The 70348-nt window shown below is 48.5% G+C and overlaps 4 protein-coding genes across 34 annotated transcripts in view; 3 read left to right on the top strand and 1 right to left on the bottom strand.

The window, feature by feature from the left end:
- The window catches only part of Defb23 (defensin beta 23), a 4242-nt gene extending 93 nt beyond the window's left edge, over positions 1 to 4149 (top strand). Inside the window, exon 2 of the mRNA NM_001037518.2 lies at positions 3713 to 4149. Coding sequence (NP_001032607.1) covers positions 3713 to 4149 — 437 coding nt within the window. The remainder of the gene's footprint in view (positions 1 to 3712) is intronic.
- Positions 4150 to 19897: 15748 nt separating this feature from the next.
- C3h20orf96 (similar to human chromosome 20 open reading frame 96) lies at positions 19898 to 52785 on the bottom strand. 31 transcript variants are annotated; one of them, XR_015683341.1, is made up of 13 exons: positions 51557 to 51609; positions 50419 to 50516; positions 38082 to 38139; positions 37610 to 37667; positions 36988 to 37087; positions 30768 to 30883; positions 26698 to 26856; positions 24766 to 24865; positions 23542 to 23699; positions 23350 to 23451; positions 23172 to 23236; positions 21913 to 22031; positions 19905 to 20162 (listed from the first exon to the last, which is right to left on the bottom strand). XR_015683341.1 is itself a non-coding variant. In XM_087653981.1 (13 exons), the coding sequence occupies exons 4-13, from the start codon at positions 37616 to 37618 to the stop codon at positions 20102 to 20104; spliced, it is 1011 nt and encodes a 336-aa protein (XP_087510107.1). In that variant the 5' UTR covers positions 37619 to 37667; positions 38082 to 38139; positions 50419 to 50516; positions 52663 to 52785; the 3' UTR covers positions 19905 to 20101. The 31 variants fall into 31 exon arrangements, 17 of the variants coding, with proteins under 17 accessions (NP_001382549.1, XP_087510107.1, XP_087510101.1 ...); XR_015683344.1 differs by lacking the exon at positions 38082 to 38139 and adding an exon at positions 50802 to 50880 and having other exon boundaries at positions 30768 to 30880; positions 37610 to 37766; positions 51574 to 51609; XM_087653981.1 differs by lacking the exon at positions 51557 to 51609 and adding an exon at positions 52663 to 52785 and having other exon boundaries at positions 23150 to 23236.
- Positions 52325 to 55157, top strand: Zcchc3 (zinc finger CCHC-type containing 3). Its single transcript, NM_001399621.2, is given in 1 exon segment — positions 52325 to 55157. A coding segment is annotated over 1 exon segment (1203 nt). The 5' UTR covers positions 52325 to 52338; the 3' UTR covers positions 53542 to 55157.
- Positions 55158 to 67100: 11943 nt separating this feature from the next.
- On the top strand, positions 67101 to 68120 carry Sox12 (SRY-box transcription factor 12). Its single transcript, NM_001168650.1, has one exon. It carries the CDS (start codon positions 67101 to 67103, stop codon positions 68043 to 68045), a length of 945 nt encoding a protein of 314 aa, NP_001162121.1. The 3' UTR covers positions 68046 to 68120.
- The last annotated feature ends 2228 nt before the right edge of the window (positions 68121 to 70348 follow it).

The raw sequence follows: 70348 nt of genomic DNA, 5'->3' as shown, positions 1-70348 counted from the left end.
TGACTCCAGGTTAGGGAGGGTGGGTGTGAGGAAGCAGGATGGGGCTGCCTGTGGTGCTGGGACCCGTAAGAGATGCTAAAAGATCTCACACACCCAAAAACAGATCTGGAGAGCTGACCCAGTCCCTAGACTGTGCCTGATGGAGACACCAAGGAACTACAGGGAAAGTGGGGTACTGTTTGTGTATTCAGGAACTGTCTGACATATTATGTAGGCTCTGTCTATGTATGTGTCTCTGAGCTTGCAACTCAGCCCAGGTCTTGTAAACTCTATTTCTGACTTAATCGTCTTTTATAATCTTTTTTTTTTTTTGGTTCTTTTTTTTCGGAGCTAGGGACCGAACCCAAGGCCTTGCGCTTCCTAGGTAAGCGCTCTACCACTGAGCTAAATCCCCAGCCCCGTCTTTTATAATCTTAAGATTCTCTTTCTCTGTCTCTCTGTCTCTCTGTCTCTCTGTGTCTATCTCTGACTCTGTCTCTGTCTCTGTCTCTCTCTCTCTCTGTGTGAGTGAGTGAGACAGAGACAGAGACAGAGACAGAGAGAGAGAATACGGTGTGGTATATGACACAGAGAGAGAACATACAAACACATGCATGTAGAGATCAGAGGACAACATCAAGCGTCAGTTCTTGTCATCTATCCTGTTGAGGCAGTCTTTTGTTGTTTGCTACTGTGTATGCCAGACCAGCTGGCCTGTGGCAGGGGTGAGAGATAGTTCTGTGGGTTCTCCTGTCTCCACCTCCCATTGCCCTGTAGAACACCAGGATTGCAGAGGCCTGCACCACTGCATCTGGCTTTACATAGACTTCAGGGCCCACATCTCAGGTCCTTGTGCTTACACGGCAAGTGCTTTGCCCACTGAGCCTTCTGCTCAGCCCCCATTAAAATCATCTCTTAATGCAAAGGTCTAATCTCCATATACCTCTGTGCACTAAGAATGAAATCTTTACCTCTGTGTTAAAAAAAAAACCTTTTAGGATTAATTAAGCAGGTCTATGTCTACATATCCCCTTTTCCAAAAGAGTCTTACAATTTCTCTCAGACTCGTGTCTTCCTGGAAACCCTCCAACTACCATAAGGGTGTCTAGGGACACACTGTAGCACATGAAAAGGGAGAAAGATGGAGGCTCGTTTCTGTGATCAAGAAACACCCAGCTACTTGGAGGAATCACAATGAGTCAGACAAAGAAAATAAAGAGCCAAAGATGTCTGTAATGTTCTTATGTTGGGAACACAGGCTGGTGAGTCTGTGTGTCCTTGAGTAAAGTCACTTAAACATGGTCAGCTTCAAAACTGGCAGGGGTGTAGTGGAGGAGCTGGTGTGACAGTTTCTAGTTCTAATGTGTCTTCTCTGTGGTCCTTGGAAGTGCACTGTGAATGAAGATGAATGAAAAGTACAAAACAAATATATATGTGAAAATATTCTCTGGGAATTATTTATGTCTTACTGACATACATCAATTATATATAATAATCGGATTCATTATGGCATCTTCATATGTACATAGTGTATTTTTATTGGATTTGCTCCCCACCCTCACTTGCCTCCTCCACTCCTGCTGATGCCCAGTCCCATATCTCCTGTCTGTCCCTTTCTAACTTGGTGTCTTTCTATTTTTTTTGTGGCTCAATGAGTTTTATTAGGGTTGCTTTCAGAAGCATGGGCAATGGGCTCTCTAGAGGAGCATGGGTAACTTATCAGTGGCTACACCACCAAGGAAAGTGTCTCTTTTCCCATCATGCTCCACTACATAAAGATCCTCAGGAAGAGGTGAGGCCTCTTGAACCCCTCTTCCTTCCACAGCAGGATGCTGACAGACTCAGTCTAGTGCAGGTTGTCACAGATGATATAACCTTTGGAAATTATCTGATGCTAAATAAATTACCTCTAATTTACATAAAACTGGTAAAATTGCTAAGGTAGGTAACAGAGAAAGAAAAGATTTCTTAATTGAGGAAAAACAGTGAGAACATTCAGCAGATGAGGATGAATTCCTAAGAGCAGAGGGAAACCAGCTAGAGATGATAACATATGGGTTATGTTAATACCAACCAAGTTGGAGCTACCGTAACAAATAAGGTCTCAGGTGCGCAGAGTGTCCAAAGAGTCCAGAAGTGACAAAAGGTCATGTCCCTCGAAGCATAGGTCCAGTGATTGACAGACATCAATGACAACAGGCTTCAGAAAAGACAACATTCCTGAAAACCCTATCGATTCTTTTTCAGCGTTCTTTTCTTGGTTTATTTCACTTAACATAAGCCCCCAATTCCACTTCTTTCTTGCAAATGATCGTTCCATTCTCCTCTGTGACCGCACAGAAAGAAGACACGTTGTCTTACACAGAAGAAAAGAAATAGTACACCTGAGGGGTTGGGGATTTAGCTCAGTGGTAGAGCACTTGCCTAGCAAGCGCAAGGCCCTGGGTTCGGTCCCCAGCTCCGAAAAAAAGAAAAGAAAAAAAAAGAAAGAAATAGTACACCTGAATATATACCAATGACTACCCATTGGACAAAAGAAGGCTTGCTTTGATCCGCACGCATTGAACACATATGCTGAAACCTCACCGTGAACTCACTAACATAGCATATGTTAAAATAATAATCATGATTTCTTTCTTGGATTGGTTTTACTGACATTGGTGTTTTTATGGGATTATGGAGGGAGGGGATGGAAGGCTCTGCTGGTGTAGAAGACACAAGATTGGAGGTCAAAATGCTGTCTTAGGGCTGGAGATGTAGTTCAGTGAGGGAGTGACTGCCATGAAGTCCTGCATTCAAAGCCCAGTACCACAAAACTGAAGGGAAGGAAGGAAGAAAGGGAGGGAGGGAGGGAGGGAGGGAGAGAGGGAAGGAGGGAGGGAGGAAAGAGAGAGGGAGGGAGGGAGAAGATGCCATTATTAAACCAAGACCCATACCCATGCTCTTGTGCTGGACGCCTGAAGACAAACTCCAGAGTCTGTGCTCGTTAGCGTTCACCTTCTTTTTGTTGCTTTCCGTTGTTCTTGAGATAGAGTTTCACTCTGTGTCCCGGGTTGGCCTGGAACTCTCTATATAAACCAAGCTGGCCTCAGACTCACAGAGATGCACCTACCTCTGCCTCCCAAGTGCGGGGATTAAAGGTTTGTGCCACAATAGCCTGGCTCCTCCATTTTGTTTTCTGAGACAGGATCTCTCATTAGCTTGAGGTTCACCAATCAGGTTAGGCTAGCCAGCCAGTGAACCCTAGGGACTTGTCTGTCCATCCCTGACTCCCAAAACATGCTACCACACCTTCCTTTTCTAGATAGATTCTTAGGATTGAACTCACTTCCCTGGCTTGCATGAAGGGAAGTGAGTTTACCAACTTTACCAACTGAGTTATCTCTCCATCCCATTCTTGAATATTTGTAAATTTGAGACAAGGCTTCACTGTGTAGCCCTGGCTAGCCTGGAACTCTCTATGTAGTCTAAGCTGGCCTCAAAATCACAGAGATCCACCTGTCTCTGCTTCCCAAGTGTTGAGATTAAAGGCATGTGACACCATTTGTAAGGTTACTCAAGAAAAGGAGACAAGAGATTTACTATGGGCTCCAGGTCTTCTCTGAGGCACCACCATCATCAAACACTGTCCCCAAAGGCTGACAAACTCCTCTCACTCTAATCCCCTCCACCAGCAGTCTCTAATGATTAACATTGGCCCAGTGGTTTCTCTCTCTCTCTCTCCCCCATGCAGAATTTATGGTGGTGAAAAAGTGTTTAATGGGCTTTGGGAAATGCAAAGACAGCTGCCTCCCTGAGGAAACCCAGGTACAGAATTGCAAATCCAAAAAGTGCTGCATGGGCCCCAAAGTGACAGAACTCATTAAAAGCTACCTTCGACACGAAATACCCCACATACCCGATGACGACATCGTGGAGATGATGAAGATGAGCGAGAATCTCACAGAGGAGATGCAAAGACAGCAAGCCTTAGTGGCATTCTCCCAGAGCCAAGTTGCCAAGAGCCTTTTGTCCAACATCAACTCTGCTATCATCCCAAATGCTTTCCCTGTGACCAAGAGGACCAGGAGACACTACATGGGCAATACTGCTTCCACCGAGAGGCACACCAAACAAAGCAGGGATTCTGCCAATGCTGCCCCACTCCAGCCCCGACCTGGACCACCGTAGACATGGTCCTCACCCCCATGGCAGTGTGGAAACAGATTAGTGGGGAGCGGGTCTTTCTCCTGGGGTGTCAGGCTCCTCTCTACCTCCACAGGCATTAAAATAACTATTCTATAACCAGAAAATACAATAAATACCATTGACACTTCCAGTTTCTTTGATGTTATCACTCTTTCCAGAGTTCCCCCAGAGGACTGAGCTAGAGAGGGGTGAATTTTAAGTTTCGATGCCAGGAGAGAGCAAACCCTGGCTCAGCAAATGCTGAGCCTCGGGACTCCTCAGCGTGATGCTCATTTGATGGACTTTTCCTGTGGCAGTGGATAAGACATATTTTCTCTTATTGTAGATCTGGGGGAGGCCCCTATGCAAAGCAAAGCACAAAGAAAGCAGAAGCTGGTGGAGTTCATTTGAACAACGTTTTCCTTAGTGTAACATGTCTGAAACAACATCATTAGCATACAGATGCTATTCTGACATTTTTCACCTGTGTGGCCTTGAACCACTTATCCATATGTCAATTTATTCATTCATTACTGGCGATGCCAATGTTGTGGTGGTACTGGTACATGCCAGAACTTAGCAATTTCAGACCACACTTCTTTCTTTTTTTCCACACAATGGCATAGCCCTTGACCCCAGTCTTTGGAAAACTTTATTGCAGTCTCGTGGACAGACAAACATCCATGTGTGTTTCATCTGTACTACTTGATAAGATCGGTACACACAAACACCAAGGAAGTCATTATCAGAGGTAGAGGATCTGCTGCCCATTGTTTCTACCAAAAACTAGAAAAAAATCATAAGACAGAAATTGAGGGGCTGGAGAGATGGCTCAGAGGTTAAGAGCACTGTCGGCTCTTCCAGAGGTCCTGAGTTCAATTCCCAGCAACAACCATCTGTAATGAGATCTGGTGCCCTCTTCTGGCCTGCATGTGTACATGCAGGTGGAACGCTGTATACATAATAAATAAATCTTAAAAAAAAAAAAAAAAAAAAGACAGAAATTGATGGATGGCCTTGTTCCAATTTGTTGGTTCAATAAATACCTAACCAAATGGGAAGTAAGGGGATTGGAGCTTCTAATTTGGGCTATAGCCCACAATCATGAGAAAGTCAAGGCAGAAGCCTGAAGCAGTGGCCGTGTCCTAGTCAAGGAAGAAGGAAGGGGTTGGGGATTTGGCTCAGTGGTAGAGCGCTTGCCTAGGAGGCGCAAGGCCCTGGGTTCGATCCCCAGCTCCAAAAAAAAAAAAAAGAAAAAAGAAAAAGAAAAAAGGAAAAGGAAGAAGGAAATGCCTGCTCCTGCACTCAATGGCTCTACCCTTGCATACTGTAGGTCCCTCACCCAGGGAACGGTGCTATCCACTTTTATGCTGGGTCCTCTCACATTGATTAACATAAGAAGACAATCTCCCATGGACAGGTTCACGGGCCACCCTGATCTAGACAATTTCCCATTGAGACAGCTTTCTGAGGTGATGTTAGATTGTCTCAAGTAGGCTATCAAAGTGACCATCACAGTGGAGAGGGGTAGGGTTACTCAAGACTGGAGCTTGAGAAAAGTTAGTGGACATGCCTCTTGGAATCTCCATGTTCAGAAGGGAAAAGCCTGGGGGGGGGGGCTTTGGTTTGTTTATTCTTTTTATATTTTTTCATAGTCTTTCCCGTCCTCCAACTCTTCCCAGCTCTCTCTCTCTCTCTCTCTCTCTCTCTCTCTCTCTCTCTCTCTCTCTCTCTCTCTCATTCCCTCCCTCCCTCCCCCCCTCCTTTCTGCAGCCTTAGGTGTTCTGCAGCTAGCCCTAGCTCTGTAGACCAGGCTGGCCTCGAACTCATGGAAATCTGCATGATCTGTAAGAGGACAATTTGTGGAGTTTGTTCTCTTCTTCATCCTTTACAGAGGGCCCATTCCTGAGACCCAGGTCTCCAGCCTTCACTACAAGTACATTAGAGTTAATTATTGGTAGGGTGAGGAATTACTGCGTTTTAGTTATTTTCTATGTCTTAAAGAGTGAGTGAGTTGGGGATTTAGCTCAGTGGTAGAGCGCTTGCCTAGCAAGCGCAAGGCCCTGGGTTCGGTCCCCAGCTCCGAAAAAAGAAAAAAAAAAAAGAGAGAGAGAGAAAATCTAGGGCTGGAGAGATGGCTCAGTGGTTAAGAGCACCCGACTGCTCTTCCAGAGGTCCTGAGTTCAATTCCCAGCAACCACATGGTGGCTCATAACCATCTGTAAAGAGATCCGATGCCCTCTTCTGGTGTGTCTGAAGACAGCTACAGTGTACTTATATATAACAAATGAATAAATAAATTTTTTTTAAAAAAAAGAGTGAGTGAGTGAATGTGTGTGTTTTCCTGTATGAGTTTATATGCACCATGCCTGTGCCTGTGACTACAGAGAACAGAGGGTGTCAGATTCCTGGAACTGCAGTTATAGATGGTTGTGAACCATACAGCATGGTGGTGGGAACCAAGCCTGGGTCCTCTAGAAAAGTAGCAAAGGCTCTTACCTGACCACCTCTCCAACCCTATCTGCTATGTTTCAAATCATTTCTCTCTTCTTTTCCTCTTTTCTTTCTTTCTTACTGGAACTATTTACAGGAGCACGGTCCACTCCCAAGTAGTCAAAGAGAAGTGCCACCCTAGACAATGGACAACTGTTTGCCTCTGACATAGTGACACTTGGCCTCTCTGGGGAGGGAAGGAGGCTCAGGACACTAGTGAAGCCTCCTAGCTCACTCTGAGAATCTTAATAAGTCAAACTTGGGAAGATCTCCCCAACCTCACAACTACTCTGCCTCAAGATGGCAGCTGCTATGTCCAACCCAGATAACAACACTGGGTGTGCTTCTTGAAGGGAAGAAGAAATAAAAAAATAAAAGACTGGTTCTCTCTAGTGCCTCAAAAACCAGCTAGTAACAGACATCCTGGTAGGCATCCTTGACAGAGTGCCTACCTCTACCTACCCTTAGGCTTATTTATAAGGTAAATAAGCCTAAAGTCTACACAGCTACACACAGAGCTGAGAAAAACGTCATTAGCTGGTCAAGCCTCACACCCAGCAGAGAGTGGCATGGAGAGCTTGTAGCTGAGACAACCTTTGCTTAAGTGTGTGGCTCACTCATGACAGGGATGGGGTGCAGCCTTTGCCCAGCTCCTGAAGGGCTAGATTTGATCCCCGCAGAGATGTGCTAAGACCCGAGCCAGGCTGCTAATGTTCTGCGAGTCCTCGGCTGGTGTGCACCATGCTAACTAATCTATTCAGTTTGACGTGGCCTAATGTGGAGGCTCCTACTTCATCCTGGATAATCTCATTTGAAGTCCAGTAAAGATGGGTGCTTCAGGCAGTCACTCGGTGGCTCTGTCCCATCGGCCCACTGCTTCTGGCCGCCGGCATGTCCCCATCGCTCAGGTGTGATGTTCTTGCCTTCGGCTTTTGTGTCCCTTACTCCTGTCTTCGGTTAACCTTGAGTAACCCAGAATGTCCCATTGTTGAGAAGTGAGGGATAGAGGCGAGAGGCCAAAGGGAGGACATTTTCTTTTTTTTTTTTTTTTTCTTTTTTTCGGAGCTGGGGACCGAACCCAGGGCCTTGCGCTTCCTAGGTAAGCGCTCTACCACTGAGCTAAATCCCCAGGCCCCCCCCCCCCCGAGGACATTTTCAAATGGGCATCTGTAGGGAGATAGGGGGCAGAGGTGAACTGAGGCCGCTCCAGTGTTGCTCAAATTTGAATATTTAGGAACCACTTTGATATTGGTACCTAACATAAAAATGCCAAAATTCAAAAAGTAGAGGCTGGAGAGATTGCTCAGTGGTTAGGAGTGTATATGTCTCTTCTGTTCAGTTCCCAGCATTCATGTCAGGGAGCTCACAACTGCCGGCAACTCCAGCTCTAAAGGATCTGATACCTCTTACCTCCTCAGGCACCCACACATGCATGCTCACACCATCCCACACAGACAGACAGACAGACAGACAATTTAAAATAAATCTAATATGATATATATATATATATCAAAATTTAAGAAGCAATCTTTAAACATTAAAGAGCCCAAATTAGCCAAGCAAAGGTGTGTGTGCACACTTACAATCCTAGCACTGGAGAGGCTGAGGGAGGAGGACCGTGACTCTGTAAGCAGCATGAGCTACACAATAAGATCCACCTTCAAAAACTTAGAATGCCAGGTGTGTTGGCTCATGCTTTTAATCCCAACACTTGGGAGGCAGAGGTTGACAAATCTCTGTGAGTTCAAGGCCAGCCTGCACAACAAACTGAGTTCCAGCACAGCCAGGGATCGGTTACACAGAGAAAACCTGTCTGGAAAACTAATAAAAATAAGGTGAGGTGAGGTGAGGTGAATACAGTGAATCGTATGTGGGCCAGGGCATTAGCCACACCAGAGGAACACTTTTCAATGGCTTTGAGGGGCAGCTCTGGAGCAGCCTGAGGACAGACAGCACTGCAAACTGCTATCCTGAGTCACGTGGGCAGATAAAAGAGGCATAAGGTGAAGTTAGAATTCTCTTATCCTGGGTTGGGGATTTAGCTCAGTGGTAGAGCGCTTGCCTAGGAAGCGCAAGGCCCTGGGTTCGGTCCCCAGCTCCGAAAAAAAGAACCAAAAAAAAAAAAAAAAAAAAAAAAGAATTCTCTAATCCTAACTTGAACTCATAATGGTGATCTGGACAGAGTCTCCTGCTATACCCAGGCCTCCAGAGTACGGAGATGTGATCCCACACCTAGCAACAGATCATTTTCAAATGTTCTTTGTCATCCTTGTCCAATGAACAGGCACAGAGATATTAAGCATCCAGAAGCGCTGGTTAATTCCAGTTTCCCCAGAGTCTTATGGAAGCCATCAAGATTTCTTGATCTAAAGCAAATATGCAAAATACACCTGAGTACTTTGCTACAGCTGAGAAAGGGCACCCAAGGTCACATCTAAAGAACAAAGGAAGAGCTGGAGAGATGGCTCGACAATCAAGAGCACTCGCTGCTCTTCCACAGGACCAGAGCTTTGTCCTCAGCGCTCACACTGGGCATCTCACAACAGACTGTAACTGCAGCTTCAAGAAATGCAGTTCCCTCTTCCAATGTCCTTGGACACTTTCATTCATGTATTCACATGCATGCACATACACGAATCACACAAACAAACATATAGACACATGTGCATACACATATATGCATGTATACACAGATGCATGTATGCATATACACATACAAACATACGTATACACACACACACATGCGTACACATACATACACATGTATACACATTTACTCATACTCATATACACACATATGCAAACACACAAACACACAGACATACAAACTTACTTAAAAATAAAAATAAGGCCAGGTAGTGGTCACACATGCCTTTAGTCCCAGCACTTGAGAGGCAGGGGAATCTCTGTGAGTTCAAAGTCAGCCTAGTCTACAGAGTGAGTTCCAGGACAGTCAGGGTTACACAAAGAAATTCTGTTTCTGAAAATCAAAACAGATAGATAGATAGATAGATAGATAGATAGATAGATAGATAGATATAGATGATAGATAGACAGCCGATAAATAGATATAAGTAAATAAATAATAAAAAATTTAAAAATAAAAATAAATCTTCAAAGAAAAAAAGGATCAACATAAAGAGGGTTTAACTTGACAAAGAAGGGAAATTGTAGCTGCAATAAAAATAAAAACCACATGCATTATTCACAGTAGCCAAGATATAGAATCAGTCTAAGTATCTGTAAATAAAAATATGGGTAAAGAAAATGTGGAATTAAGTCTTTTTTAAAAAGGGAGTCCTGGGGGGGCTGGAAAGGTGTTTCATTGGTTAACAGTACTTGTTGCTCTTGAATGGGACCCAGGTTCAATTCCCAGCATCCACACAATAGCTATCAACCACCTGTGATTCTAGTTCCAGGAGATCCATTGCAGCAGGTGGCAGAGCTGGTCCCGCCCCTCACTGGAGGCAGCATTCAGAAGATCTAGCCCTGGGCCTGGCTCTGGTAGCACAGTAGAGCTGGCCCTGATGACAAAGGTGCCTGTGAGCCAGCCACAAGGGTATGGGAGCAGGAGAGCCGGCCCTGCCTTTTGCCACTAAAGCATTGGGTGAGCCAGGCAGGGCAATGCTGGAGAGCTCACCCTAGAGGTACAAGAGGCTGGCAGGCTGACCTGACAGGCCCAGATCCAAAGCTTTGAGTCGGCTCGCCCCAACATCTACCCCAGCTGTGAACGGCTGAAGCTTATAAAAGGGCCATTCGGTCCTGCAGATCCAAAGCTGCAGGATCTCCATGACACAGCAACAACAGGATGACCTGAGAGGAGTTCTGGTGAGGACCCAGTATCGATGGTACAGCAGAAGCCCAGAGGCTTCGAACCTGACCAGTGACTCATTGCAATGAGCACTTGCAAGTAAAGATGTGTGACAAAAGGGTATACTATGGGGTGCACAGTGACACACTACAGCTTCCACGATGAGATTTTTATATGTTTTAATTTTAATTTTTGTTTTTTTACTTTCTTTTGGAGATGAGGCTGCAGTGGCAGAGGGTGGACATGAAGGGATGGAGAGATGGCTAGGATTGGGGTGCATGATGGGAAGCTCACAAAGAATCAATGAAAAGGTTTTTTCTTTAATGCTATGTGGGAAAAGGAGAAAAATATACACTCTGTGAGTTTGAGGCCAGCCTACTCTACAGAGCAAATTCCAGGACAGCCAGAAATATACAGAGAAAGAAGCCCTGTCTCAAAAAAAGAAGAAAGAGAAAAGAAAAGGAAAGGAACCGAAAGAAAAGGAAGAAAAGAAAAGAAAAGAAAAGAAAAGAAAAGAAAAGAAAAGAAAAGAAAAGAAAAGAAAAGAAAAGACGGACAGGCAGGCATCAAGTACATAGCAGATCACCTCAGGCCCTTCTCAGTATGATGCTCATGGTCTCTCCGAGTTGGAGCTGTGTGTGTCCAAGTTCATTTCTCCTCCCTCCTCTTCCTTTCTGTGTGTGGTATTTACACGTGTATGTGTTCTTATGTGCATGTGGCCGTCATACAATCAACTGTCTCCATTCATTCATTCATTCATTCATTCATTCAGTGACAGTGTCTCCCACTGAACCTCGTAATTGGCTAGCCTACTTGGACAACACATCCCTGGGATTCTCCTGTCTCCCAGTCCCCAGCACTGAAAGTAAAAGCATGTGTCGCCACACCAGCTCTCTACCAACTGAGATGTCAAGGTGCTTGTCACACAAGTAACTCACCAACTCAGCCCTCCCCCAAATCCTCAGCTCCTCCTCTTCAGGGAAGCTTTTTCTTTCATTGTTTTCATTTTTGCTACAGCATCTTTCTATGTAGACCAGGCTAGGCCTCAACTCTTAAGACTCCTGCCTTGGCCGCCCCAGTTATACTCTACGGAGCCCATTGAGTTTCTCGTTAGGCTAAGGAAGCTCTGTCATCACACAGCAGTTTAGGCACCAGAGACGCTTCCAGATGTGGCCTATGACACACGGAGCTTCTGCAACAACAGGAACGGCCACTTCTCTGGAAGGTGTACTCAAAAGTGTGGCTTCTGGTCATACGATACAGGTGTGCTCAATTCCGTAAGATGCTGCAAGGGGACCCCCAGGATGACCATTCAGTCTCACCAACCACATGTAAGGACCAACTCTCCTCACATCCTCAGCGGAGTTTGGTAGAGTTTTTGTTTTAGCCATTTTAGACTTTTAGCAGTCTTTAACTGCATTTCCCTAAAGAGCAACAATGCCACTGGGCCTGTCTGTTCACGGGCTCAGCCACAGTCTGCATGACTTCCTCCCCCAGGTGCTTCATGGGAGCTCAGGATCAAGTGACCCTGAATTCCTGCGTTTCGTTCATTCACCTCAAAAGTTAGACTGTAGGCCTCAAGCTGGCTTAGTGGAGCAGGCCCTTGCACCAAGCCTGATGACTTCAGTGCGAGCCCCAGGACCCAAACAGTGAAAGAGGAGACCAGCTGCCCACGGGCTGTTAAGTGCCACCACACGCATGCATGGACACGCAGGAGTAAATCAACAAATACACTGTAATTTAAAGACGGAAACCATAAATACACTGGATACTTGAAAACACTTTGCTAAAGTATTTTAGCAAGAGCATGTGAATTCTACAGTTTAACGTGAAATACTTCAGGAAAATAACTGGAGCTGGGTCTGAGGGCACATCCCTGAGAGGGAGATGAGGCAGGAGGATCAGGAGTTGTAGGCCAGTTTGGGCTGCAAAGCAAGAACTTACCTGGATCGGGGCGGGGGGGGGGGCGGGGAGGGGGATACAAAGAAGGAAAGTTTAGGAAGGGGGGTGACAAGAAGGAAATGGATGGATAAAGCTATGTTTTAAGCCAACAAACTCTGCCTGGACAGAAAGCAGAGATGTTAGTTGGGGAGGGAAAAGAAACCACAGAAGGAAGAGAGGGAGGGAGGAAGGGAGGGAGAGAGGGAGGGAGGGAGGGAGGGAGGGAGGGAGGGAGAAGACTGAGCAGGAAGAAAAAAACAGTATGGGGCCGGGAATGTTACAACGGTAAGTGCTTGCCTGATGTATGGAAATCCTTGAGTTCAGTCCCCTGTGTCGCAAAAAAAAAAAAAAAAAAACTTCTTATAATAAGCCTGTATACCAATTTCTTATTTTAACTTGAAGACCTTGAGAACAGGGTTCAAAGCAGGGGATCAGCTAGAGCACAGGCAGGAGGAAGGCAGGCCCCGGAGAACAGAATTGGGGCCAGCTGGCAAGTAGAGACCAGGTAGGTTAAAAAAAAAAAGAGCCCGATGATGCCCAAATGTCATTTCTGTACTGAAAGCCTGCATGCATCTCAGCCTCTAACCTGCCCCACGTTATTTTTGATCGGCCTTTATCGCCATCTGCCGGCAGAACTCGGTATCACCACAAGCGAGATGTGCTTAGTGGCTTTTGAAAACTACCGCTCAGGCATTCACAAAATCATCCCAATTTCTGGCAGTGTCCCAGACACATGAGGTTCAGAGGGAGGGTCACACTTTACCTCACAAGGTCCTCAAAGAAAAGCCTCAGACATGGGAGTTCTGTCCAGTCTCCCAATTAGTCCAGCTCACTGACCCCAAAACTCTCCTGCTAAAGATAAAAACCCCTGATGTAGAAAGGAGAAAGAATGGAGAATGAGGAAGTCTGGGGAGAAGATAAGAAGACCTATACGGGGAGAAGGAAGAGAGGGAGGGAAAATGAATGAGGAGAAAAGAAGAAAGACCAGGGCGTGGTAACACATCTGCCCCCCAGCACTTGGAGGCTGAGGCAGGAGGATCATTAGTTCCAAGTCAGCCTGGGCCTGAGAAAAAGAAACAGAGTCATATGGAAACGTGCTATTTGTTTTTTTGTTTTTTTTGTTTTTTTCCAGAGCTGGGGACTGAACCCAGGGCCTTGTGCTTGCTAGGCAAGCACTCTACCACTGAGCTAAATCCCCAACCCCAGAAACGTGCTATTTGTACAAATACTAATCACTAATTCCTTGTTTTGAGATAGGTTTTGTTTTGTTTTGTTTTTGTTTTTGTTTTGTTTTGTTTTTTATGTATCCCTGGCTGTCTTAGAATTCCTCGTGTAGACCAGGCTGGTCTCAAACTCAAGAGATCCACCCGCTCCTTCCTCCAAGTGCTGGGATTAAAGATGTGCAGCACCGTGCCTGGCCCTACACTAATTTTGCCATGGATTGTATAAACACACGGCTCCTGCTCCACCATAAAGATGAATGAGATCACTCATTAGATCCAAAAAAATTAAGTATTGGGGGGGGTGAAATTGGAGAGAGACTCTTGTATGAAATGAAGCTGGGCTCAGAAAGACAGCAACTACAAGTCTCTCTCTCTCTCTCTCTCTCTCTCTCTCACACACACACACACACACACACACACACACACACACACACACACACACAGAGCTGGAGAAATGACTCGGAAGTGGGAAAGGGAGGACAAAGGAGGGAAATGGGCACGGACATGACATGCATGTGTGAAATGTCCTGGTGACCCCCTTTGCTCTGTGTGATGCGCACAAATTTAAAAAGAACTAACAGAGACATAACTCCTAGTCATCTAGTGCCTGGGGCACACCTAACCATAATCCTCCTTCTGCAGAACTCTCCACTCTAGGACTGTGTGACACGCACGTGTCCCAGCATTTGTGCAGGAGGGAAGAGGCTCTCGGGGGGGTCCCCTTATCACCCTCTGCTTTGTTCCTTGGAGGCAGAGTCTCTCCCTGAATCTGGAGCCCCAAGCCTTTCAGCCCAGTGATTCTCCCATCTCCACTCCCAACAGCACCAGGGCTATAGCTGTGTACAGGCTTCACCCAGCTTGTCGTTCGAATGCTGGGATCTGAATTCAGGTCTTCCTGAGCAGAAAGCACTCTTTTTTTTTTTTTTTTCCAAAGCTGAGGACCGATCCCAGGGCCTTGAGCTTGGCAAGCGCTCTGCCACTGAGCTGAATCCCCAACCCCCAGAAAGCACTCTTAACCACTGACTCAAGACTCCCAACTCTCTGCCTTCCTAAACACCCTGGAGATGCCAGGTTTGCCTCTCCCTAAAGACCACACTGAGTGCTGGTTCTCTACATGCCTTTCCTCACTTCTGCCTACCCAGTAAAGAAAGGTAGATGGACCCAGGATGGACCCAGGACAAATAATAGGATAGGATCGTTTTACCCTAGTGGTTCTGTGATAATCAATGCTAATTGCCAACTTGGCGGGATATAAAAGCACCCAAGAAACAAGCCCCTGGGCGAGCTTGTATGGGATAATCTCAACTAGACTGAGGTGAGAAGACCCACCCTAAAGGTGGGTGGCACCATTTCCTGGGCCAAGATCTTGGACTCACAGAAAATAGGCGGTAAGCTGCGCCATTCTGTTTCCCAGCTGTGGACTGATGTGGCCAGATGCCTAAGCTCCCGCCCCTGCCACCCCTGCAGTGGTAAGCTGTACCCTGCAACCGTGAGCACGGATAAACACTGCCTCCCTAAGGCAGCTTCTGACAGGGTGCCCAACCACAGCAGACGGAAAAGTGACCGATGGCTCAGAGAAGGTGACTTGGAAGCTTAATGATTGGATTGCCTGACCTCAGGAGCTTTGCAGGAATTCCGTGGGACAAAAGACACCACACAGCTGGGAACAGCAATAAACTTTCCCCCAAAGGGGAAGGTGTACATACCCTGCCCATCGATAAAGTCAGTGGTGAACAAGGGGCAGGGTCACAAACACACGTGTGAGAAACATCGTCCAGTGCTATAGCCCGGGACCGTCCCCGCAGAGTACCGCCCACCCCACTCTGGACTCCTGAGCCAAGGGTTTCTGCCAGTGTTCCTGGACCCCTTTTTCTGTACCCAGCAGTAGTGAACAGAGGAGGAACTCTACTACAGTGACCAAGACCATGAAAATGCCATCGTACGCCTGTACCTGTGACTAGCTTTGTTAGCATTCAGTTTCTATCGCCAGCACGGGACACTCCCCAAGGCCACAGGGGTCATCTTCACCCTAATATTGGGCTTCATTGAGTCCACTAAACAGGGGTGCTGCTACTCTACTAGTAAGTCTGTACATCTCCCACAAGCTTGAACGCAGTGCCGAGAGTCCCCCAAGGGGAAGGTCACCTGAATGCTCATCGGACATGTTTGTGTCCGTGCTCCTCTCTCACTGGCCAGGCTGTGTACCACAGACTATGCAGAAAACCAACCCCTTCCCCATGTCCCTCATATACTAATGACATGGAGCAAGGACCTGCCCACACTCAACACCCGTGGGGACATCACCTGCTTTACAGCCATCAGATTTCACCAAAGATAACATCACTCCTGCAAAGCTGGGTGAGACCACAGCTTTTGGGACCCTCAGAGAGACCTTGACCCTCCAGACCCTCATGCAAGCTGTCGTAGGGTTTCTATTGCTGCGGTGAAACCCCATGACTAAGAAGCGAGCTGGGGAGGAAAGGGTTCATTCAGCTTACACTTCCACATTGCTGTTCATCACCAAAGGAAGTCAGGACAGGAACTCGCACAGGGCAGGAACCTGGAGGCAGGAGCTGGTACAGAAGTCATAGAGAGGTGCTGCTTTCTGGCTTGCTTCCCCTGGCTTGCTCAACCTGCCTTCTTATAGAACCCAAGACTACCAGCTCAGGGATAGCACCACTCACAATGGGCTGGGCCCTCCCCCACTGATCAGTAATTGAGAAAATGCCTTACAGTTGGATCTCGTGGAGGCATTTCCTTAACAGAGGCTCTTTTCTCTGGGAGAACTCTAGCTTGTGTCAAGTTGACACACAAAACCAGCCGGTACACAAGCCCTCTTCTCTCATAGGATCCTCTGCCTGGTGTGCTTTCTTCCTAGGGACACTCAAGGACAACTGTAGCTATTAGATTACTTGGGGGGGGTGAGTATGAGGTCATGTAGATTTGCCTCCCTTACAATGACCAACAGATACACTCAGTCAAAACAACCAGTGTGTGGGTGCAACTGTCCTACAGCCCCAGTGCCTCATATGGAGACACACTGGTGGGCCAGAACACTGCATATTTATTTAAATGATGACTAACCTGCAGTTAGTCAGTGGCTAGGTGCCCAGTGTCCACCAAAGGTGCTTCCTCTTAGACCAGCACCCAGCTCACACAACTGTAAAGTAGTGTCCACATTAAAGTCCCATTGACACAAAGAGAGCAAGCCAGAGAGCCTGATTCCCTTTGGAGGACTTTACCTATTCGGGACCTGGGGTCAGTACAGTAGTAGATGACCTTTTCAGGAGGAGTTTGATCCCCAGCCCTTCCTCTCCACCACAAAAAGGCTGTGTGGCTCGTATGCTTGCTTGCTTGCTGCATGTATGTGGCACCTAAGTCCCACCCCAAGTACTAGGCAAAGCAAAGCAGTGCTGTCCTGTCTGCCCGGGACGCATGGAAGTAATGCATCCAGCAGATGGGCCCCGCTTGACAAGCCGGTGTCTACAGGCTTCATCTGGGACCAATTCCAGTCTCTGCAGGGAGGGGAGTGTGGGCTGCTGCAGAGCAAAAAGAAGGAAATGGTGTCTCAGAGGACAAGAATTCCTTGGTAAGACAGAGCACCTCTTCTGAGGTCACCAGGAGGCCTGTGAGCAACAGACCACTGTCAGCCTAAGATGCTCACACTCTATTCCTGGGGTCTTTACGTTTTGTGGAAAAAAAAAAAAAAGAACTGTAGCTACAGATGACATTGTTTGCTAGTCAGCTGTCTTCAAGACAAGGAAATTATTTGGAACTGTCTGGGGACCCAGTGTCATCGTGAGTTGGCCTTAAAGATGGCAGATAAGACATCGAGATGGCTCAGCAGTTAAAGGAGCCACCCACAACCACCTGTTAGATCCCCAGGCCTCTCAGGGCAAGAGGAGAGGACACCTGCAAGTTATCCTCGGACCTCTGCACACACTGAGTGGCTGTGCACACATGCTTGTGCACACACAGATACAAAGACACATACACACACCCCTAAGTGACCTCAAAAATTATCTAAGTTATTATACTTAGAGAACTCACAAAGAAGGTCAGGACCTGATAATGGGAACTGAGAGAGAGAGAGAGAGAGAGAGAGAGAGAGAGAGAGAGAGAGAGGAAGGAAGGAAGGAAGGAAGGAAGGAAGGAAGAAAAGAGGAAAGAAAGCTTTGTATATAGAGACACTGCTTGAGGAGAATTGTGGCCATGTTTATGGAAAACATCAAGCAATGAACTTGAGTGTCAGCTGTGCAGATTTTTTTAAATATTTCTTTTTAAGATTTATTTGTTTATTATGTATAAGTACACCATCCGTAGCTGTCTTCAGACACACCAGAAGAGGGCATCGGATCCCATTACAGATGGTTGTGAGCCACCATGTGGTTGCTGGGATTTGAACTCAGGACCTCTGGAAGAGCAGTCAGTGCTCTTAACCACTGAGCCATCTCTCCAGCCCCAGCTGTGTAGATTTCAAAGAAATGTGTTGAAGGTGAAGGCTGATTTTTTTCCTCCCATTGTTAGAAAGAGCAGGCAAAAAGACGAGGGAAGAACTCCAACCCAAAAAGGACCCAAGACTCCATTCTGGAAGCAGCTTCTCTGTCTTAAGTTGGGTCAAACTGATGAAACAGAACTATAACTTACATAAAGACATTTACTTCTTGACATCTAGGCTGGGAAGGGCAAAATAAAGGTGCCTGCAGGTAGTGTCTCTGAGGGGATCCCTCTACATGCATCCTCCCGAGGACTGGACAAGCCCTGTGTCTACCATGGCAGGACAACAAAAGGTGGCGAGTAAGCTCATTCTAGCAGACCTTCAAGGGTACTCACCCCAAAAGGCCACACCTCCTAGCTTTTTGCATTGAGGGATTAAGGTCTGACATGGACTTTGGAGTCAGAATCATTCAAACCACAGCACCACCTCAATGGTAAAGGAGCTAACATTAGGAACCCTGTCCAAATTAGCTGAGCTCCTGGCTAGCTGTGGCCAAGGCTTCCTCTGCCAGGCTGGCCTGATGACTTCAGGAAAAACAAACTTTTACTTCTTCACCTTTCATTTCTTCATCTACAAAATGGAAGTCACAGCAATGCCTGCCTCTTAGCGGTGCTCTCCTGAGGACTCCGTGCACTCATCTAGGTAAAGCAGAGTGATTTCTATTTAAAAGATTTTACAGTGTGTCCAACACTGTCAATTTGAAAAGCCAAATAATTCTGGAGAATGCCTATTGGCTTATGTTAGACCACGTGCTCTACTCTTCCCACCACCCTGAGGTGGAACATGTGACTAAATCAGTCAGCTCTCTACCCCAGAGTGACTCAAGATGGATGCAGGTAATATAAGCAGACCATGCTCTGGTTAGGAGTGTGGGACACTCTCTTCCCAGTGGGATACATACAAAGAAGCCCCAGCCCCTGGAAGATGCTAATGCTGGCACATAGGGGAACCACAGAAGTGCTGACCCTTGGAGAACACAACAGGGAAACAGAAAAGAGGTCCCAGTGGTATTCTTTGATTTCTGAAGGAAGCTTCCTTGTGGACTTGCCTGAGCCCCACAGTCTTACTGCTAATTTAAGGTAATTACGCTGTTTTATCCGAAGCCAAGTCCTTTGAAGCACAAAATGGATCTGCGAGTGGCCAGAAGCAGGTAGGTCCCGGGGAGGTCAGGTCTGGGTGAAGTGTAGAGTGTCAGAATTGATTATCAAATACCTTCTGCCCTTCAATACATCTCAGCTCCTTCCTCGGTCAGCTGCTATGCTGGCCAGGCAGCTCCAGCCACCCAGGACCTCCAGACAGAACAGTCTTGTAGAGTCGTTCCAAGTTGAGCCAAGAAGTCTGGGGTGTTGACACTTGTGCCTTCACCTGGAGGCAGAGGTGGCTTACTTTGGGGGATGGCTCTTAATAGATGAGGGACTGCAGTCTAGTGCTGTAAATAGCTGTGCATGCAGCCTGAGTTCAGGCCATATCCCTACGCATTTGGAGGAGCGAGGCCAGAAGAGAGATAGCCATCAGCCTCAGAGACCCAAAAAGCTCTCAGGTGAATGAATCTCGACGAGTCTCTCCTCTGCTTTGGCACTGGCCTTAACTGTTCTAGGCTCCCAACTGCAAGGGAAGCTGAGCTCCCATTGGACCAGGAGGAAGCCATGGAGACGAGGAGAGGCAGCACTCCAGCCAGCACTTCCCCCAGATGCCATCAGCACAGCAGCCCAAACCCTGGTCCTAAGACAAAGGCCACTGCCATGACATATCCAGGAAAGCCTAGGTGGGGACCCACACACCAGCCCCAAGCAAACACAAACACAACTTTATTGGCACCAAGGAACAAGCAGGCTGGACTGGGGATTCCTGCTCAGTCCAAGCGGCAAGGGAGATGGGTAGAGGAGGGCTGTGGATCAGATTTATAATAGAGACGCCATCTTGTAAGTCAATAGCCAAAACCCCTGGTGCTGGGAAGAGAGGAGGGAGGAGAGGAGGCAGCACTGCTATCTAGAAAGGGAACAGCTCCTGCGTAGGGATGTTGAGCTCAACAGCCATGTCTGGGGTGCACCTGGCAGGAAGAAGGAAAGGAGACTGTGAGGGGCCAACCAGGGACACCAGGGTTAGGGACAGAGGGGACACACCTCCAGTTTCACTATGATACTGGTGTTTACTGGGGAGGCATCATCCTAAAACACAACCTGCAGCCACCTGGGCAAGCACACACATGCCTACACATGCACGTACTCACACATATACACACAAACACAAGCACATATACACACATATATGAATACAGACACGCATACACACACAAACACAAACACACATATACACATACACACACACATATATATACACACACACACATACACACATACGTGCACACATATACACATACAGAGACAGACACACACATAACACACACAGGTCAAAATGGGAAGGAAGTTAATTTGACAGAATTAATGAGGACCCCAAGACCAGCGGGGAGCAGGAATTCATGCCAATGTCATGTCCCCAGGGAGTCCTCCTTGACTGCCCCGGACCCACTGCCCTGGAACAAGCTCTTCTAGGCTCACAGGCCTCTCAGCAGCTCCATGCTCAGAACCCAGAATCTCCTAGTATCCTGTCCTCCTCTTGGCTCCATGGTGGCAGAGCCAAGGGTTCCTCTCATTCATGGGCTCCCTGATATTTCATAAACTCAACAGCATTACTCAAAAGAAAAAAGCAGAGGAAGGAAGAAGGGGGATGGGAAAGGGTGCCATGGATACAGGCAACCAGCAAGAACAACTAGGCACGTGCTGCCTAGGACTATCCTCTAAGCCACGCTGCCACCATCTTCTGTTGGGCTGAGCCTGCCTGCAAAACATCTTCACACCCCTGATGATTTAACCACTGACATTCCCTCAGAGAACAAGGGAGATGGCAGGGTCACGGGGCCCTCAGCTGAGCATCTTACCACTCCTCCCAACCAGTTACATATGGCTCCAAGGTCTTAGGGAGAGGCCGGACTTTATACACTGAGAAGACCAGAGTAAGAAGGCTCCATCGACACACCCATGGCAAGCTATCACCCATTCTGCATGCAGGTTTTCCAGTGTGGCTACTCTGGGTTCACACATAATCCTGTCAGTGATTCTTCATCCAGTCTCTGGGAGGATGCCCAATAAACTCATTAGTTTCCCTGGAGGAACTTTGATGGAATCAAATGTTAGCTTGTCATTACACCCTTAGGGGTAGATGTTGCTTGACATCCCCTCCCTCCTGGAAGGAAATTTTCTAAACACATGGTAATCCTAGCATTCAGGAGGCCTAAGTAGGAGGATCAATAATTGAAACTAGCCTGAGCTACAAATTGAGACTCCTTCTCAAAGCACAAAATGGGGATAGGACACAAAGAAGGCCTGGGAGGCAGGGAGACGAATGGGAAAAACTTATAATCTGCAGTGCTGGGCTCTGCCACCACACAGGTCTGGTGGCATCGTGAAGAGGCCTGGCCTGTTCCCACACTACCATCTGGCCCTACCATAGAGCCTAATCCTGGGGAAAGCAGGCCAGGGGTTAATTTTGGAAGGAAAGACCTTCTCCCCTTGGGGCAGAGAAATCTGCCAGGCAGAAAAGATGCCCTTTCCACTCTTGCCCCTGTGCCTTCCTGGAACCAACCACCTGGTTCAGCCACACCAGAAATGGGAAGGGAAAACTACACCTAGGCTAGCACCTCCAGGCCTCCCTGATGCGTGCCTTGGCTCTTGCCACCTCCCCAAATTGGCATCCCTAGGAACCAGTCTGTTCAGCCCAGCATGGCAGCCAAAACTACATACTTGGGTCTCTGCAGCAGGACGTCCTTAAAAACGGCCTCTCGAGGGTTCCAGATTTCTGCATACATTTGCTCCACCTCTGAGATTAACATGGGAATCTCTTCTTTCAGCTGCTTGATAAGCTAAGGAGGAGAGAGACACAGAAAGGAAGCATGAAGTCCAAACCTGCAGAAGACAGGACACCACCATGGAAGGAGGGTGTCTGGGGAGATGGGATGGGCCCTGTCACTAAGATGCACTTGATGCCAGAGTTAACCTCCTGAATAGGGAGAGAAATGGGCCTCTCAAGAGAGGGGAGAGAACAGTGAAGACTGGAGGCCAGTCACAAGGGGGCAGGACATGGTAAGAGAAACAAGGTGATGCTGGAGCTGAAAACTGATGGCGCCAAGACAATGCCACTCACTCGACAAAGGGTGGGCCCTCGTCCCCTAACTCTGATTGTGGGCCAAGGGGTGGAGTGTAGCATGTAATATTGTCTACAATGCTTCGAGTTCCAGGCGAGCTGCATGCACGCACCCACCCAGGGGCCATTTCAGACCCACAGGACACACACACATTAGCTCATTTTTAAACTGCCTTATGTTCCGTGGCTGGGCTCCTCTAAGCCTCCCGTGGCTAGCATGCCCTTCCCTTTGCTCCTTGCTCAACAATCTAAATCTTCCCTCTACCTAGTTGCCCGGTCACCTTCTCCTTGCTTAGTACCCTAAATCTGCCCTCAGCTTAGTTGTGCTTCTAATCTCCCACCTGCTACCCTAGGCCCAACCAGGGAAGTGTCCAGTGGCCACTCCACCCGAGATCTCACATGGCTAACGGCTCTCTTTCCCGCCGAAGCATGGTGAATCTCCTCTCCTCCCTCTCCTCATCTCACCTGCGGGAACCTGGAAGTCCCACCTCTTCTGCCCTGCCATTGGCCACAGGCATCTTTATTGATCAGTCAAAAACCAACTGGGGGTCAGGATCCTCATCGTTTACGTGTATATTCTGGATTAGATCAAAACATTAAGACCACTCCCTACAGTGCAGGGCAGTGGTTAGCGCTGCGGATGATGCTAACGGATCGTGGCCACGAGGGAGGGTGGAACCAACACACATCCCCTTGGAGGTGAATGATGAGTGACAGCAATGGTACAATCAAGGAAGCAGGCCAGTGCTGGAGTAGGCCCCTTCTAAGGACCAAGGCAGCACAAGGCAAGGCCCACCTGCAGCTCCCTCCCAGAGGCCACCTTCCTGCTGTCCTCACCTCTTCAAACCAGAGCACGCACCTCTGCAGGCGCCGGCTGTCCCGGGTCTTCAGCAGAAGTCTGTTCTCATGGGGTTCCTGGGTTTTCTATGGAAGAGAGAGAAGTCTGTTTCTGGGTACCCTAGGCAGGGTACATAGGAGACTGACAGGACACCAGAAGCAGAGGACAGAGAAGCTAGGAGGGCCAGGCCAGCACTCACCACCACCAGAGACTTCAGGATTCTCCTCTTCTTCTCTTGAATTATGTTGGAAAAAAATGCCAGGACTTTTTCACGCATCTCCCTAAGGTTGTCCAGCTCGTCCTGGGGCAGGAGGGGGTGGTCAGCAGAAAGGACTTGGCCACTACTTCCCCATGCCAGGGAGTCCAGGTATTAGGCCAGGGGTTCCCTTACCTGCTGGCTGTCCTTTGCCTGCTGCACCAGGCGCACATGGTTGGCAATCTGAACCAACCTGATGGGATACTCGTGGTCCATGTAGGTGCTAAGTAAATTCACCTCCTCATTGGCCTTCCGGATTTCAGAGTTCAGCTGTTCCACCTCCCACTGAAGTGCTGGGGAGGAACAGCATGGGGGAGAGGCAGTTAAAAGGGCAGGTGTCTGGGACTTCCTTCAGAGGACCTTTCCAGAAGACCCCGAAAACCTAGCTGCCCCTGACCGCTGGACTGGAATCTGGGCTGAGGTGTGCCCACACAAGTAAAGAGGTGGTAAAAACTGAAGCTGCTAGTGTCTGAGGCCTCAGAAAAGAGAAACAAAAAGGTGTAAGATCCCTGGACCAGTCCAGCTCTGCTGACTGCTAAGTGGTCCTCACCAAGAGTTCCCTAACCAGCTCTTAGCATCTTCAGACACATGCTCCTGAGGAAGCAAGACCAGACTCAACAATGGAGCCCTTGGCAGGATTAAGACAAAATCTAGCAGACATGATGGTTCATACCTATAATCCCAGCTCCAAAGAGACTAAGGTGGGAAGACTGCTGAGAATTCAAGGTAAGCCTGGGCTACAAAGTGAGTTGCAAGCCAGCCTGAGCTACAGAGTGAGACTTGCCTCAAAATACAAATGAATAAAAGATAATGTCTAGTCTTCCTTCCCCCATGGAGTGTATCTCCAGTGTCTTAGACTTCCTGACACAAGCACATACACACACACACACACACACACACACACACACACACACACACACACACACACACCCTCAGTATCTATCCTGCTCAGGGAAGGGGAAAAAAATACACTCTAGAGCAATGGAAGCCAGAAGGCCTGGGTCCCAGCCACTCCTTCCAGACAGACCCTGATAGGAAGTCAGGCTAGGCCTAGATTCCAACTTCTAACCACAAAACCTACAGCAGGTACCTCCTCTCACTCAGCCTCAGACACCTTGTTAGCAGAGTGTGAGAAAAGTCCCTGCATCCCAGGAGGTCACCGTGAGTGTGCAGTCACAGCAGGTGAACACACAGGCAAACACTGAGTGCTCTTCGGATTTTGTTAGCTACTCACTTTAAAGCTCAACATCGTGCTCTCCCTAGAAGGCAGCACAGGGGCTGAGTAGCATCAGACAGGTGGTACAAAGAGCTGCCCTCCCCAAGAAGCTCACAGATGAGGCCCAGGAGGTCACCCCTTACTGTTTGTCTTGCTCTCCTCCTTCTCTTTCCACTCCTGGAACTCAGACCTCAGCTCTTGCACCCTCTTCTTGTTTGAGTACTCCAAGATGTCGATGATATTCTACAGGAGGGGTAAGGTCAGTTCACCCCCAGCCTCTGCTGGCTCTCCAGCTCACAGTGGGCTGCAGCCACAAGAGCACTTCCACAACCCCACTCCCAGCTCCAGCAACCTGAGGAGTGCTATCGCTCCCATTCTAACCTCCAACAGACCCTTACCAGGGCTGAAAAGGCCCCTTTACTATGGTGGCCTAGGGCAAGCTTACTTTTCCATCTCCCTCACTCACATCTTGCTGTCCAGTCTTCCATGGCAACTATAGCTCCTTGTGCCTCCTTTACTCCCTCTCACCCCATGTCTGGGACATCTGTTCCCACTGCCTGGAGTCCCCATCCATCCTCCCTCTCCCAGTTCGCGCCTCTGCAGACTTCGGCTCAAGCATGGCTTTCCCCAGGAAAGCCTTCCTGATACTGTGCAGAGGTCCCCTTTGGGATCCCCAAATCTCCTCACCTCTAGTGCAGCACATGTCCAATGCTAACTGCAACTTACCATGACCCCACTAGAGGGAAGGCTGTACGTAGATAAGGTGTCACATAATGGCTCTTCCCAAGGGCCCAGAGGTGTACCCAGGATAGTCTAATCCCCAGGACCCATAGTACAAAGCTGGGAGTGATGTTGTGGGTTTACAATTCTAGTACTGGTAGTGTAGAGACAGGCAGATCCCTGAGGCACACTAGCCAGCCAACATAGCCTAACACACAAGCCTCAGGTTCCGGGGAGAGATGCTGTCTCAATAAAGAACAGGACACATGTCCTGACGAACACCACCACCTAATAGCTTCCACATGTAAGGGTGAGTGTGTGCATGTGCATGTGCGTATGTGTGTGTACAAGAAGTTTCCATGGGTTGAAGAACTGTGTGGCTTTGGTCTCTGTTAAAATCGGGCTGTGTCCCTCAAGCTTCTTAGGTGTAACTGCTTCTTGAGCTAGGGACCTTCTTTAGGGAAGCAAATAAGAGTGATTGAGGTCACAGGACAGGACCTCAGCCTCTCAAGAGGACCAACGTGACCCCACAAGACGGCAGCACTCTCTCCATGCACACAAAGAGAAGGCATATAAGGACATGGTAAGAAGATGGCCATCTTCAAAACAGGAGAGAACTTCATAATAGGCTCTAGACAGTACTCCAGTTACTCCCACCGCAAGGTAGCAGTGGATTCAATTGACTGTGCTTCCTAAAAACAGTGATACCAGGGCAAGAAAGGCATAGGTCCTGGGGAAAGACTGCCTGGGTTCAAATCCTGCCTCTGGTTCTTGCTCTCTAGGGAACCTGGAACAAGTTCCTTAGCCTTCCTCTTTCCATTTCTTCATCTGTAAAATGAGGGTAAAAAGAGTGCCGGCCCTGGGGTTGGGGATTTAGCTCAGTGGTAGAGCGCTTGCTTAGCAAGCGCAAGGCCCTGGGTTCAGTCCCCAGCTCCGGAAAAAAGAAAAAAGAAAAAAAAAACTTAAAAAAAAAAAAGAGTGCCGGCCCTGACAGGTTGTTGTGAGATAGACATACATACATACATATATACACAGAAACACACACACATACATACATATATGTGTGTATATATGTGATTGTACAAAACCATTTGGTGTCTCACTATGGACACCTGGCAGGCAGTGGAGGTGGTAGTGACAGCATCAAATACTTTCTACTGCACAAGGGTCAGGTATGACGGCTACGCCTTCCCTTTTGAGGTGAGTGTTACTGTGATCCACTCCACCGAGCTCCAATACACAGGTGACTGGTGAAATGAGGCACTGCATTCTCTCACAGGCAGCGGGGAGCGCAGAGGTTGAAAGGAGCCAGCAGAGGGCGCGCCTGCGCGGGAAGGAGGCGGCAGACAACTCACCCCGAGGATGTTCTGCTGCTGCAGCATTTCACGCACGCTCAAGGCCGTGCTGTCCTCAGTTTCCAAGATGGTCTTGATCAGCTCCTGGTTGAGCTTGCTGAGGTAGCCTTCATGGCTGTAGAGCTCCTGGAGCGAGGTCCGCTGGTTTCGAAGCATTGACTGCGGATACGGGGCAGGGGCAGGGAGGAAAGTCATCCAAACCTGCTGGCCACTAAAGATTTTCCCGGACCCCTGACATCCCATAGTAAATGCTGCCTAGTTGGGCGGCCTTTGACTCACTGAGCTTCCACACATCCCCACCATCCCCGCACCATCATCCTATCTCTGAGATGAGAATACAGTTGGTGGCTCATCACCATTTAAATAACTGACATTCAGTAGATAAGGATAGACCCAATCACCAAAGACCTCTTAGAATCAGTGAAAACTACAAAAAAAATATACAAGATAAGGGCCCAGTTTAGGTAAGAAGGCAGCCAAGATGCTAGGCTAGATCTGGACTAGAAGCAGGGAAGGGTAGAGGGGAGAACACAACGATTTTTTTATCATATTTCTCCCCCATGGAAAGTGAATATGAAGGGATAAGTGATTTGCCCAAGGTTACCCCCAGTGGTAGGTAAGCTCACTAATGTTAAAATTTAGTAACGAATATTAATAATAACAAGAAATGCCCTACTGGACATGAGGGCCAACAAGTGCTACGATTTTTTCTACAGAGGACACATGGAATCATCCATCCTCCAGTTCCCAAGTGGAGGCTCGGAGAGGTCAAGTACCACTGTCACACAGCCCGGAAGTGATAACGGAGCCGGAGAAGACAGACTTCAGAGGCTTGGTGTCTGTCCTTCCGTTATCCTGCCTCAAGAACCCGGTGGGATTCGTGCTACCAGAAGCCCAATCCACGGTGGCACAAGTAGGTCAAACCAGCACAGGCTGAAGCAGGAGAATCACCTGGCTAATCGGGCCAACGAGAGTGACAGAAAATACCCCGTCTCAAAAACACAAGTGGCCAGGAGAGGCTGGCGCATCTCGGGAGTAGGACTGGGCTCTCCCAGGTCTGCTACTTGACATCCTGGGGAACCTGAACAAGCTAATTAACCTCAGATCACTCACTGGTACTCACTGGAAGCAGCTAATGGCTAACTGCTGCTTCAGAGAACTGCCACATAGAAATAAGATAAAATCTTTAGTGCAGCCACTAGGGCTGTGCTGGGCAGCTCAGCATGGGCCCAGCAAACAGCAGCTGAGATTGGTTCCTTTGGCTCTACACCCCACCCCACCCCCACCCCCACCCCACCCCCACCCCCACCCCCACCCCCATTCCCATCTCATCTGCATGCTCTCTTTCCTCTTCCTGTGGTCTCGTGATTCCTGCATCTGCCCTGGCCTTCAGCTCCTGTATTCTGTACTTGATAACAAGACCAGTGCAAGTGCATTGTGGCTGCCGTGTGCTGGCGCTGTGTCCTACATTTGCATTACCTCATAGCATCCTGGGAGACAGGAACTATTATTAGTCCCACTTTATAGAAGTTCAGTTTCCATAGCAGACACAGGTCGTGCCTAGCAGAACTGTTGTCTGTGACCACTAGCCACTCAAGGTTTTAACCCCACATTTCCAGATCCCTGAATCCAGAAATACTTTGTTTAAAAAAAAAAAAATGCAACTCTCATGTGCCTGGGGACAGTAAGCCTGAATACACATTGACACCCCCACACACCACTCCTAAGTGACTCTGAGAAATAGGATTTTATGACCTGTGCTCTAAAAATTAATTTGTCTAACCGCAGAACTCATGTGTCTCCTGCCTGACCTTGACCTCAATATGTCATCATACGATTACAATGTGTAGCTGTGTCTCCTTTCCTGACCTACTTCCATTTAGGACTCCCGTCTCCCGTACTAGGCCTGTCCTTATCGACTTGCTGGTCTCCTTCCAGCAGCAAATCACAGCCGGAGGGCAGACTGTGTCTGCACTCTTGTGGTGGTGTCACCAGTGCAAGGACAGCCCATGGAGCTCTGTGAGCAGACGCTAGATCAATTAAGAATCGTCTGTGGGGGCTTTTAATTCATTCTTCTGTGTCTCAAGTGAAGTTTAAGCCCTGTATCTGTACTGCATACATGGTTGCATATCCAACACCCTGTACAGTGCCCTTCGCCAGGCACTAATAAGTTGTAAACAACCTCCCCCAGCTGTCTCCCACACTACTTCTTCACTACTTGGCTAGCCTATCTAAAATGGCCTCCAACACTTTCCCCTGGGCCCCTTCAATCTCCAACCTTAGTCTTGGTTTCCTCATATTATTGCTGTGCCTCCTTAATATTGCTATTTTTGTCTTTGGGGTTTGGTGGTGGTTGCTGTTGTTTAAGACAGGTTCTCATTCTGTTGTCTAAGTCTGCCTTGAACTCAGGATGCAGTCTGGGCAGTCCTCCTGCCTCAGCCTTCCTGAAGCTGGGATTACGAGCACGAGCTACCACAGCCTCTGGCTTATCACTCTGGCTTATCACTTCTCATTTTATATGTTTAATCACTCGTCTCTTCCAGGCCAGAGCCCAGCCCCGGTCTATCTCCAAGTTCAGAACAGGGCCTGGCACACAGGTGATCAGTCAGGGCTGCTAACCGACAGAACACTTGCAGAAGACAGCCTGAGGGACACAGTTTACTGCAACAATCTTCATGTCCACACTGTGTAACAAACAATACCTCATAAACTCTCCTACAGTCGGGATAAAAAGAATATCAGAAACAGATCTTCCTACAAATGATAGATCCATTGAAACCATCTAGCAAAATGGTGGGTTGGAGGGAAAAGCATTTTCAAAGCAAAGATGTTTTCCCTTTTCATTTTCTTTCTGTATTTATTTATTATTTTTATTTATTTATTTATTTATTTAATGTTTGTGCATACACAATAGCTATCTTCAGACCCACCAGAGGAGGACATTGGATCTCATTATAGATGGTTGTGAGCCACCATGTGGTTGCTGGAATTTGAACTCAGGATCTCAGGAAGAACAATCAGTGCTATTAACTGCTGAGCCATTTCTCCAGCCTCCTTAGTATTTTTTTTTTGTTTGAGACACATTCTCACCATTTAACCCTCCCTGGTCTGGAAATCACTATGTTCAAGGTCACCCTCTACTGATTATATAGTGAGTTAAGACAAGGTAGGATACATGAGACCAGTTAGGTTTTTTGGTTGGTTGTTTGGTTGGTTGTTGGTTCGTTGGCTTTTTAAGCTTTAAAATGTGGTTCAGATGATTACAGAAACCATAAGACAGTGTCACACACCTGCACTCCAGCACTCTGGAGGCAGAGATAGGAGAATCGTGAGTTCAAGGACAGCCTGGGTTACTCAGTGAGACCTGGTCTCAGAAAGTTAAAAAATAAAAAAGAAAGTGAGCTAGCAGGGCTGGACTGTTCTTCCAGAGGTCCTGAGTTCAAATCCCAGCAACCACATGGTGGTTCACAACCATCTGTAATGAGATCTGATGCTCTCTTCTGGTGTGTCTGAAGACTGCTACGGTGTACTTACCTATAATAAATAAATCTTTAAAAAAAAAAAAGAAAGGAAGGAAGGAAAAAAGGAAGGAAGGAAGGAAGAAAGGAAGGAAGGAAGGAAGGAAGAAAGAAAGAAAGAGAGAAAGAAAGAGAGAAAGAGAGAAAGAGAGAAAGAAAGAAAATGAGTTAGTTACAATGGTATCAGCTGGTGTGAAGGTTTCGGAAGCTTGCTTTCCAAGTACCATAGGGCAATGCTCTGCAAGGATGGCAATGTATAGCCAGCCCTAAGACAAGCCACTGGGTTAGGTTTCTAATACAGAGAAGTAAGGAAAGTCTAATTCTTTCGTCTAAACACTACAGCCCAGCTTGACAGTTTTGACACCCCCCCCCTCCCAATACCACTGTGTTCTGGATATGTGACCTAGTACAAGTCATTTCTGTTCCAAGATAAGAATGGTGAGTGTGTGTCCATGGGCTTGCTGTATGGCAGAAATTGACTGGTGCTACCTCAGCGCTCGCTGCCTCAGTCAGAGGAGCTGCGTGCTGTCTCCTGTCACAGGCCTCTCTTACCTTCATCAGCCGGACCTTGGCCTGCACTTTCCCGTGGTGCGGTTGGTCCCGTCTTCGCAGTGCTCGTGGAGTCTTCGTTGCGGTTGTCATATCTACAGAGACCTGGGACTGTGCTACTGAGATGGGAAAGGGTAGACAGAAGGTGAGGGTAGATACAGGCTGGGACCAGGTCCCAGAGAGTGCTATAGGCCCCAGCCCCAGGCCCCTCGTTACAGATTTACCATGTGACTCAGACAAAGGATGAAACTGCTGACCACAAAGAAACACCTAGCCACAACCTGGGCATGGTATGGGAAGGGACAAGGCCAGGAGAATGCAATGGCAAGATGTGAGAGGGATGGCTAGCAAGACCCGACAGCCAGGGGTGGAACCCCTCCCCAAGGCCAACCACACTCTCAACCAGAAAGGAAGTCAAGTGTAGTGGTTTGCCCTGGAGTTATCTATATTTTGATGCTAATTCCACTGCCCCAAGGACACGTACGTGCCTAGTCCCGTACTCAGGACTCAGGTGACTTCACCAGAACCTTCTCCCCATTGAATCTGTAAAATACAGGTGAGGGGCAGGTACAGGATAGGAGGAGGCCTGTTGTTGGATGAGAAGGAAGGGTGGGTGAGAGAGAAGTTTGAAGGAAGATGAGGAGACTGGAACGGAAAGGAGAAGAGACAGGAGAGAGGGAGAAAAGCCGTGGCAGGAAAATATGGCAGGTGACTTTAAGATTCCACACTGTACCTTTACAGGTTGTTACGAATGTTTTTAAGGGATGGATGTGTATTGGGCTTTGTATGTTTAGGTGGGCAATTATATCTTATCACTTGGAGCTAAGGTTATTGTGTTGTGTGTTTTTTATGTGACAGTTTGAGTGTAGGAAAATGTGCGGCGGCTGGAGACACTGGGCCACTGCCGTGGAGTTGGGATGTGTTTCCGCCAAGATATCTAGCAGATATCTTGGAGCACTGCGGTGTGACCTAACTTGGTAAAAGACAACTATACTTTTTCTTATTCTTTATATTTTTACAACAACAGTCAAGAACCACCGCGGCCAACATCATCCCCACCACAGCCAGGCCTGGTTGTACCCCCTTTAGTCCCATTTGGGAGGCAGAGACACCAAGACCTCTGTGAGTCCAGGACAGCCAGGACTACAGAGAGAGACCAATAAAATAAAGAACACGGGCCCATACATATACAGCCATCCAATTAGACAAGATGGATGAAGCAAAGAAGTGCAGACCGACAGGAGCCGGATGTAGATCGCTCCTGAGAGACAGAACCAGAATACAGCAAATACAGAGGCAAATGCCAGCAGCAAACCACTGAACTGAGAATAGGTCCCCCGTTGAAGGAATCAGAGAAAGAACTCGAAGAGCTTGAAGGAGCTCGAGACCCCTTATGAACAACAATGCCAAGCAACCAGGGCTTCCAGGGACTAAGCCACTACCCAAAGACTGTACATGGACTGACCCTGGACTCTGACCTCATAGGTAGCAGTGAATATCCTAGTAAGAGCACCAGTGGAAGGGGAAGCCCTGGGTCCTGCTAAGACTGAACCCCCAGTGAACGTGATTGTTGGGGGGAGGGCGGCAATGGGGGGAGGATGGGGAGGGGAACACCCACAAAAAAGGGGAGGGGGGGATTAGGGGGATGTTTGCCCGGAAACCGGGAAAGGGAATAGCACTCGAAATGTATATAAGAAATACTCAAGTTAATAAAAAAAAAAAATGAAAAAAGGGGGGCTGGAGAGGTGGCTCAGTGGTTAAGAGCACTGACTGCTCTTCCAGAGGTCCTGAGTTCAAATCCCAGCAACTACATGGTGGCTCACAACCATCTGTAATGAGATCTGATGCCCTCTTCTGGTGTGTCTGAAGACAGCTATAGTGTACTCATATATAATAAATAAATAAATCTTTTAAAAAATGAAGAAAAAAATAAAGAACACGGCCCTGCTGTTTTTCCAGCCCCTGACACAGGGGTAGCAAGAGCAAGAGGAGGACAGAGTGTCAGACAAACCCAGATGCATGCTTTCCCCACCTGGCTGGAAGAAAGATCAGGTGAGGCAGGCAGGAAGGGCTTTCTAGTAGCTCTGTCATCTGGAAGGCCATGTCATCTCCTTCCCTCCTATAAGATATGAACAGCCGTGCCTGCCTCATAAGTGGGTCATGAAGGTTGGGTGTCACTTTGCCCTAAGGTGCTTGACATAGGACCTGCCACACCTTCAGGGCCCGATACATGCTCCTAGTTACTGTCATAGTAACTAGTACTGCCACAGGCTAGGGATCACTGCAGCTATGCAGAACTCCAGTAGACCATCTCTATGATACTAGGAGAGGCATTTCAGACAGAGTGGAGATGCTCAGGACCCTGCTGGGGCTAGAACTCGATTGGTACAGTGCTGGCCCAGCATGCACAGAGCCCGGAGTCCTTAGTACTGTGTAAACTGGGCATGGTGGTCCTAGTACTCGGGTGGTAGAGGCTGGAGGATCAACAAATTGGAGGGCAGCTTAGGCTGCAAAGTAAGGGATGAAGGAGATGAGGGGGGAAAAAAACCATGCTTCTTGTCAGATGATTCTGTACCAACCTGCAACCACCACCCACCTGCCTGTCTCCAGCCTCGATCTCTGCCAACATCCCTACTCCACGTGCAACCATACTAAGTATTTAACAGATCAAGATCCTTAATTCTGGGAAAATTTTAGTATAAGTGCTGAGATGATAATATTATATATAATATATATATATATATGTTAACTTTTTTGGTAGATTTTTGAGACAGGGTCTTGGACAAGCTACACAGCCATGGATAGCTTTCTCCTAATCCTCCGGCAGGATTAGGGTCTGCTTCTCAAGTACTGGGATCCCGGACATGTGTTAAACTAAACTATTGGGACTTTAGAAGAATACAAGATTACTCACGTGCACAAGTCTGGTGTCAGACATACAGAAGTGTTGCGTTTTTGTTTGTACCTTGTTGGATTATTTTTTTGCATGTGCAGCTGTGTTTGCATGTATGGGAGCAGGTGCATGTGTGTGAGCATGCGTGAGAAGGCAGAGGTGGACATCAAGTGTTAGACTCATTAGCTCTCCACTTCATTATAGTGAGGGACATCTCACCTGAGCTCTCACCAGAGCTCACCAATCCAGTCTTCCTAGCCGATACAGAAAGGCAGACCTTGCTTGCTGGCTTCCAGCCTAGTTGAGAAAACTTGTTCCCCAGGTTCAGGGAGAGACCCTGCCTCAGATGGGTAGGCAGTGTGATAGAGAACACTTAGCACATGCGTCTCCATGTTTGCACACAACTGTGTGCATCTGCCCACACATTCGTACACACAAAAAATATTAGTAGTCATCCATTTTTGAAAAAGAACAGAGCTGTGTTTGAACGTCGTGTATCTCATCATTTTGGAGTGGGATGTCTTTCTACAAGCCACCAGCAATGCATGCCTGTTCCAGCCTTTCCTTATCAGCATTGGGTGTTGTATGACTTTTCCTAGGGGCACCGATGACAAACCAAAGGAATGATTCTGCCCAATTCTAGCTTAGGGAACCTGTGAGTTTATTGGAGCTGCTTACAGGAGTATGGGGATGGGGGTCACAGGAGCATGAGTAACTCAAAACCCACCCCAGCATGGGTGACAATTCATAAATGCTGTATACCATAGTGCACTGGCTGGTTTTGTGTGTCAACTTGACACAAGCTGGAATTATCACAGAGAAAGGAGCCTCCCCTGAGGAAATGCCTCCATGAGACCCAGCTGTAAGGCATTTTCTCAATTAGTGATCAAGGTGGGAGGACCCAGCTCATTGTGGGTGGTGCCATCCCTGGGCTGGTAGTGGTTCTATAAGACAGCAAGCTGAGCAAGCCAGGGGGAGCAAGTCATTAAGTAACATCCCTTCATGGCCTCTGCATCAGCTCCTGCTTCCTGACCTGCTTGAGTTCCAGGCCTGACTTCCTTTGGTGATGATCAGCAATGTGGAAAGTGTAAGCTGAGTAAACCCTTTCCTCCCCAACTTGCTTTTTGGTCATGATGTTTGTACAGGAACAGAAACCCTGACTAAGACACATAGCATATGTGTAGAGGTCAGGGGACAACCTTCTGAAGGTGGCTCTCTCTTTCTACCTAGAGATCGAACTCAGGTCCTCAAGCTTCTTGGCAAGCGCCTCAACTAGTTGAGCCATCTTGCTAGCCACTCCACCCCACCCCACCCCCGATTTTTTTATTTTAAAGGATTCTGTTATTCATATCTTTCTTCCCTGGATTGAGCTATTGGCATAACATGTAACAAATTCCACACTTGGTCATAGGCCTTGTGGTGGTTTGAATATGCTTGCCCCATGGGGAGTGGCACTATTAGGAAGTATTGCCATATAGGTGAGCTTTGAGGTTTCCTAGTGCTTAAGCTCCACCCAGTGTGGAAGAGAATCTCTTCTGTGGAAGAAAGTCTCCTCCTGGACGCTTTCGGACCAAGAGATAGAACTCTTGGCTCTTCCAGGTCCAAGTCTGTCTTCATGATGCCAATGCTTCCCACCCAGATGATGATGGCCTGGACCTCTGAACCTGAGTCAGCCCAAATTAAATACTGTCCTTTATAAGACTTGCCTTGGTCATGGTGTCCGTTCACAGCAGAAAAACGCTAAGTCAGGAGGTGTGAACAGGTAGACAGGACACCAAACAACAGACCAGACACATTATTCTAACCAAGTCTAGCCACTGGAACCAGAGTCTTCTAGGGTTACTTGAAGGAGGAGGACTTAAGGACTAAGTTACAGGAGCATGCATGGCAGAGATGACTCGGGCAGCTGTATCTCCCAAAGCCCACGCCACGCGTGGATGAAAATTCACAAAAGCTGTGTTCCTGGAGCTCCTTGTTTGCAAACAGCTCTGCCATATCTCTCTGGGCAGCTAGAGGAGGAGCCTTGTGGCTTTTTTCTTTTTTTTTCTTTTTTTTTTTTTCCTTTTCTTTTTTTCGGAGCTGGGGACCGAACCCAGGGCCTTGCGCTGGCTAGGCAAGCGCTCTACCACTGAGCTAAATCCCCAACCCCGCCTTGTGGCTTTTTTATTTATTTTATTTTTGTGGGTGTAATTATTTTGTATAATTTTTCTTTTTTCTTTTTATTGGGTATTTTATTTATTTACATTTCAAGTGTTATCACTTTCCCAGTTTCCCCTCAGGAAACCCCCATCCTATCCTTTCTCCCCACTTCTATGAGGGTGCTACCCCACCCACCCACCCACTCCTACCTCCCTGCCCTTGCATTCCCCTACACTGGAACATCAAGCCTTCCCAGGACCAAGAGCCTCTCCTCCCACTGATGTCTGACAAGCTCACCCTCTGCTACATATGCGGCTGGAGCCATGCGGTCCCTCCATGTGTACTCTTTGGTTGGTGGTTTAGTCCTTGGGAGCTCTGCGGCTTTTAAGGAATATCCTGAGCCTTATAACTTTACTTCCTGAGCCCTGTTAATTTCCTTTACTTCCTGAACCCTGTGATTTTCCTTTACTTCTCCCTCCAGGGTTGGGGAATGCTTCTATTGGGAAGAAACAGCTACACAACCCAGAGATGGCTCTTTGAATCTCAAGCTGCTCTTCAACTCATTATCTCCTGCCTCAGCCTCTTGAATGCTAGGAGGATTACTATGTGCACTACCTTGCCTAGCTTGCAATGGTCCTTTTTCACAATGAAGATGCCTAAGGCTCTGAAAGATGACTCTTCCAAGTAAGTGAACAGCACCGCCAAGATGAGAACACACATTTGCTCAAACCAAGCCCTCAGAATTCCCCTGGAAAGGTTAACAATGATGTGCTAAAGATGACTCTGTACATTCTCCCAGACTGTCTGTTCCCCTCCTGAACATAGAGCCAGACAGTTCCCAGCTTCCCAGTTAGGGGTGGTCATGTGATGGGAGTTACAGCTCCTGGAAAGAATACATGTGGTATATGTTCTTGCTCTCTCTTTGGTCCCTGACATTAGACTTACCAACCATTAGATCAATGGGGTGAAAGGAGCCCACATCTCTGAATCATTGTATAGAGCAGACCAGCTCCGCACCATACTTCTACAGATGCATTGCTGGGAAATGAATTTCCACATCAATACCTGAACATCGAAGGCTTTTTGTCACACCAGTTAGCCTGCCATAGTATGAATGGTGTGGCAAGGGAACAAGCAGCCACTACAGCTTATCCCCAACATCCACAATCACTCCCAAGAGCCTCTGCCCACCTGGTTGGATTTTAGTGACACTCTTCGTTTTCCTTTTGCTGTGGCCTTTGGCTTGTCGGAGGGGAGGCAGGGTGGATGGCTTCAAGTTCTTCTCTGCCCCCTGTTAGGGAACACAATGCCATCATACATAACAGAGTCACAGGGTTGATGGGTTCAACTCCAACTTGTCCTTTCAGGGGATCCATATCCTGGAGTAAGTGACCCCACATGTGAACCTCTAACCACTAACTCTCTGAGTTGGTGTAAGAATTCTGAGAAGTATTTGTAAGGCCTGCAGTGGTTCTGTGACTACTGGCCATTGCTTTTGTCTGTTTTTACCAGACAGCCAGAACCAAGGCTACGAGGTACTAAGAAGCTGAAGAAACAGAAAGCAAGACCCACCCTCTGGCAACCGTAGCAACAGGGAGCAAGCAATTTGATTCACTGATCAGATCGTGAGTGGCCATAAGTGAGGTTCGGAGGCTTGCTCTGAGCTTAGCATTCAGGCCCAGAGTTCATCCATCCGTTATCACCATTGGAGTTGAAGGCAGGTAGAACACAGGGTCATGGAGATCCTCCCCCACCACCTCCCACCCACCTGTCTGCCCCACCTCTCCACCCCACACACCACCCCTAAACTCACCGAACTCATATGTACTTGTAACTTGTGCCCTGCGAATTGAGTTCTAGAGTTGATGCGTCTGGAAAGAGTTGAGGGGAGGTGGGAGAAGTGCCATTATCCCCAGCCCAAGCAGGGATCCAGCAGCCCCACTTTACCAAAGGACACCAGGAGCTGGAGCCTGGAAAGCAACCGTTGAGGGATGGAGCCCACGCATACGCTTCCCCCTCCCCAACCCCCATGCTCTCTGCTTACTTCTGTGCCATTGGGGAAAAGAATCCTGATTCTCTAGGTACAAACTGACTCCAGATACCCGTGAGGCTTCTGCCACCTCTTGTCTCAGAATGGATCCCAAGGAGACCAGGCCGCTTTCCGCTAGCAGCGTCTAGTCTCCAAGGAAACGCAACCTTGGAATGCGGAGGGAGACTAACCTAGCCAGGCAAAACCGCAGAGGCCCCGCGGACTTTCTAACATTTTCAAACAGTCTTTTCTTTACCTCCGCTTTCATCCAACTTCCAACACTTGTTTCTCGTCCTCACTCCTGATTTTGCTTCCTATTTCATTGAGAATATCGTGGAGATTAGAAATCATGACTGACATGTTCATCTCACTGACACCCCCACACACACATCCTCCGTCCTCACCCCCACTCCCACCCCCCCGCACATACACTTGTCTCCTGCATCAATGGATCAATCACCACCCAAACTCTTACTCCAAATCCCATACACTCCCATTCTTTCAAAGATGTCTGACCAGAAGGAAATCAAGCCAGCCGACTTTCCATCATGGATGGGAGGGAGGATCCGAGAGGGAAGAGAGGAGATGCGAGAGGGGAGTTGGGGGTACATATGATCGCGGTACATTCTATGCATCTATGAAACCCTCAAAGGATAAGCTGGGGGGCGGGGCTAGGCATATATATATACATACATACATATATATATATATATGTATAATTTCTACTAATTCAACAACGGCTGGTGTGAACAAAAAGTCCAAGAATCTAGAAGTTGCTAGGTCCATGAGGCTGGATGTCCCAGCTGGTGCTGGAATCCCAAAGTAGGCATTAATGTCAGTGAAGGAACAGACTTGTTAGCAAGGGGACAGCAAGCAAAGAGCAAAAGCTTCCTCCTCCTCCAGGGTGCCAGCAGAAGGTGTGGCCCAGATTAAAGGTGTGTCTTCCCTTCTCAAAACCCAGATTAGAAGCAGATCTTCCTACTTCAAATTAAGCAAAGAGGGCTGGAGAGGTGGCTCAGAGGTTAAGAGCACTGACTGCTCTTCCATAGGTCCTGAGTTCAATTCCCAGCAACCACATGGTGGCTCACAACCATCCTTCTTCCCGTGTGTCTGAAGACAGCTACAGTGTATTCATATAAATAAAATAAATCTTTAAGAAAAAAGATTAAGCAAAGAAAAAAGAATTCCCTCACGGTGTGCCTGCCCTCTATTTTTGGAAGTCAGTTAATTTCGAATATAGTCAAGCTGACAACCAAGAGTAGCGGTCATCACAAAGCACTACCGTTTAAAAACAAATGCAAAAGAATAATATAAAAATCTCCAGAATGGGGGTTAGGGATTTAGCTCAGCAGTAGAGCTCTTGCCTAGCGAGCACAAGGCCCTGGGTTCGGTCCCCAGCTCCGAAAAAAAAAAAAAAAAGAAAAGAAGAAAGAAAAAAAAATCTCCAGAATGCCAACAGAGAGATTTTACTGTAGAACACTAGGGCAAAGCTCCTAACTTTTCCCACCCTGTATAAATCATAGGTGCTAGCTAGCAGGACTGTTGGGGTCTGGGAGTCGCTACACAAAGCATGCATACACCAACCTCAATTAAAGAACAGTTTATTGAATGCACACCATAATACTGGGCATCCAGGTCCATGAGAAGGAAGACCTAACTGTGGCACTGTTGCTGTAATTATTAGAATATTATCTTTTATCCTGCCCCAGTGCCTGCTCCATAGAGCCGCGTGGCATTAGCTGGTTCGCTCATCACAGCGGAGGCCAGTTCTAGGGCACCACACCATGCTACCCAGAGCTACTCTCTGTCCCCAGTGGTCTTTCCACCCCTGTTGCTAGCCGAATGTCTTGGCCACCCTCTCCTGGCTGGCTCTCTGCGGTGAACCCTGCTCACATTCCCTGCAACCCGTTAAAATCAAGACTCAAAAGGCTTATAATTTAGCAATCAGATTTATATGTCAAATTCTCAATCTACAATATGTCCACACAATGAACTCAGAGCCAATTGATGATATAAACTGCCCACCTAAATAAGGTAAATAACCTATAAAAATCCATCCCTTAAGAAATATTCATGGGCTGGAGAGATGGCTCAGTGGTTAAGAGCACTGACTGCTCATCCAGAGGACCTGAGTTCAGTTCCCAGCAACCACATGGTGGCTCACAACCATCTGTAATGGGATCCGATGCCCTCTTCTGGTGTGTCTGCAGACAGATACAGTGTACTTATATAGAATAAATAAATAAATCTTTAAACAAATATTCATATCTACCTGTGGCCATTTAAGGTCACATGGATCTGGGTTGTCCTCTGTCTCCATCTTGACTCTCCTCCTTTTTCTCTTCTCCCCCACTTTACAAAAACTGTCCCTGTCTTACTTTTTGCTGTCCAATTACGGGTCTCGTCTTATATTTTTGGTTGTGAGCCTAGCCTTTAACGGCTGAGCCATCTCTCCAGCCCACGGGTCTCGTCTTAACTTGTGCCAGCCCCCACCTGCAGATAGACATCAACCTGCATGGCACCAGTCTGTCCTCATGGCAGGCTTTCTATATAAAAGACCAGGTGCAAAAGTTCGAAGGCAAGCAGTGAAGTGGAACTGCACTCTTGTCTAACTAGACAAAGTATTATCAGCCATCTTTTTTTTTTAAGATTTATTCATTTATTATATATAAGCACACTGTAGCTGTCTTCAGACACACCAGAAGAGGGCATCGGGTCTCCTTACAGATGGTTGTGAGCCACCATGTGGTTTGAACTCAGGACCTCTGGAAGAGCAGTCGGGTGCTCTTAACCGCTGAGCCATCTCTCCAGCCCCCTATCAGCCATCTTTTAACGTGATTGGTCCTGAGTGAGGTAAGGAATGGTGGACGGGTGTGAACGGGGACTTCAGAACATTGAAATAGCAGAGCATGAGCGACTCAACCATAACTTTTTGGATTATTAGTAGCATTCTTCAGGGTCAGCCTTTGATAATGACTTCTGGAAAGTGGAGTCTAAAAACCCGAACTTAATTTCACCTCGAGCAAAATAGAGACTGAATACAAAATGGCTACAGTTATGTTAAAAGGAGCAGGTCTCAAGAAGGACATGGCAGCACTCGCCTGTAACCCCAGCACTCTGTGGATGCAAGCAGGAGGATCAAGGAGTTCAAGACCATCTTTATCTACAGAGCTGAGCTACGTGACCACTTGAGATCCAGTCTCAAAGGAGGGAGGGAGGGAGGGGATGAGGGAGGGAGGGAGGGAGGGAGAGAGAGAGAGAGAGAGAGAGAGAGAGAGAGAGAGAGAGAGAATATTTTAAGTGGGATGCCCACCATAGTAGACAAAAGAAACTATTAGAGGAAAAAGTGAAGAACCTGGGTGTCCTAAATACCAAGGTGTGCCTGACAGCCCCCAGAGAAATGGATAGAGGAATCACTATACCAAGTGTCTTCATTTTTAAGGCCTATTGTACCACGAGAACTCACCAGTGCAATGAAGTTAATATCTACTAAACCAGGCAAAAGGCTGGTGCAGTCCACAGTCTGTAAAGGGGCTTACCATCAAACCTGACAACCTGAGCTCTATCCCAGGACTCTCAAGGTAGAGTGAGAAAATCAACTCCCAGAAAATGTCCTCTGACTATCACACTATGTTACACACAAAATGTAACACACACACACACACACACACACACACACACACACACACACTGGCCAAGAAGAAAGGTCTATTTGGAGTTTTGGGAAAAGCTGTAAACACTTTAAAGATAGATAGATAGATAGATAGATAGATAGATAGATAGATAGATAGATAGATCGATCAATGTGATTTCAGTGGTTAAAAAGCTGTGGCAGGTGCCAAGTGGTGGTGGAACACACCCTTAAATCCTAGCAGAGGCAGTTAGATCTCTGAGTTGGAGGCCAGTCTGATCTAGAGTGAGTTCCAGGATAGCCAAGGCTACACAAAGAAACCCTGTCTTGAAAACAAGCAAAGCGGGGCTGGGGATTTAGCTCAGTGGTAGAGCGCTTACCTAGGAAGCGCAAGGCCCTGGGTTCGGTCCCCAGCTCCGAGAAAAAAAAAAAAAAAAGAGCCAAAAAAAAAAAAATCCGAAAACAAGCAAAGCAAAGGAAGGGAGGGAGGGAGGGAGGGAGGGAGGGGGGGAGGGAGGGAGGGAGGGAAAGAGGAAAGAAGAAAAAAGAAAGAAAAGAAAGAAATGAAAATGTGAGGTAGAAAGCTAGAGATGGCTCTAGGCCTCTTGCAGAGGACTTAGGTTCGATTCCCAGCATCCACGTAGTGAGTAACAACCATCTCTAATCCTAGAATTCCTGTCCCAGGGAACCCAACATCATCTTCTGACCTCTGCAAGTACAAACATGCATATGACCTACATCCTTACACACCAGCAAAACACCTATATACATAAAATAAAAACAAATCTTTAAAAAAGAAAGAATGCTGAGGCAAGAGAATGGAGTTTCAGGCCAGCCTATAAGTCAATCAATCAATCCAGCCAGCCAGCAAGCCAGGCATGATGAAGTGTGCCTGTAAATTCCAAAACATGGGAAGCAAGTGAAGGAGGGTTAGGAGTTCAAATCACCCTGAACTGTGAGTTTGAGTCCACCTTAGTTTATATGGGATTCTGTATCAGAAAGAATAAAAGTAATTAATACATTTTAAAATCCATTGCTGAAGCCCTCATTATAAGGTTGGCTGAGTTACGGCAAAGAGTCAAGTCTCAGTCTCAGAGGATGTCAGCGGTTAAAGTAACGGCATTTATTGGCAAAGAATGGGATCCTATAACTTGGGATGGGGATGGATGGGAGGACCTTATTGAAGCTGAGACCTTTGAATCCTCAGATTCTCAAGGGTTTACCTCACCTGAGCAAGTAGTGCCCTCAATCCTGCCTCTTGAAATAATGCCTTTCTCACATGAGGAAATTAAGCTTCATTATCTAATAAACCAGTGGTGACTTTCTTTGAAGAAAATGCCAGGCAAGACAATACTGATGTTCCTCAGGGCTCACCCAACAGTTTCTTCCAGACCCATAACCAGACTCAAGGAAAGCAAGAGCCTAGAGGAGAAGTAGAAAGTGTAGTCCACGAGGAAATGTGCTACACCACTAAGGAGCTCAATGGGTTTGCTAATTCATTCAAGCAGAAGCCTGGGGACTATGTGTGGGGGTGGATTTTAAGGGTGTGGGATAATGGTGGAAGGAACATCAAAGTAGAGCAGGCTGAGTTTATTGACACGGACCCTCTGAGTGGAGATTCTAGGTTTAATACGGAGGCTCCCAGAGTTTAAAAAGATGCTGAAGTTTGTTTGAATGGTTAGCTGAGGCGTTTATCAAAAGATGGCCTACTGACAAGGAACTGGAGATGCCTGATGTTTCTTGGCCTAGTGTTGATGAAGGGATTTTAAGGCTCAGGGAAATGGCAATGCTAGAGTGAATACACTGTGTGAGAGCTACTCCTCCACCAGGGGAAGGCCCAGAGAGCATGCCCTTCACCAATCCTGTAAGACGCAAACTGGTGAGAGGAGTACTGGCACATTTGAAGAGTTTCGCTCTTGTCCTTTTCCTTGTGCTTGGAGTGCTGCTGCTCAATTGGATGAATTAAAGGCAATGGATTTAATTGGGCCCCGAGGTAACAAGGACCAGGTGACAGCATTGAATTGCCAGAGACAAGGTGATTGTAGTTATAATGGACAGCATAGACAAAACATTCACAATGACCTAGCCCGTAATGGTCAGCACAGGAGAGGTGAACTTTTTTTAAGTATTTTATTTGTTTATTTATTTACATATGTATGTATGTATGTATGTATGTATGTATGTATGTATGTATTTAAAGTACACTGTAGCTGTCTTCAGACACACCAGAAGAGAGCATCAGATCTCATTACAGATGGTTGTGAGCCACCATGTGGTTGCTGGGATTTGAACTCAGGACCTCTGAAAGAGCAGTCAGTGCTTTTAACCACTGAGCCATCTCTCTAGCCCAGAGAGGTGAATTTTATAATGACATGACTCCTGTGGACCTTTGGAAGTAGCTAATCAATCATGGTGTTTCTAGGCATGAAATAGATAAGAAGCTTACCTCATTTCTGTTTAACCTGTATAAGCAGAAAATTTCTCAAACAAATGAAGAAAGGCTACATTGGACAGTGGCAAAAGACAGTCTTGGCCAGTGAATCAATTTCCAGACTTGAGCCAGTTTGCAGACTCAGAACCCCTTGAATGAAGGGTTGACCAGGTTCCCCTGAGGAAGGATCTTGATAAGACACCTAAAAGTTTTGCTGTTAGCCTTTCTCCAGTTCTTCCCCAGAGGGACCTACGGCCTTTCACTAGGGTAACTGTATACTGGGGTTAAGGAAATAATCAGACTTTCTGGGGTCTATTGGATACTGGTTCTGAATTGATGTTGATCCCAGGAGACCCCAAGAAACATTGTGGCCCTCCAGTTAAAGTAGGGGCTTATGAAGGCCAGGTGATTAATGGAGTTTTTTGCTGATGTCAAACTAGGAGGTTCAGTCGGTCCTCGAACATATCCTGTGTTCATTTCCCTAGCTCCAGAATGTATAATTGGGATAGATATACTTAGAAGTTGGCAGAATTCTCACATTGGTTCCCTGACCTGTGGAGCGAGGGCTATTATGGTTGGAAAGGCTAAATGGAAGCCTTTAGAATTGCCTCTGCTAATGAAAATAGTGAGTCAAAAACAGTATTATATTCCTGGAGGGATTTCAGAAATTAGTACCACCATCAAGGACTTGAAAGATGCAGGGGTGGTGGTTTCCTTTAACTCTCCTATCTGGTCAGTGCAGAGGACAGATGGATCATGGAGAATGACAGTTGACTATTAAAAACTAAATCAGGTAGTAACTTTGATTGTAGCTGCTGTATCAGAAGTAGTTTCCTCACTTGAGCAAACTAACACATCTCCCAGTACCTGGTATGCAGCCATTGATCCAGCAAATGCCTTCTTCTCAGTACCTGTCTATAAGAACCACCAGAAGCAATTTGCTTTCAGTTGGCAAGGCCAGCAGTATACATTTACAGTTTTACCTCAAGGATGTATTATCTCCTGCCCTGTGTCATAACTTAGTTAGAAGGGATCTTGACCATCTGTCTCTTCATAAAATAGTCATTGGTGGGGTTGGGGATTTAGCTCAGTGATAGAGCGCTTGCCTAGCAAGCGCAAAGCCCTGGGTTCGGTCCCCAGCTCCGAAAAAAAGAAAAAAAAAATAGTCATTGGTGCTCTATATTGACGACATTATGCTGACTGGACCAAGTGAGCAGGAAGTAGCAAACACTTTGGACTCATTAGTAACACATATGTATATCAGAGGAAGAGAAATAAATCCAATCAAAATTCAAGGACCATCTACCTTAGTGAAATTCTTTAAGATTTATTTTTTTATTATATTTATGTTACACTGTAGCTGTTTAGACACACCAGAAGAGGGCATCAGATCTCATTACAGATGGTTATAAGCCACCACGTGGTTGCTGGGATTTGAACTCAGGACCTCTGGAAGAGCAGTCAGTGCTCTTAACCACTGAGCCATCTCTCCAGCCCCTTAGTGAAATTCTTAGGAGTCCAGTGGTGTGGGACACGCAGAGATATTCCTTCTAAGGTGAAAGATAGATTATTGCATCTGGCCCCTCCCACCACCAAGAAAGAAACATAACATTTAGTGGGTCTACTTGGATACTGGAGACAGGGTGAACCAGATATTAAATGCCTGGCAGGGAAGAATGTTTGGGAAGGGACGCTTATCGGATATTCCTCAGGGCTCCTAGATACCTCATTGGCCTGGAGAACTCTGTTTTGGGCTATGCGGCCACAGGTCGCCTTTCCTTATGTAGGAAGTGTGGCACATGTTCCAGGCCAAGAATCTGGGTAGGGAGCAGGGAGCCACCTACTGTCTCAGGCGGGTGCTGGGCACTCTGGACCTGCTCAACTGTACCGAGTTTTCTGGCAAGGTCCACTGTCCCACATCATGGTACTTGAGGTTTCCGTGGCAGATAGAGCGGCTGTTTGGAGCCATTTGCAGGCCCCTATAGGTGAATCACAGAAGAGAGCTTTGGGATTTTGGAGTAAAGCTCTACCATCATTTGCAAACAATGAATCTTCCTTTGAAAAATAGCTTTTGGCCTGCTATTGGGCCGTAGTAGAAACTGAACGACATCATCAAATCGGGTTTGGTCTTCTGAGTAAGCATAACGCCCTCCCCAAGCAGTTGGTCTTTAGTAACATTTATCCCCTTGCTAAATTACATTCTTCTATTTTTGTGGCTTTATATGCCTCCACCACAAGTACCATTGTAATTGTTGACCAGCTTCTAGAGTATCCAACATCCATCCCTTCCCATCTTCCACCTCTATGCTGCATAGCACGGTTACTTAACATTTCTCTCATGAATGGAGAATGCAAGAAATACAATACAATAGCATCTTTAAAATGCTTTAAATCTAGCATTTCTATTAGACACCCTGTCAACTTATTAGAGGTATGACCACTATCGTTAGCAGGCATCTGCTGCATAAAGACTGGAAAGGCTGAAGTCACCTCTGTAGGCCCAAACAAATCCTCTAGTGTACACTTGGTTGAACATTAACCCGTTATCCCTGGACCACCTCCTGCTCTTCTCTGACCCTGACCTGACAGTGAAAGTCTTGTGGAGCAGGGTAGGGTGGCTGCTTTCCATCCAGCCTAGTTTGCTTCCCTCCTTCAGTGTGCAGTAAATTCCTGGTCTCAGACATTCAGCCTGAACCCTATTAGTCTTCTCCCACTGGTTCTTTTTGCTTCCCAAGCTCTTCAACCTCTGTCTGCAAACCCTCTATGTGCACAGCCAACTCTGCAGTCTTTCTAACAGAAGAGAACTGAGTGAGCCTTCTGAGTTTTCAGCTTTTACCCCATTCTTTTTCAAAAAGGTAAGAAACCGCCCAGCGGCAGTGGCCATTCTGCCAACTTTTTTAAACAGCAATGCTAACCCTCACAGTGTGTCGTCTACTACACGAGAAGCATCTTACCTGTGATGCCTAAGACACATCAGGAGCCACCTATAGGCTTAGGTTTTTTTCAAAACCTACTTTAATAAGAGTTCCTCAATGCTTCAACCTCCCTTCTAACCCATCACCAACCAGAGGTAGTGCAAAAGAAAAGTTAATAGGGAACAGGGACATGTGGACCTGTTTAGAAGTAGTTTTTTGGGGGTGATTCCAATCTTCTTTGTCAGTACATCAGCAGCTCAGTGCGCTAACTAAACACCAAACACAAATGAGCAGTCCTGTGCCCTGGACAAACACCACACAAGAATCAGCAGCGGCAGCTCGATCCAGAATAAACCTCAAGGCTCCACTAAGTCAGCACAAGCTACGATGGTTGCTCCAAACCAGGCTGCTAATCTAATCCTCCTAAGGTGCAGAGGGCTCACTTGTCTATGAATCTGATTCTAAATTACAGAGTCTGATTCTTCAGCCTGCTCTGCATTCCACATGGCCCTGGCTCTTGCAACGTAACCCTGACTCTTCCTTTCAGCTTGTCTAAGTTCCTGCACCCCACCCCCATCCTGGTAACCTCCCTTTTCTCTTCACCCATCGGGCAAGGCCACACTCACTCCCACTCTGCCCACTCTGCACAGTGTAGCCTGGCCTGGCCGGGAGGCCTCAATGCTCATGTACTGTGACATCAACCCCTCCAATATTCCTTAACAACTGGTCACTCTTGTCCCTCTAAACCGTTCCCCTGCAAGCCCCCTCCCCTGGCACCACCCCTGCCTCCATTGCTACCATGGCCCCCAAAACTTGTTCCAACTCTACTGCCAACAATCCTCACTGCCATGGCTCCAAAAATGCCCAAGGCACTGTCCCCTTCCCTTCCTAGAGCTAAATTCTACACTGTTGATAACCAAGTAAGCTACAAAACATTTATGACCTTGCGATAACAGTCCCCTCAGCCAAGGTTCCCTTAGCCTGAAAGCCAAAAAACTGTCACTGTCCTAACTCATTAACCCTTTCTGTCCTAACACTATCTTCAGCTTAAACATAATTAAGACATACAAGTTAATTATCAATTACCTCATAATTATAGTCTTTAGTATGCTCCTAACTGTACTTATCATCACAATTAATTATCAAAACAAGCTTTATTTAGCCTCCTATATATGTTTTCAAAGTTAAACAAAAACTAAATAGTCGGGGCTGGGGATTTAGCTCAGTGGTAGAGCGCTTACCTAGGAAGCGCAAGGCCCTGGGTTCGGTCCCCAGCTCCGGAAAAAAAAGAACCAAAAAAAAAAAAAAAAAAAAAAAAAAAAAAACTAAATAGTCAAAAAACAAACATTTGTCTATTTATATATACTTTAGATAAATGAATGGTCCTCAAACACTTTGGAGGTCTACAGAATATGAAATTGATAATGTTTAATAAAGCTTTTTGTAATAGAGACACACTGGCTCCTGACATCACTCCTGATCTCCTCCAAAGATGGGCACAGAAAAACCTTCACCTGATGCTTGCTTTGAATGCGGCAAAACTGGACACGGGGCTATAAACTGCCCTTTGCCTCAACTGTTGACAGCTCACTGTCCAAACTGTGGATGGGCAAGGCACTGTGACGTTGACTGACTGGCTTTCCCTAACAAGGTAAGACAGTCCTTCTTCAATCCTGCTTCACAGAAGTCTGTAAGATCTTCTGGGCCTGATGACCAAAATTGATGCCCCATGGACCACAGAGGAACCTTGGATGACTGGCTTTCTAGGTAGCCCAGTGCTATGTCATTTTTAGTAGACCTGAAGCGGCTGGCTCTATGCTTCCTGCTTACTCAGATAAAACTTATCCTTTTAGGGGCTCTGATGGGTTTGAAGATCAGTTTAGCAACAAAAACCAAGGCTTCAGCTGCCTTCTTTGTTCTCTTCATGTGTTAAAAGTCAGGCCTCAAGCCTCCCTCTCCTAGACCTGCTACTAGTAGGTCTAGACAGAAATTTACTCACAACTAGACTTTTAAAAAAATCTATACAACTTGACATTCCTTTATCTAAAGGAACACTTTGCAACGACTGCTCTCAATGATAAGCCACCTATGTTTCATAAAAAGCTGGATAAAAAGAGATATGAATATGGTGTCTGAGGATATAAAAGCTTAAATTCTAAGACTCTTAACAAAAAAGCTGTTTTAAGGTCTAAAAAGATGTTTTAAAGTTGAAAAGTACAAAGGTTAAAAGATGTAAAGGCGTAAATTAAAAAATAATTTATTACAGATGTTTCAGGTTCTTCCCCTTGCTGTGTTACTGTTGTATTAAAACTTCAAAATTCAGAGCTTTAATATTAATCAGATTTCAATTGTTTCCAGGCCTCTATCCTGACACAAAAGTATTAAGTCTACTGCCTTTTCTACATTATGGGTTTCAGTACAGATTACAATAGTGCTAATATGTCTAACACTTACCTCTTTTTGTAATCTTAATAAGATTCTTTTATGTTTCAATGGCCCTACAAAACTAGAGGGCCCTTAACATCCTCATGACTAATAAGGGTGACACCTGCAAGTTCTTGGGAAAAGAGATGCTACTATTAATGACATCAGTGAGTCTGGCCTGGTGGAGACCCAGATCGAGTCACTCCACAAATTGTCTAAAAAACTCTGCCAATACGACCAGGACACACCTCTGTTCTGCTCTTTCTAAGTCTTCTGCCAAGGACCAGCCTCAGCTTGGAGAAGGGTTTCAGAGGAAGGGGGTTTGGGAGGTGCGAAGAAATGATGTCAGTGATGGGATGCAAGCTGATAGCTCTGTAGTCTGCTCAAGACAGCTGACTTTGGTCAGAAAACCTGCTAGAAAAAAATTCTAAAAGAGCTGCAATAGTTCTCCAGATAGTTTTTGGGCTTCCCAACAAAAGTCAGAAAACCTGTTAGAAAAAATCCCCAAAATGCTCTGACGGCTCTCTAGGTAGCTCTCCCTCACAGACCAAAGCCCAGTATTTTATTTACATATAGATTCAGTCATTTCCTACAGGTTCCCTTTTGATTATCCCACAAATCAGCCTTTTATGACTCTTAGGAATACAGAACACATTCAAGACAAATGAACCAGACAGCAAGTACATTTTATACCATAGCAAGTCCTATGCAGTTCATTGGGTACAGTGTTGTGGCTGCCAAATCCAGAAGAAGGCATGGAATTCCACTATAGATGGTTGAGAGCCACCATGTGGTGGTGGGAATTGAACTCAGGACCTTTGGGGCTATTTTATGTGAGAAAGTTAGCTTTCTGTTTTCCAATTCTTTCATTGCCTAAGTCTGGCTGTCCTGGAACTTGCTCTGTAGACAGACCTTGAGCTCTGTCTTTGTAAACACAAACAATAAGCTTAGCTGGGTGGGATCTCGCCTGAGATCGCCACTCTTACTTCCTGGTACCCCTATTATTAATTTCCCATTACTAACTCATCAGGGCAGTTGGCTCTGTTCTTTCAGGTCCATGAAGCCCTTCATAGAATTAATATTGCCTCATATTTTGCATAGTTGAAAAATCCCATTTATGTATTCTTGAACTCATGTTCTCAGAGTTCTTTCTCACAGCTTTAAGGGCTATCCTGAAGGTCTCAGCACTTACCATTTTTGCTGAGGAACACGGGACACACTCTCCCCTCTTGGACTCATACCGTTTCTAAATATCATGGAGTCATTAACTTTGGCAGGGAGAGCATTCCCCTAAGGAGGAACAAGAAAAGAACATGAAAATATATACACTATTAAACAAACAAGCCTTACACCTACAGCAACTGTCAACACTTGTTGTCTTAGTCAGGGTTTCTTTTTTTTTTTTTTTTTTTTTTTTTCCCCGGAGCTGGGGACTGAACCCAGGGCCTTGTGCTTGCTAGGCAAGTGCTCTACCACTGAACTAAATCCCCAACCCTTTAGTCAGGGTTTCTATTCCTGCACAAAAACATCATGACCAAGAAGCAAGTTGGGGAAGAAAGGGTTAATTCAGCTTACACTTTCTACATTGCTGTTCACCAAAGGAAGTCAGGACTGGAAGTCAAGCGGGTCAGGAAGCAGGAGCTGATGCAGAGGCCTTGCAAAAGGAATGCTACTTACTGGCTTGCTTCCAGTGACTTGCTCAGCTTGCTGTCTTATAGAACCCAGGACTACCAGCCCAGGGATGGCACTACCCACAATGGCTGGGTCCTCCCCCCTTGATCACTAGTTGAGAAAATGCCTTACAGCTGGGTCTCATGGAGGCATTTCCTCAAGGGAGGCTCCTTTATGATAACTTCAGTTTGTGTCAAGTTGACACACAAATCCAGCCAGTACACCTGTGGAGGCCCACACACTACTGGTTCTGCTGGGGGGCAGGGAGGCAGAAACCCTGCCACACTATCCTTTCTGAGGCCATGCTGGACTTGACAATCTTCAGTCTTTACATGGCTAGCTCTGTTCATAGGGCAAATGATACTAATCTTTTCTCTCCCCCCACCCCCTGCTAGCACCATGCTTTTTCCTCTTCCTCCAGGAATAGATTCATAAAATTTCCCAAGTATCAGTCAACCAAATGCTTCTACACTCATACCTCCCAATGAGCAGGACCCCACCTACTCCCTACTCTCCTACCCCAGGCTGTTCTTTCTCGGCAGGAAGAAGCCAGTTCTGAATTGTTGCCCCTATACCCAAAGAGCTTGGGGTGTTAGCCTGGAACCCCTGCTCATCTCCTGCACAAGCTGGAAAACCCAGTTTGCCCTCCTTCTCCCAACCTCACCACCAGAGACACCTTGAAGAAAAATCCGGCTAACAGATCATCACATATATCACTCATCTCCCGGTTTCCAGCAACCCACCCTAGAGTGCCCGCCCAGGGACTTAGTTTTTGACCATGTATGGACACCATCCCGGCTCCTAGCTGGCAGTTCATCATTCTTTCCTGAAACTCTATAAACCCCCCTTGCTTCAGATGTGTGACTTCACTAACCTCCCTCCACCTGTGAGATCAGTGAACCCACACGAGAACTGCCTCCTAATAAACCTGCCTTTACCTGCTTTTAATCTGGTCTAATCTGGCCTATATCTGTGCCACTAAGAGAGAGAAAATGCCTATCATGTACATTTGAAAGTACATAACCTAAAATTGGGGTGGGGGTGTGATGTGCTTTTGGGGGGACGCCATTCCTTTTGCTTTTGCACAAAAAGGACACTCAAAAGATGAGCGAGATTGTAGTGAAGTCCTCACAGTGTGCGCTGTAAGCAATGCTCCTGGAATGCAGTTGAAGCCTGCTTGAGAAATGCCAAAACCTCGAGAGCGGTAGGGCGTGCGCCCCCATCCGCAGAGGGGCGGCGAGCCGGGGCCAAGACCGGCTGTCTCCGGCCGGCACGAATTCGGGTATACAAGAATTCCAAGAGGGCGGAAGCCAGAAGCATCCGATTTCAGAGCGGGGGCGGGGAGTCGCCCACGCAGCCCGCGGCCCTCATCCAGAGCGGGAGCGCGCCATGGGCACCTCGGACCGCGGGAGCGAGAGGAGGATGCTGGGAAAGAGGTAACATGGCCACCGGCAGTGGAGCGGAGGAGGAGCCACAGCGGGGTCGGCCGGAGCTCCCGCTCCCCGCGCGCCCCGTGGCCCGCGCCGAGGAATCCGAGGGCGTCCGCGAGAAGATGGGCTGGGCCCAGGTGGTTAAGAACCTGGCGGAGAAGAAGGGCGACTTCCGCGAGCCGCGGCGGCGCGACGAAGCAGGCAGCGGTGCGAGTGGCGGGCTCGGCAGCTCCGGGAGTCTGGCCGCCCCGAACCCCGGCGACTTCCCACCTGCGGCTCGCGGGGACCCAAAGGGCCGCCGCAGAGACCCTACGGGTGAGGCGGCAGACGCTTACAGGAAGAAGGGCGCGAGCAGCGCGGGAGACCCGAGTCGAAGGAAGAAGGCCGACGTGTCGGCGGCCATGCCGACCCCCGCCAGGTCCGGCGCGACCGAAGATGCAACCGAGCGGCCGCTACAGGACGAGCCACCGGCTGCTGGCCCGGGTAAGGGCCGCTTCCTCGTGCGCATCTGTTTCCAGGGAGACGAGAGTGCGTGTCCGACCCGGGACTTCGTGGTGGGTGCGCTCATCCTTCGCTCCATCGGCATGGACCCTGACGACATCTACGCAGTCATTCAGATCCCCGGCAGCCGTGAGTTCGACGTGAGCTTCCGATCCGCAGAAAAACTAGCCCTGTTTCTCCGCGTCTACGAGGAGAAGCGAGAGCTGGAGGACTGCTGGGAGAACTTTGTGGTCTTGGGGCGGAGCAAGTCCAGCTTGAAGACCCTCTTCATCCTCTTCCGGAACGAGACCGTGGACGTGGAGGACATCGTGACCTGGCTCAAGCGACACTGCGACGTGCTGGCCGTGCCCGTGAAAGTGACCGACAGGTTTGGGATCTGGACCGGGGAGTACAAGTGTGAGATCGAGCTGCGCCAGGGGGAGGGCGGAGTGAGGCACCTGCCCGGGGCCTTCTTCTTGGGAGCGGAGAGGGGCTACAGTTGGTACAAGGGGCAGCCCAAGACGTGCTTTAAGTGTGGTTCCCGGACCCACATGAGCGGCACCTGCACTCAGGACAGGTGTTTCAGGTGCGGGGAAGAGGGACACCTGAGCCCTTACTGCCGGAAGGTCATCGTGTGCAACCTCTGTGGCAAAAGAGGACACGCCTTTGCCCAGTGTCCCAAAGCAGTTCACAATTCCATGGCAGCTCAGCTCACCGGCTTGGCGGGACACTGAACGCACGTCAGCCTGCCAGGGTGAACACACAGCCAGCTTACCCCTCTTAAGTGCCAAAACTTTTTTTTTTAACCATTTTTTTAAATCATTTTGGACAGAAACATTTCCAAAGCCTACCAGAGACGTTCTCTCTATGCCTTTTTAAAACCGCGTGTGCTCCTTTTTGGCCTGTTTGAAATGGTGAATTTATCAGTAAGGATTTTCGGAACTGTGGCGTACAGATATGTCGCCTGTCTTTAATTTTTTCTCCCGTTTTGTATTTGTTTTTGGTACTTTGGCAGATCCCCCTACCCCCCCCCCCTTTGTTTTTTACTACCTCCCTCCTCATATATTGCCTCTTTAGAAGAGTTTTGCCCTGTGGGCCGCCTTGCTCATCTTTATGCCTCAGCCCAGGGTAGAGGGCCCAACATGGGATAGACACACTGTCAAGTGTTTCATTGAATCAAAACTTTCCTGACTTACTTCTGTCAGGAGTGTCTACCTTTTGCAACTCTCTGCTGGGCCCTTCTCATTTGCTGCTTCTATGTGGTGTCAGACTTTGTGAAAACAGTGTTGCTAGAAGTGTGTAATCTAAATAAGCTCTGAATGATGGCCAAGGGCCTCTCATGGCCAAAAAAAAGGTGTATACCTATATTGTGACAGCTCCGTGTGGTGGCTGAGAAGCCATATTTCTCCAGGATCATGGAGCATATAGGCTTATCTGCTGGACAAGACTCAAGAGGTGGTTTTTGTTGTTTTTTGGGGGGGGGGTGCTTTTGGTTTCGTGTTTTGAGACAGGGTCTCACTGCCTCCTCCCATGGCCTGGAACTGGCTGCACTCACAGAACAGGCTAGCTGCAAACTTGCAGTGACCCTCTCCACTCTTGCCTTTGCCTCCCTGAAGGGTATTTTAAACTAACCCCTTGGTTTTCCAGCAGATAAGGTGAACCCAGAGAAGTTAAATGACTGGGACAAAGTACACAGCGTGGTGCCTCAGAGAGCCCAGAGTAGAGTCCCCTGACCCCAAGCCCGGTGCTCATCCCACTACCTCTCACACTTCACAACAACCTCCTTGACACTGGTGGGCCAGGGGAGTCTGCTCTCCACGGTGATGGTCCCAGCAGCACTGAGAAATGCTGAAACAGCAGAGAGAGCTTGCCCTGCTGCTTGGGAGCTAGGGTAGGAAGGGGCAGAGCAGCCCACTCTAGGCTGCCTGCATCAGCCCCTGGAGTACCACATCTTAAATGTTCCAGGGCCATTGTCGCCTTCCACTGTCACCGTCACCAGTGAGAAACGTTCCCCTCAGTAAAGAGACTCACCAGACGTTTACATTCACACCTCTGCCTCAGCCACTCGGAACCCTAGAGAAGCTCATCCACAACCTTTAACCTCTGACCCTCCCAAGAAAGGTGGTTATAACCCAGAATCATGAGTGAGCTGTAAACTAGAAAATGTTCCTGGGGAAACAGGCCAAGACAGGGCCTGGGTCAGTTAAGTGTTACAAGTTAAAGTGAAAGACAGTAAACTGCTTTTCTTCAGTTGTTGTCTTCTCTTTGCTGTTTTGCTATTTCCTTGTGGCTTAGAATGTAAAATCAATTGTTAAGATTTGTTCTGAATAAATATTTATCTTTCGTATTACTTCGAGTTTTTTTTTTTCCTTCCCGGAAGTGTTAGATGAAGTTGCAGACCCTGAGTTCAGAACCCTTCCCTACTTGCAATTTCTGTAACCTGCAAGCAACAGTAGCCAAGCCTTCTGCAGTGAGCTAAGCCCAGCGCATTGCATTCGCTCGGCTCAGTAGTTTATGTGCTTTTCAGGTTGGGGGTGGGGGAGGGTGTTTGTGTAGTTCTGGCTGCCCTGGAACTCTGAGAGGTCCAGTGCTGGGATTAAAGATGCGCCATCATGCCAGGCCTGGGACTCTCAGTCTTGCCTAGACCTCCCGGGTGCGCTGAGATTATTGGGGACAGATGTGTATCTGTGTGTGCACTCAGAGCACAACTGGAAATACGCGAGGGTGAGGTTGACGTGTGGACAAATTAGACAAGGTCTCTGGACCCATATCCGGTTCCCTGGTGCTGCTAAGGGCCTGGAGGGCTTCCACCAGTTTAGGTGTTCTGGAGATCTGATGCTAGCAGAAGGCTCCCAGCGTAGGAGTCTCAAGATTTGGCGATCAGGATTTTGCAGAAATGATCTGAATCGGGGGGCCTGGGAGATTCTTGGGAACTTGCTTTCCTAACCAGCTCAACCCCTCTCCTTCCTAAGTCAGAAAGCCATCAGCTTCACCCCTCCAATATAACTCCCTCCCCTTCCTTTTCCCCCGTATTCCCCCTCCCTCTGACAAGTCTAGTGGCCTCCTAGAGAAAGCAGGCTTTCAGCACGCTCCCCACCCCCTTCTTCCCAGCAGGCTGTGTGCCTAGAAGCTGGTGTTTGAAGGAGTCTTCTCTCGACGCCCCTCCCCCATCCATGGAACCCCGAGGAAGAAACAGCTTCCCTGCCCATCCCCCTCGGAATGCTCGCCAGGGCCTCCCGCAGGCGGTCCAGACCCGGGCTGGAGCACACCAAACCTTCCCCCCCACACCCCCCAGCTTCCTCTCCGCCGTCAGAGCGAAGCCCGGATCTGCAACTCCTTAGGGAGGCTGCTCGACCAGTGATTTTGCTCAGCTTTACAGAGCCTGTCCCTGCTGCAAACTGGCCCAGCGTGGCACTCTGTAGAGCCGCCATCTGGCTCAGAGGGCCACGGTGGAGAGGAATACAAGCTACCAAGCCACACAGGCAGCTTGAGCAGTCACATCCACTATCTTAAGATACTTCGTGTGGCAATCAAACCCACCTGTCTAGAACTATCTAAAACAAATAAATCTATCTTTGAAGAGGCAAGGTTTTTACTGAGACCCACCATACAAGGAAGGCAAAGGATTGGGAAGAGAAATAATAGCAGACATCATTGGAGCAGAGAGCACACAGGGCTGGGAAGACAACCGGAGACATAGTGCCTGCCTACCACAGTATACCCTAGGTACAGACTGGATCCAGGTCAGCTGAGGGTTGCATATGTGGCTAGAGACAAGGCTAGGAGATGTTGGGGCTAGTAGATCATATCTAAGGACAATGCTTTTTGCCTCGGAGCTTCCAGTCAGGCCTCTGTTCTGTCCACCTCAACATTTTGTAAAGCAAGGGCCTTTTGGAAGCATCTGGAACTCAGCAGTAATCTAGTCGCACATACACGCAGGGGTGAAGTCCCTGTTGATCAAGGAAAGCTGGTTCAGACTGGGGTCAGAGATAATAACTTTCCACAGAAAATACCTGGAGTAGGCTGTGGGTAGTGGCCCGTATCTTTAATCCCAGCACTTGGAGAAGCAGACGCCATCCTGGACTACACATAGTGAGTTCCAGGACAGCTGGACTACTTAGTGAGACCCTGTCTTCAAATCAAAGCAAAACTCTTACATGACTTGGAAAGGACAAGAAGGTAGGGAGGTGAATTGAGAGAAAGCAAGAGTGCTGCTGACCTAGGTAAATACGAGAGCAATTAAAATAAGGAGTGGGAAGATTCTAGAAACTTTTGTGAAACCCAGTGTACTGGCCCCGGGGTGTGTACACACCGCTGTAGGTATTAAGAATGGATGGACCCTGAGCTGGGTGGAAACAGTGACGTCTAGATCACCACAGAGCTGAGCTACCAGTTCCTGAGAGACAGGGCTACCACGGGAAGGCTGAGGGCACACTGCCGACGCTAATGCACAAGGAAGGCAAGCTGCTGGCATGAAGCACCCACTGCCAACACCACAGGGAAGATGTCGGAAGTGCAAATCCATCTTTGTCACATATGAGGGTCAGAGCCTGGGCCATGGCGGCCCAGAACAAGCCAGGGTCAGCCAGTCACCCATCATAGGGCAGTTAAACAATAGTGAAAAGCAGAGAAAGGAGATTTATTCAATGTGGACGCTTTGGATAGGGTCTGGAGGTCAGGTCCATCTTTGGGGTCCTAACAAGTTTCCAATTTGAACAGAGGTAAACACAGCTGAGCAGTCCTGGCCACGCTGTGCTGTCACTGTGCTCCAGCCGCTCTCAAGATGCTCTGGTGAGTTGTTGGGACTGTGAGGTCTCTGACCCGAAGACCAGCTCCCCATCTGGCTGGCATGACTGACTGGTCAGTCTCTTTCTTTTCCCAGCATGAGACTCCTGAGGAAGCTCAGAACCCCAGAGGCAAAAGTGGGACCATGGCAAGTTTCAGGCGGGCCTGAGCTACAAAGCAAGACCAGAGGGAGAGGGAGAAGGAGAGGGAGAATTTATACAAATTTAAGTCTAAAAATGATGAGTTAGAGAGGAATTTTTAAGCAGGGAAGTAATGTAATATAGGGTACCTCCTTCTTTTGGGTATTTTTATTTAGAGTATTGAGGCTTGATCGTACTGATTAAACAGGCCCTCTACCTCCGAGCTACAACTCCAAGCCCAGAGATGAGTTTTTAAATATCCAGTAAAGAGGAAAAAAGGAAAGAATGATCCCGACTAGAAGCTGAATACAGCTTACGTGGTGGAAAACAGTGCCTGAATCTGGAAGGAGGAGGCGAACAGAAAGCAACAAGATTAAGAGTTTAGCACCTGAGGTTGGGGGATTCAGCTCAGTGGTAGAGCGATTGCCTAGCAAGCACAAGGCCCTGGGTTCAGTCCTCAGCTCCAAGAAGAGTTTAGTCATTAAAGTGTTTGCCATGCAGGCATGAAGACCCGGATCCAATCAGCAGGGCCCATGTAATATGGAAAATAGCCAGGTATGGTGGCCAGCATGGGGAGGGGGGAGACAAGTAGATGTCTGAGGCTCAGGGCCAGCCAGGGATAAATACATAACCTACTTAATAAGCAGGTGGGCAGTAGGCCAGTGAGTGTGACACTGTCTCAAAAACAAACCTGGGGTCTAGGAACAAAACATGTACATCCACATTCAAGAGAGATTTAGGAACCTGGATATAGGGAACTATCATTTCAACATGTTTGTAATCCCAACAGTTTGAAGGCTGAAGCAGGAGAACTGCCAAAAGCCTGGACTAAGTGTGAGGTAGTCATCGTAGGTAGTCTCACTGCCTCTGGCCACTGCTGGGCAGTCTGCTTTGTTTATGCTGCCCTACCCACTACGATGAAACAAAACTCTGAGCTAAAACAAGTTCCTTCCTCCGGTTTACAGCAGGAATGCCAAGTCAGTGTCCATGGGTGTCTAGGAGATGTGGAGTGCCGAGGTTTACTCTAGACTGTTTGCTAAATCGGGGTTCATCTGTAGAGATAATTCAAATATATTACAGGCACCAGGCAGACAGGAGGCCCTCCCCCACATGGCCTCAGCCCGGGTCCCTGGGCCACAGCAAGCAGCCTAGGCCCCCTAACCACTCGGCAAGTTAGACTAGGAAAGAGCAAGGAAAGTGAGAAGGGAGGCTGGGACCCAGGTGAGAACAAGGGCTCCTCCACAGCTCTGGCCTCCTCACAGAGCCTGCTTCTCCTGGAAGAGTCGAGGGCTGTCTTCCTGGACCGTGGAGAGTGAGTAGCACTTCCCTCAACCTCCCAGGAGAGTCCCGAGCCTGAGAAATAAAACAGGAGTCACACAGCAGTAGCTTTCAAACTTCCACACTCACACATCCATCCCTCATTGTTCCACATCTCAGAATATGCGTTTTTAATCCAAGGTTGTCATAACCTTGGCACTAGGAGTCCACAAGGGCAGGTTCCGGCCTCCCACCAGGCCTTGCTGCCTTCATCTTTAGGATCCTCTTCTTGTGTCAGGCTCTTGGTTCAAAATGATGCCAACTGAGGAGGTCTGGAGGAGGTTGATTTACAGGTCAGTTTTCTCTTTTTGAGGATGGTTCGTCCACAGACACACTTACATCCCATCCCCAACTCTAGGTTGGCAGTGCATGTCCCTTCAGTCCCCAAGCGGGACCCGGTACTGTCTTCCAGGCCGCCCTGCCCCCAGCGCTGAGAGCTGGGGGCGGCACCCGCCTGAGTTACTCTTCCAGCCCTTGGTTGCCAAGGGAACGGCGGCGCGGGCCCCACGCTCCAGCGACTCAGCCAATAGGCAACAAGCCCCATAGCGCAGCTCACCAATCGGTAGGCTCCCACGACTGAGTGCTCGGCCTTCTGCCCAGGGAAGGCACCAATGAACAGTGTCACTGACATCCTTAAGGCTTCTCTGGAACGGGACTGATTTTTAAAAAAAGGAATTCAAAATAGAAGGAGCCGGAAAAAGGCCTCTCTGCCAGTTGCAGCCCGAGTGCTCTTCGGTCTCATCTTGTATTACAAGATCAAACAATACATGCTGATCTCTACTAAAGCAGTTTCAACAGTGACCGGTTCTTTTGCAAATGATCAAAAAATTCGTCATCCTTTGGCATTTTGAGACAGGATCTCTCCAAGCAGCTCACGGGTGGCCATGACTTCGCAGCGATCCTCTAAGCTCCACCTCTCGTGTGCTAAGTTACAAGTCAACATCACCTGGCCCCTCTTCATATTTTAAATACAAGTTGCAAGCTGTGTATGATGGTGAAAGACTACTCCCAGTCCTTGGGAGGTGAAGGTGGGAAGGTCAGGAGATCAAGGGTCTCAGCCAGCTTTCACTAACATGTGACAAGTGCCTTTACCCGATCAGCCATCTTGTGGACCCAATACTGGACTTTATGATATCGAGCTCATGAGATGTTGGCCTAATTAACAGATGGCTTTTATAGAATCCAGCCTAACTCCTGAATCCCACACATATTAAAACTAAGGGATAAATCATTTTCCCCATTAACATGTATTTACTCACTTCTCATCGTTCACAAAGCCCCTTTCCTCACAGCCCCCTTCACACAGCCCTTCCCCATCCCTGTCCCCTTCTCCTCCTAAGAAGGAGGAGGTCCCCCACCCCTGGGGATCAACACACCTTGGCTGGCACAGGACTAAACACATCCTTTCCCACTGAAGCCAGACAAGGCAGCTCAAGCAGGTCCACGGGATCCATAGACAGGTAACCAAGTCAGAGTAAGCTCCCGTGCCTGCTCCAGTTCAGGTCTTGCCTATCTCAGCTGATATCACTCTGCCAATCAACCTGAGTGACAGGAAACTGCAGCACGCCACCAAAAGTTTTCTAGTGTGTTTCTCTCTCCGAAATCCCGACAAATGCAGCTCAACTACACAATGTAAGGTGGACCAGTACACTTGTGTCCTTAGCAAAGAATCCTTCATCACGTGTCCTTTCATGTGCTTACTCTAGCAGAACATCCTTTCTCCTGTGTCTGCTTCAGCTAAATGTTCCTTCACAAGTCTTAGTCTTTTACCTGTGCCCACTTCAGGGAAACACTCCTTCACGAGTTTGCCCCAGCAAAACACCATCCAACACAACCGACTTTCCGAAGAACCTTTAAGTTTCCACTTCAATCCTGCTACACATCTCAATAAATTTAGATTTTTCTTACTTTTAATTTCATTTTCTCTTCTTTACTTGTTCAGTTAAGTCTTGTTATCTTTTGAGACAGGATCTCACTTTGGCTCAGGCTGAGCCCAGACTGGCCTCAAACCTATTGCCAACCTCAGCTTCCCGAGTGCTAAGATTATGGGCATGAGTCATTTTAATTTTAAAACAAGCCACATAAATGTTTTGATGCTCTACAGCAGTTCTCAACCTTTTAGAAACCATCTCTAAAAGTAAGGTACAGAGCCACAGAGGACAACATCTGAGACGGTTTTCTGGCCTCCACATGCACACATGTGAATGCATATACACACATGACGTATCCTTAGGACACACATATCCTATTATAATCTGAGGGTTGTTTGTTTGTTTGTTTGAAGATACTCTCTCTATTATGTAGTTCTGGCTATCCTCGAACTCGCTATGTAGACCAACCTGGTCTTAAGAGACAGCCTCTGGCTCCTAAGTACTGGGATTAAAGACATGTATCATCATGTCATATCTAAGTTTTAAAGAAATTAATTGCATGTGTATGTGATACTTGGACAAAAGCATCACAGTGTGTTTTAGATATGTTTTCCACTGTTATTAAGAGAAACCATGACCATGGCAACTCTTTACAGACAATATTTAATTGAGGCTAGCTTACAGGTTTAGAGTTCAGTCCATTATCATCATGGCAGGAAGCATGGTATGGCACAGCGTCCAGGCAGGTATGGTGATAGAGGAGCTGAGAGTTCTACATCTTGATCCAAAGGCAGACAGGATTAGACTGGCTCCCACACGGCTAGGAGGAGGGCCTCAAAGCCCAACCCCACAGTGACACACTTCCTCCAACAAGGCCGCACCTCCTAATAGTACTGCTCCCTATGGGCCAAGCACATTCAAACCACCACTGCTCCCTATGGGCCAAGCACATTCAAACCACCACATGGTGTACGTAGAGGTCAGAGGGCAACTCTGTGGAGCTGGTTCTTTCTTTTCACCTTTATGTAAGGTTCAGGGGTCAAGCTCAGGTCATCATGTTGTACCTTTAGATAGCAAGCACCTTCACCCTTGCTGGCCTAATCTCTTAAAAAACTTTTTTTTTTCTTTTTTTTTTTTTTTTTTTTTTTTTTTTTTTCGGAGCTGGGGACCGAACCCAGGGCCTTGCGCTCGCTAGGCAAGCGCTCTACCGCTGAGCTAAATCCCCAACCCCTTAAAAAACTTTTTTTTAGGTGAAGAAATTTATTCAAGGGTCAGGCATGGTGGTGAATACCCTTAAGGCCAGCATTCAAGAAGCAGAGGCTGGTGGATGTCTGAGTTGAAGGACCATATAAGTAGTTGCAGGACAGCCAGGGCTACATCGTGAATCCACTCATTTGTCTTGACTTCCCGAATGTCCCAGACAACTACCCTAGACACGAAGATGGGTGCTTGGGAGCTGCACAGTTGGTGTTAAGTCTAGCACAGTTGTGTCCACACTGGTTGACTACACCTTCCTTCCCTGAGCATGCAGTGGGACCCTACAATATGTGTAGTTCTGCTAGGTGCTTGGTATACACTACAGTGTATAAATAATAAGATTGATTTCAGGGCAGGAGAGATGGCTTAGCAGTTAAGGGCACTGACTGGTCTTCCGGAGGATCTGGGTTCAACTCCCAGGACCTACATGGTTGTCCACAACCGTCTGTAGCTCCAGTTCATCTAGGTTGAGTACCAGGCACACATGTTGTACAGACATACATGCAGGCAGAACAATCACACACATAAAATAGAATTGAAATGCAGTCTACTTTTCATTAAACACCCTGCAACCTCAGCTCTCCGAAGCATGCCACAGGCCATATCTCTTAAGAGAGGGAGCTGATGCACTAGCTTGAGTTTTAGCAGCACATTTGTAAGCTCTGAGTTGCTGACAGACTGTTACAGGTAACGTTTTACAAGCAAATTAATCCAAAACACCCCAGTCACACATTCAGCCCCCAACACCCCAGAAGCAAGCGGTAGCTACATGCATCAGTTTTGAGGATAATTCCTCCCTGCACATTTGATTCCTGTACAGAAATGGTTCCCTCTGTTATCATACAAGTCTACATTTACACAGCAGATTCAAAATAAACAGTAACACACCGAAGGATCTGATTTTGAGATGTTTCCATCCTGTATTTTCATATGGACATTTGAAACATTTGTATCAAATGTAATTTTTTTAATTACATTTATTTATTTTGGGGGAGGAAAGAAGCTACAGGGCACTGTGCCTGTCAGAGGAAGGTCACATAACAACTGGTAGGAGTTTCTTCTCTTTCCTTCTACCATGAGGTCACCAGGAATCGAACTCATCAGGTCATGAGACTTGACGGCAAGTGCCTTTACTCACTGACCTGTCTTGCTGGCCCCCAGCTTAAGAATTTAAAAGAGTAAAAAAAGCAAATAAACTACACAACGTATAATTCAGTAAAATTCTGTTTCTACTTTTAGTAAAAAGTTATTTTACCCAATGTGAATACTTCATACTGAAATTGGCTGTCATGTACCTATTGAGAAATTTTTTCAGGTTTTGTTGATTTCTGAGGTGCTGGGGGAAGGAACCCAGGGCTGTGGTTTGTACATTGGACAAACTCCAGAACTACAGAGCCAGAGCCCGAGCTGGCTCTTAATTCTACTTCATTGTTTACGATAGGGTCTCAATACCCTGACTGGCCTGAAACTCAATATGGCGGCAAGGCTGACCTTTAACTCCACCTGCTTTCTTTCCTTAATGTGTATGTGAATTTTACCTGCATCCCATCTCCAAATCTTTCAGTGCCTCGCCCCCAACTCCTTAGTCAACTCCAGTCTTTCCGCCTGCTGCTTTGTTTGATGTCTGTATTTTCCTAAGGACCTATGCATATGTCATATCCTGAGATGTAAACCCACACCCAGGCTTTAGATCCTTTCCATCCCGGGCACTCACTCTTCTGCTTTTTTTTTTTTTCTTTTTCTTTTCTTTTTTTTTTTCGGAGCTGGGGACTGAACCCAGGGCCTTGCCCAAGTCTACCACTGAGCTAAATCCCCAAACCTCTCTTCTGCTTTTCTGTCCTTCTGTCTCTCCAATTGCTCCTTAAGAAGGGACCCCAGCAAGTGAGATGGCTCAGTCGGTAAAGGTGAGGATCCCCAAGACTCTTATGATAGAAAAGGAATGACGGCCATTAGCTGTTCTTGGATCTCTGCATACCCATGCTTCTGTGGCCAATCCTACCCCTGAAATAAAGTAAAACAGGAGTACTTCTGTGTTAGTTCTGTACTTTAGTAGCTCTGGCTCCAAACTCAATGTCTTGCACATTAAATGTCCTCTCATTTAGGGGGAGTTTAGGACAGCTCACAAACTACATAAATATCTCTAGGGAAGGGGAAACATGGGTGGTGACATTTCTCTCCATGAAGATCCCATGCTAACAGCTGTAATACAGAAGCAGAATCCCCACCCCCGCCTCCCCCAGAGGACCACGACTGCCAGATGATCCATGCAGCACCCATTACAGGGCCTACCTATGGACTGATATTAGTAACTGTGCGGATGAGCATGTGTGGAAGGGCCCAGGGAAGGGCGGTGGAATAATTGATGTGGATTTTTTTTTTTTTTGTTCTTTTGAGAACAGTGAAGCAACCCGACCAAGTTAATCTGACCAAGAACATGGTTCAGAATGAAATGGTTGTAGACAGCCTTGAAGCGATGAAAGAAAAGCTCTGCCAGCAATCTTTGTGACATTTTTAGAAAGGTATTTGCCTATTTTGTGTCTGTGTAGGGGAGACAGACACAGAGAACGGATGAAAACTAAAGAGGCACACGACACAGGGCAACTTGTAAGGGTCTGTTCTCTACTTACATCTCTGGGGTCCTTTTTAACCCAGGCAAGTGAACATAACTGCCAAGGTATCTCGCTGGCTCCTATACCACTTTAAATACTTTGTCTAGTAAATAGCAAAAGTATTAATCTTTAAGAAAAGGTCTCGGATATTAGCCAAGGCTAGCCTCAAACCGAAGGTAAGTAATCCTTCTGACACAGCCTGACTGCTGCTGGGATTATAAGCATTGAGAGAATGCGTGAAGATATCTGCCAATGAAATTTTAACGAACACACACTATGATTACGGTTTTGGTACCTTTTTTAAAATGTGAAGATCACCTTAAATTCACTAAATGTTTTTCTCATGAAATTGCTATCTGTGCACTGCTGGTGACCTAGGAAAAATCTTAATTCCAGACAACTTGTTCTTTTTTTTTTTTTTTAAGAGGCATCAAGGCCATGTTTACAAGTATTATCCCACTTAATCCATAAGGCCACTGAGCCAAGGAGAAACTGCTTTATCTGCACTTGAAGATAAGCAAAAGGAGGGGCTGGGACGTGAGCGCAGGAAGTCTGCTTCCACCGAACAAAGAACCACCCAGGCCTCAGTTGGAGAGATTAAAATGCAGTGATTTCCAGCTTCCAATGAGAAGGGACCCTGGGCAGGAGCACAGCCAGAGCCTTTCCAGCATCGGAGCCTTTTAGAGTTGACCCCTCCCACGAGGGATGCTCCATCCAGCCGCCCTCCCGCCTCTCAGATCACTATCCCGCATCCAGCAGCTGCATTTTGGCCCGCGCTCACTCCACCTCGCATTCAGTCCTTGCTTCGCCCAGAGTTGAGGTCTACCACTCGCTGCTTACCCCGAACCATGCCCACGCCACTACAGAGGAGATCACTTTCCAGATACTGACCCGACCCCTCCCAGTACCGGTACAGAGGGGCGAGGCCCTCACAGCCCCTCCCATCGCCAAGCCCAGGCGCCATGAAGGTGACCTCCCCCTAGGGCTGCACGCGCCGGGTGGTGCTACAACTGGCTCACACGTGGTGAGCCTGGAGAACGAGGCCCCTCCCCGCCACGCGCGGCCCGCAGTCCTCTCGGTCACGCCCCTAGGAAGACTCCGCCCTGGGCGGGGCGAGGCGCCCGGCCGCCCCCACTGGACTGGCTGCGCGCGCTGGGCGAGATCCAGGACGCGCCCGGGATGCAAGAACTGTACTAGGTGGCTCTGCTCTCGGCTCCCGGTGGCCCTGCCCCAGGTGCTCTAAGGAGTGCGCTAGGACCGCCAGACTAGCTAGAATAGCGGCGAGCGTCCTGCAGCTTGTTTTTGGAAAGCGGTGTTTTAGTCCCTTAAGGATTCCTTTAGCGCCCTAAGGATAAAAAAAGAACAAAAATAAAAACCATTATTGGGCCTAAAAGCATTTGTTAAGCCTTCTGTGGCTGGACCCTGTGTGTAGTAGGGAGGGACTCCAACCAAGACAAGGTGAGTTTGTCCCTTAAAAGCCTTTTCCGAGTCTCCGTTCCTCTGCCAATGCTCCTGTGTAGCAGGCAGTCCATCCATGTCCCAGTAAGAGACCGGGAAGGAGTCCTACCTGGCGGCAGGTGTCATTGAATAAACGAGTGCAAGGTGGAGAAAGGAAAACCTTGGAGGACAGATGGGCAGCGCTCCGCGTCCCGCCCCGCCCCCCAACTTCACTTCAGCCCGGATCCTAAGAAAAGAAACCGATCTCATCCGTCCCCCAGCCCCCATCCCAGGCGCGAGACCGCCCGCCCAAGCATCCAGCGATTGGGAGATGCAAATGCTGAGTTCTCTGCCCAGCAACGGATGACGCGCACGGAGCGCGAGGCGTGGCCGGGCCACTGCCCGAGCAGGCACCTCGGTGTTTACACGGGGCGGCCCCGCGCGCGCCGCAGCGGCCCGCAGACGGCGAGGGGGAGGGGAGCGCGCGCGCCTCCGGGGCCGCGCGGGGAGAAAGACACTGAAAGGCGGCGGCGGGCGGGCAAGCGCGCGCGGGGCCGCGGAGGAGAGCCAGGCCGCGACCGGAGCCCGCGGGAGCCCACGAGGCTCCAGTCCTTGCCCCTGCAAAACAATGCGCGGCGCGCGGAGGAGCTCTACTGGCCCGGGGCGGCGGGGACGCGCCGAGCCCTCCTGAGCCCGCGCCGCTGACCTCCCCCCCGCACAGACGGCCCGAGCGCCCGGCGCCGCGCTCCCAGCTCGCGGGGGCCGGGCCGAGCCGCGGGGCGGGGCCGCCCCTCCGTCGCCGCTGCCTCCTCCCCCACCGCCGCCGCGGAGGATGCGGACGGCCCCCGGCGGCGTCTAGCGGCCCGGGCCCGGCACGATGGTGCAGCAGCGGGGCGCGCGGGCCAAGCGGGACGGCGGGCCGCCGCCCCCGGGGCCCGGGCCGGCCGCCGAGGGGGCGCGCGAGCCAGGCTGGTGCAAGACCCCGAGCGGCCACATCAAGCGGCCGATGAACGCGTTCATGGTGTGGTCTCAGCACGAGCGGCGAAAGATCATGGACCAGTGGCCCGACATGCACAACGCTGAGATCTCCAAGCGCCTGGGCCGCCGCTGGCAGCTGCTGCAGGACTCGGAGAAGATTCCGTTCGTGCGGGAGGCGGAGCGGCTGCGCCTCAAGCACATGGCGGACTACCCGGACTACAAGTACCGGCCTCGCAAGAAGAGCAAGGGGGCGCCCGCCAAGGCGCGGCCCCGCCCCCCCGGAGGCGGCGGTGGTGGCAGTCGGCTGAAACCCGGGCCACAGCTGCCGGGCCGCGGGGGCCGCCGAGCGACGGGAGGACCTCTGGGGGGCGGCGCGGCGGCGCCGGAGGACGACGACGAAGACGAAGAGGAGGAGCTGCTGGAAGTACGCCTGCTGGAGACCCCCGGGCGCGAGCTGTGGAGGATGGTCCCGGCGGGGCGCGCCGCCCGCGGACCCGCGGAGCGCGCGCAGGGGCCATCCAGCGAGGGGGCGGCCGCTAGCGCCGCCTCTCCGACCCTGTCGGAGGACGAGGAGCCGGAGGAAGAGGAGGAGGAGGCGGCTACAGCAGAGGAGGGCGAAGAGGAGACGGTGGCATCGGGGGAGGAGCCGCTGGGCTTTCTGTCCAGGATGCCCCCGGGCCCCACCGGCCTGGACTGCAGTGCCCTGGACCGCGACCCAGACCTGCTGCCCCCTTCGGGCACGTCACATTTCGAATTCCCGGACTACTGCACCCCTGAGGTTACCGAGATGATCGCAGGGGACTGGCGCCCGTCTAGTATCGCCGACCTGGTTTTCACCTACTGAGCCCACCGTCAGCGGGGCGCGCACGCCCCCAAACCAGCTGTTTACATACAGGAATCAGGTATTGGGGCCCCTCGGAGGCCGAGGCTGGCACCCCATCTCCCGCGCAGCCTCCCCCCTCCTAGTCGTGCCCATCCCCCCACAAATCCAGACATACCCCTCCCCCGCAGACACACCCCAAGGCAGCCCAACCCCCACTTTCTCCCTGACATCTAAGCCCCTCCCCATCAGTCCTGTCCCGCGTAGCCACCAGCAGCCAGCCCCCCTCGGATACACCTCCCGTTCCTCCTACATACCTTAACCCCTCCCCTCATCTTGCACACGCCCCTCCTCGTGGCCGGACGGCACGCCCCTTTGCTCCAGAATCCCTCCGCCCTCGCCTGGGCCTGCCTTGGTAGTTAAGGGGGCGCTGCAGTCTGGCAGTCCAGCGCTCCTCCCAGTCCCCTCCTCTTCTGGAGGTGGGGGGGGGAAGGGCACCATCCCCTTCCCCCCCTTTGATCTCAAGGCCCCACCCCTCGGCTTGAACCACCCCCTTTCTTGCGCATGCTTAATGCTTCTTGGAGGGGGTAGGTCCCAGTTAAGCTGCAGGCCTCTGTTGCCAACTCCGGAAGGGAGGGGGCGATTATAGAGTGATCTAAGAAATCCTTTGATCCCAGAGCCTGTGGCTTACTCTCAACCCAACGGGGCGTCACTGCCTTAATGGGAGGCGCACTCAAAGGGAGAGATAGAAACTAGCTAGCCCTAAACTCTGCAAGTGTCAACCCCTTTCCTATAAAGGGGTCACCCACGCCCACCACCACCCTCCACCGCGTGACTGCCTTTACAGCCCATCTTGGTCGCCGGAAACTTGATTTCCCCAAGTGGGAATTTGGAATTCGGTCTTTGGAAATCCACCAAGATGGGATTGTCCAAGAGAACTCAGAACCAAGACACCTACCGGTCTGGGGACAGAGTTCTTGCTGCCCCCTCAATCCCCCTCCTCGGGAAGCGCCCTATCAGCTCAGGGCATCCTCTCTGCCTGGGCTCCTCCCTAAGTCCATCACCCCTTCCTATCACTCAGATCCAGTCTCAGCATCCACGGCTACAGTGTTCCGTGGCAGAAACTGAAGCTTGTTGTTGCTAGGCTTTAGGACAGGCATACCAGCAGACGGGTGGCAAGAATGAGGACCACATCTAAACAAACTTGGCTTGAGGATAGACCAGGCCAGGGGACTGTGGCTGAGCTAGCGGACACGGGTGCTTTGCACCTTGGTCTGCCCTTGTGAGATATGGGGTGGCACTGCTGTAGTTAGGAAGCTGTGTTGAGATTAGGTTGCCCTCCGGAGCCCTGCCCGGTTGCCAAGTCTGCTCCACTGGTCTCCCGCTCCAGCCCCGCCCCTCCAGCCTCCCCATCCTCCCTCTGCCCTCACTACCTGTATCTCACCGGCGTGTGTTCACCCTCTGGGTGGTTCACACACACTCATTCACACACACACAAATCTCAGGAACAAACGGTCCCAGAGTCCTCCTCGGCCCCTGCCCTGGGTCTCTGCAGGTCTCTGCCCCACGCGTTCCCTTCGCTGACAATGCCACCAGCTGCCTCCTTTAAGCTTGGTGCTCCGGCTCTGGGCCTTTCTTGCGCTCTTTTTCTCTTTCTCTTTCTGTTTTCTTCCTTTTTTTTTTTCTTTTTTTCTTTTTTAAGAAAACAAAAAAAGACAATGAAAAAAAACGGAAAACGTCATGTGAGTGAAGAGATGTCACTGTCTGTGGTCTTTGGAGAACTAGTCTCGTAGCTGAGGGGAGGGGATTCCCTCCTCTGGGGCGCTGGCACCCACAGCAGGACTCGCCAGTCTGATGCCAGGACTGAATAAAGTGTATTTGCCCCGACCTCGCCCTGTGGTTCTGCATGTGTGTGCTTCTCACCCCTGGCCAGCTTCACGAGCCTAGTGTATGGGCTGGTGCAGGGAAAGCCAGGACTCCAGACCTGTTCTCCTCTATCTCAGGAATCCCTGCCTTCATTAAAGATGGCAAACTCATCTTTACAGTGGCTAGGCAGGCGTCATAACAGGGAGAACTGGGGTGGGCGCTGGTCTCACAACAACGCAAGGGTGCAGGCCTCTGTAGCCACATAGCCATATTTTTCAAGAGGTGCCCGAAACCAGCCATTGTGCTTGCTAAGTCCCATTATGTCGGACGAGACAAGCATGCAAGCAGGCAGGACTGATCCATTGGGGTCAATTCGACTGTTTAATGGGGATTGGGAAGCAAGATTGGTAGCTGTGCTCAGAGCCCATCTCCCGAGCTGCTCTACCCGCGTGTGTCTTGTA

Source organism: Rattus norvegicus, chromosome 3, assembly GCF_021556685.1.
Source record: "Rattus norvegicus strain SHRSP/BbbUtx chromosome 3, alternate assembly SHRSP_T2T, whole genome shotgun sequence".
Classification (NCBI taxonomy): Eukaryota; Metazoa; Chordata; class Mammalia; order Rodentia; family Muridae; genus Rattus; species Rattus norvegicus.
Note: the sequence above shows the minus strand (reverse complement) of the source record. Positions and strands in the feature narration are given on the sequence as shown.

Bases quoted from the DNA above. Each gene is read 5' to 3' on its own strand.
- C3h20orf96 (NM_001395620.1), bottom strand. The intron at 30,884-36,987 runs GTGGGCAGAGGC...TTCCCATCTCAG, and splicing joins TGTCACTAAAATCCAACCAG to TAGCACAGTCCCAGGTCTCT. The intron at 20,163-21,912 runs GTATGTAGTTTT...TCTTCCTGCCAG, and splicing joins GTCCTGCTGCAGAGACCCAA to GTGCACCCCAGACATGGCTG.
- Sox12 (NM_001168650.1), top strand. From the start codon at position 67,101: ATGGTGCAGCAGCGGGGCGCGCGGGCCAAGCGGGACGGCGGGCCGCCG.